This window comes from Nipponia nippon, unplaced genomic scaffold (genome assembly GCF_047370975.1).
Source record: "Nipponia nippon isolate SJK-2023a ecotype South Korea unplaced genomic scaffold, ASM4737097v1 scaffold_62, whole genome shotgun sequence".
Taxonomy (NCBI): Eukaryota; Metazoa; Chordata; class Aves; order Pelecaniformes; family Threskiornithidae; genus Nipponia; species Nipponia nippon.
The window spans coordinates 1,455-70,299 of NW_028262383.1; the positions used below are offsets into that span (position 1 = coordinate 1,455).

The 68,845-nt window shown below is 48.3% G+C and overlaps 3 protein-coding genes and 2 non-coding genes across 15 annotated transcripts; all 5 read left to right on the forward strand.

Annotated features, from left to right (window-relative positions):
* Positions 1–10,335: 10,335 nt before the first annotated feature.
* On the forward strand, positions 10,336–26,653 carry LOC148051228 (zinc finger protein 592-like). 9 transcript variants are annotated; one of them, XR_015700230.1, is made up of 8 exons: positions 10,336–10,520; positions 14,928–15,104; positions 15,907–16,066; positions 18,948–19,256; positions 20,629–20,741; positions 24,225–24,470; positions 24,993–25,306; positions 25,740–25,873. XR_015700230.1 is itself a non-coding variant. In XM_087738212.1 (8 exons), the coding sequence occupies exons 2-8, from the start codon at positions 10,968–10,970 to the stop codon at positions 26,256–26,258; spliced, it is 1,464 nt and encodes a 487-aa protein (XP_087594338.1). In that variant the 5' UTR covers positions 10,429–10,520; positions 10,935–10,967; the 3' UTR covers positions 26,259–26,653. The 9 variants fall into 9 exon arrangements, 8 of the variants coding, with proteins under 8 accessions (XP_087594336.1, XP_087594337.1, XP_087594343.1 ...); XM_087738212.1 differs by lacking the exon at positions 24,993–25,306 and adding an exon at positions 10,935–11,017 and having other exon boundaries at positions 10,429–10,520; positions 24,225–24,360; positions 25,740–26,653; XM_087738213.1 differs by lacking the exon at positions 24,993–25,306 and adding an exon at positions 10,935–11,011 and having other exon boundaries at positions 10,429–10,520; positions 24,225–24,360; positions 25,740–26,653.
* A 1,139-nt stretch (positions 26,654–27,792) lies between these two features.
* On the forward strand, positions 27,793–35,316 carry LOC104011668 (signal peptidase complex catalytic subunit SEC11A). Of its 3 annotated transcripts, XM_087738218.1 has the most exons (7): positions 27,793–27,985; positions 28,133–28,242; positions 30,277–30,426; positions 33,512–33,649; positions 34,159–34,278; positions 34,811–34,868; positions 35,031–35,316. In XM_087738218.1, exons 1-7 carry the CDS (start codon positions 27,935–27,937, stop codon positions 35,079–35,081), a joined length of 678 nt encoding a protein of 225 aa, XP_087594344.1. In that variant the 5' UTR covers positions 27,793–27,934; the 3' UTR covers positions 35,082–35,316. The 3 variants fall into 3 exon arrangements, with proteins under 3 accessions (XP_087594344.1, XP_087594346.1, XP_087594345.1); XM_087738219.1 differs by lacking the exon at positions 33,512–33,649 and having other exon boundaries at positions 27,836–27,985; XM_087738220.1 differs by lacking the exons at positions 30,277–30,426; positions 33,512–33,649.
* Positions 35,317–47,964: 12,648 nt separating this feature from the next.
* NMB (neuromedin B) lies at positions 47,965–53,085 on the forward strand. Its single transcript, XM_087738221.1, has 3 exons — positions 47,965–48,640; positions 49,147–49,349; positions 52,808–53,085. Exons 1-3 carry the CDS (start codon positions 48,505–48,507, stop codon positions 52,853–52,855), a joined length of 387 nt encoding a protein of 128 aa, XP_087594347.1. The 5' UTR covers positions 47,965–48,504; the 3' UTR covers positions 52,856–53,085.
* Positions 53,086–60,064: 6,979 nt separating this feature from the next.
* Positions 60,065–60,136, forward strand: TRNAM-CAU (transfer RNA methionine (anticodon CAU)). The gene has a single exon. It is a non-coding gene; the product is annotated as a tRNA-Met (tRNA).
* A 1,253-nt stretch (positions 60,137–61,389) lies between these two features.
* Positions 61,390–61,461, forward strand: TRNAG-UCC (transfer RNA glycine (anticodon UCC)). The gene has a single exon. It is a non-coding gene; the product is annotated as a tRNA-Gly (tRNA).
* The last annotated feature ends 7,384 nt before the right edge of the window (positions 61,462–68,845 follow it).

The window sequence follows — 68,845 nt, forward strand, 5'->3', positions numbered from 1 at the left end:
GTGTCTGGTGTAGGCCACCTGACCAGGAAGAACAAGTGAATGAGGCCTTCTACAGATGGCTAGAAATGGCCTCTATGTTCACAGGCGCTGGTCCTCTTGGGGGACTTCAGCCACCCTGCTGTGTGCAAGTTTGGACAAACCAGCAGTGTGTAAACAGTCCCAGGAGGTTCCTGGGCAGCATTGGATGACAACTTCCTGGACCCAAGTGATAGAGGAGCCAATGAGGAGAGGGTGCTCTGCTAGGGGACCTCACGCTCACCAACAAGGAAGGGCTTGTTAGGGATGTGAAGGTCAAATGCAGGGACCATGAGATAAACACAGTTCAGGGTCCTGAGGACAAAAATCAAGATTACAACACTGGACTTGAGGGAGGAGAGTAGACTTTGGCCTCTTTAGGGGTCTGCTTCAAACAGTCCCATGGGATAAGGCTCTGGAGGGGAGAGGGGCCCAAGAAAGGAGGTTCATATTAAGGGGGCCACCTCCTCCACACTCACCACGGGGTCCATCCCAACAAACAGCAAGTCATGCAAAAACACTACGATGCCTGCATGGATGAAAAAGGAGCTCTTGGCAAAGCTCAAACTTAAAAAGGGAGTGTATAGGAAGGTGGAAGCAGGGAAAAGTAACTTGGGAGGAAAGTGGAGGCGCTATCTGAGTATGCAGCAGGATGATGTAGGGAAAAGCCAAAGCCTACTTGGAATCGAATCTGATGAGGGATGTCAAAGGCAAACAAGAAGGGGCTTTTGTGAAGCAGATAAATAGCAAAAGGAAGACTAGGGAAAATGTGGGCCTGTTGCTGAATAGGGGTGGGGGACCTGGTGGCACAGGACATGGAAGAGGCTTGAGGTACTGAATGCCTCCTTCACCTCAGTCTTTACTAGCAGGACCAGCCTTCGGGAATCTAAGGACCTGGAGGTTAGTCAGGGAATACTTAAACTAGACATACACCAGTCCGTGGACCCTGATGGGATGAACACACAAGTGCTGAGCAAGCTGGCAGATGCCGTCATTGTGAAGCTGCTCTTGATAATCTTTGAACAATTATGGTGATTAGGAAAGGTGGCCTGAGGACTGGAGGAAAGCAAATGTCACCCCTGTCTTTGTAAAAAAGGGGTAAGAAGAGGGATCCAGGCAAATACAGGCTGGTCAGTCTCACCTCAGTCCTTGGGGAGGTGATGGATCAACTAATCCTGGGAACCATTCCCTGACACTTGAAGGATGTGAAGGTGATCAGGACAGATCACCAAGGGGAGTTGGCCGTCATGCTTGACCAAGCAGATAACCCTCTATGCTGAAAGGATTGCCTTCCTAGATGAGGGAAGAGCAGTGGATATTGTCTACCTTGACTTCAGTAAGGCTTTTGGATGCGGTCTTCCATAGGATCCTCATAGAGAAGCTGATGAAGTATGGGCTGGATGAGCAGATGGTGAGGTGGATTGAAAACTGGCTGAATGGTCAGGCTCAGAGGGTGGTGATCAGTGGTGTGGGAAGTCTAGTTGGAGGCCAGTAACTAGTGATGTACCCCAGGGGTCAGTACTAAGTGCAGTCCTGTTGAACATCTTCATTAATGATCTGGGTGATGGGGCAGAGTGTACCCTCAGTGAGGCTGCAGATGACACAAGGAAAACGCTGGGAGAGAGTGGCCGATAAAACAGAGGGTCATGCTGACATCCAGAGGGACCTCGGCAGGCTGGAGAAATGGGCAGACATGAGCCTCATGAAGCTCACAGCACGGAGAATTGCAACATTCTGCCCCTGAGGAGGAACAACTTCATGCAGCAATATATGCTGGGACCACCCTGCTGGGACACAGCTGTTGGAGAAAAGGCCCTGGGGGTCCTGGTGGATGCCAAGTTACAATCCATAAGCCAGGCAATGTGGCTAGCTTGCTGCAAAGGAGGCAAATGGTGTCCTGGCTGTGTCATAGGAGGAGTGTTGCCAGCAGATCAGGGGAGGTGATCCCCTCTACTCAGCACTGGTGAGGCCACAGCTGGAGAGCTGTGTTCCAAGTGCTGGGGCTCCCCAGTACAAGAGAGACATGGACATACTGGAGAGAGTTCAGCGAAGGGCCACCAAGATGACAAAGGGGCTGGACCACCACATATATGAAGAGAGGCTGAGAGAGCTGGGACTGTTCATCTTCGAAAAAAGAAGGCTCGGGGGTGGGGATCTCATCAATGTCTATAAATAACTGAAGGGTGGGTGCAAAGAGGATGGAGCCAGGCTCTTTTCAGTGGTGCTCAGTGTCAGGACCAAAGGCAATGGGCACAAACTGAAACACAGGAGGTTCCCTCTGAATATCAGGAAACACTTTTTAACTGTGATGGTGAGCAAGCACTGGCACAGGTTGCCCAGGGAGGTTGTGGAGTCTCCCTCCTTGGAGGTGTGCAAAAGCTGTCTGGACATGTTCCTAGGCAGCTGGCTCTAGGTGGCCCTACTTTAGCAGAGAGGTTGGACCAAAATGACCTCCAGACGTCCCTTCCAATTTCAACCATTTCTCTGCTCCTTGGGTGGCAGGCACTCATTAGTTTTGGCATAAACCAGTCATGAAATCCCAGGAAGCACAAGAAGCCACTGGTAGTGATGGGGCCTGAGAGAGGCTATTGGAAGGGAGGAGTCGAGGAGTTTGCACTGTGTATCTTCCTTCTGGAGTGAGAGCTGAAATCTTTGAATTGTGATTAGCAAATAAATGGTTGGTCAAGTAGGAAGAGAATCGGTGAAAAAACAAAGTGATTGGTGAAGATCATAGCAAAAATGGTCTTTGAACAGCTGTGGTACTATCTTTGATGGGATGCAAGGCACAAAGAAGTGCAAGATGAGAAGGAAAGAAAGCAAAGTTGAGAGGCTGCGAGATGGATGTCACCACTGATGGGTGGGCAGAAATCAGCCCTGGCAGGGTGGAGGGGAAGAGCAGAAGGGCTTTAATGTTGCCATCAATAAGAAAGGAGGGGGGATGTGTGGTGTGTAGCCTTAGGGGTTATACAGGTGAGTTGAAAGTGGGGATGTGAAAACTTGGTGTAATCATTTTAGCAACTGGGAGTTCAGGTTTCAAGTTGCAAACGTGAGAAGACAGAGCTGTTTGTTGGTGGGTGTGGTTGGTGGGCTTGACCTTGGTTGGCCACCAGAGTGCTCCACCCAGCTGCTCTGTCACTCCCCCTTCTCAATAGGCCCAGAGCAGAAAATATGACAAAAAACTTGTAGGTTGAGATAAGGACAGGGAGGTCACTTACCAGTTACCATCACGGGCAAAACAGACACTCGACTTCTGGGGGAAAGTTCATTTATTGTGAATTAATTTTAGCAGAGCAGGGTAGAGAGAAATAAAACCAAAACTAAACCACCTTCCCCCCACCCCTTCCTTCTTCCCAGGCTCAACTTCACTCCCAGCTCTTCTACCTCTTCCCCCTGAGCAGTGCAGGGCGACGGGGAATGGGGGTTGCGGTCAGTGTCTGATCAAGCAAGTTGTCTCTGCTGCTCCTTCCTCCTTGCTCTCTTCCCCTGTTCCAGGGTGGGGTCCCTCCCGTGGGAGACAGTCCCCCACAAACTTCTCCCTTGGGGGTCCTTTCCACAGGGTACAGTCTTTCAGGAATGGACTGCTTCTGTGTGGATACCCATGGGAGTCCCACAAGTCTTGCCAGAAGACCTGCTCCCATGTGGGCTCCTCTCTCCATGGGCCACAGCTCCTCCCTGCCAGGAGCCTGCTCCAGCAGGGGTTCTCCATAGGCTGCAGCTTCCTTCGGGACACATCCACCTCCCCCCGTGTGGGGTCCCTCCACAGGCTGCAGGGTGGATATCTGCTCCGCCATGGACCTCTCTGGAGCTGCGGGGGGACAACCTGCATCTACCATAGGTCTTCCCACAATGGGCTACAGGGGAATTTCTGCACTGGTGGCTGGAATACCCTGCTTCTTCCATTGACCTTTGTGTCTGTAGGGTTGTTTCTCTCTCATATTCTTGCTACCTTCTCCCAGTTGCTGCACAGCATTTTTTACCCCTTTCTTAAATATGTTATCATAGAGGCACTACCAGGCGTCACTGATGGGCTCAGCTTTGGCTAGCAACAGGTCCATCTTGGAGCTGGTTCTGTCCGACATGGGGGCAGCTTCTGGTGTCTTCTCACAGAGGCCACCCATGCAGCCCCGCACTACTGAAACCTTGCCATGTAAACCTAATACAGTGGGTCAGAAGAAAAGATGTGGAAACTGAAATTCTTGAAATTACAGCTGAGATCATAAAGAGAAAAGAGCTACAGACTAAGACAATTCAGAATTAGGCTTATTTGATGCAACATTGTCTAAGATCTGTGATGCTAGTTTTTTTTTTTTTCCTTTGCAATTCTACTTTGTTTCCTAAAACTGTCAGGTTTCTAGGTCTACAGTGATGCTTTTAACCAGGCATTTTTCCACATACACAAAAATGTATTTTGTGGTTATTGAACAGCCTTAACTTCCAGGGAGTAAGCTTTTAGTTTAATGTCTTATTTTATTGAGGCTTAAGCACCCTGTTTTCTTGGGATGATTTGGGGGGTGTGTGTGTGTAGGGGTTGGTCTTGGTGAAGATCTGAGGAGGATGCTAGGTTTGGGAGTGTTGGGCAGTTAGCGAGGTGCAGGAATACAAATGAGAGTGAACAAGGTCAACAGGAGGAGGTGGGATGCAACGATGAAGCTGAGGATGAATAGAAGTGAGGTGAAGAGGGGGAGTAAGCTAGAGGTAGCAGAAGAGAGGATAGATGGGAGAAGTTTTGAATTGAAGGGTGTGTTGTGGTCATGTCCGTTAGACTGAAGGCCAAGCAGACTCCCTCAGTGGCATTGGTTGCTTAGGCTGACGTCTTAAAATAGACAACTGTAACCAAGAAAATAAAAATATCTTTGCTGTGCTTGGGTATGACAATGTAAGAGTGTATAGGAGTTAATTAGGATAAAACGTCTATGTTAGGACTGGACTTGACATGTGTTCTCTCACTGAAACTTGAACGCATTGGTTTTAGGGTATCAGTTAGGTTCTAGGTTTTTCTTCAAATTGATAATCTTGAGTTTCTGTTGTAGGGTTTTTTCATCTATAAATTGAACATGCTAATGCAATGATGCCTATTCATTTAAGGAGAGGCTGGGGAGAAGTATAGTTTAGTTATCACAATGACAGCAAAAGAAATTCTCTGCTTGCCACTTCTCACATTGGTAAAATTTTGTGTAGCAGCATTGTAACCTGGATGGTTGAAATAAACCAAGTCAAAAATAATCCTCCAAGCATCTGGATCTTGACTGTAGCGTGGCCCAGCAAACAGTCGTACTGGTGGGAGGTGGGGAAGGGGAGCGCGGAGTTGCAGAGATGAAGATGTTGAGACCAGCTGTGCCGCCAGAGCCAGCACATCATGCTGCTACACACTGGAGCATCTACGCTGAGGGATGCAGGTTGCTGGCATTTATTCCAGTGAGGCACTAAGTGAAAGTTAATGTGAAGTTAAAGGTTAACTTTAAGTAGTAATTCGCCACTGATTTTTTTTATAGCAGAAGCGTTCTGCTAATCTCTAACTGCCTGTGATCCCTTGGCTGCAGAAGCATCAGCTGCCCCTGCAGCTCTGCCTAAAGTAGAAAAAGTGCACAAAAGGCTAGATTTGGGAAGAATTGGGGCACCACTAGTGGGGGATTTTTGGTTTGAATATGTAAAGGACAAGCACTCTTTAAAACGTTTGCATTCCAAAAATATAATCTCTGTTCCCCTCTGTCTGTTTCATTCTGAGTCCTTAGTAAATTTTTTTTTTTTATTTAGAGATCATTAGCCTTATGAATCTTTTCGTCTTTCATAGCCCTGATCACATGCAAGGAGTGTCGGTGTAGCCCCGTGTTTTCAGCTGAAGCTACACGGTGATCTTGTCAAGGAGGATCCTTGTAGTCTGGGGGCATCTCTTAAATAGGCATGAGCTTCATCAGTGTCACTTAACTGTATAATAGCAAAGAGACTAAAACCAATGTAAAGTTTCTTTGCTTGTAATGAAGCTGGTTCTGTTTCCGCTTGTGCGTGGGGAGTAAGTGAAAGTGAAGAGTTTTGTGCCCGCAGTTCATCTTTCACGAGTGTATTAATGGGGATTGTGTCCTTACTGCACACGGGCTTTATCTAAGCAAGAAAACTGGCCACAGGAATTTTGCAGTGACACCTACGTGTGAGAAGACGGGAGCTTGCTCTGGCTCTCTGATCGCGGGTGCTTTGCACTGCTGGCAGTTAGAAGAAAACACGCTCATCAATTGATCAAATTTGACACCGAGTTGTGTAGTCAGTCCTTTCAATGAAACGGAAAGGTTAATGGTGCCGTCTCTACACAGGCACTTCCCAGAGCAAAACTTTGCGTTAACTATAAATTTCCTGATTTGCAAACACCTCTGTGGCCAAAGGGTTGGGTTTAATAGACAGACTTTTTCGGAGCGGTGTGTTTTTTCAACCTTCACTCTACTTCAGTGAGTATTTCTTTTTTTTTTTTTTCCCTTCTGAAGAGGCTAATAAGTAAAAATGGGAATAAAATCAAGTATTCTGAAATGTCTGAGCTTCTGAGTGTTTTTGTGCGTGTGTGAATGTGACTTCTGGAAGAAAAGCCCAAATGAAATGTGGCAGGCAAACCAGAATTAAAGAAAACTTGTAATAAATAACTCTTGATTAAAGTGTAGGTTATGGGAGTATATGAAAAACACAGACATTACACAACTCAAAATCATATCCTGGTAACATGCTTTAGAAATAACTGACTAATGAATGTCTCAAATTGCTGCCAGACTTCTCTGAAAAGTCATGGAAAACTAGGAGAGAGATAAAAATGTAACATCTGGAACCAAGTTACAATTTCTCATACAAAGCAGAAGAGCTGCAAAAGAAAAAGCTATTCTGTCTCCAAGATGAAGCCTTCAGTGTGGGAGCCCACACGCGGCTGCCCATTTGCTCCTGATAAATGCAGCAGCTCCTGGCATAAAATGGATGAGCGGGCCCTCCTCAATACCCCCAGGCAGGATTTCTGGCCTCCTATTAAGAAAAGGATGAGCATGAACTAAAGATGCTGGTTTTAATTTTTTCCATCCACTGAACCTTTTTCAGCTCTACTGTATTCTTTGGTTGATGCAATACAAAACTATAACCTGCCATGTTATCACCTGGTCACTCAGTCCTGTATGGTCTTTTTGCAGTTCTTTGTGGTCAGACCTTATCTGTAACATGCTGAGTTACTGGATTATGATCAGTCTTTGCCATTTCGCTACTTGTTTCCCTTTCCCAGATACTTTGAGAGTATTTTGAAGAGCCCAAATCGCAGCAGAGCTTCCCAGGGACCTTCTTCCATCAAAGAACCCACTGTTTATTCCTTTCTTCCACTTATTTATCCATGCAAAAACCTTCCTCTCTTATGCCATGGCAGCTGAGTTTCCTTAAAATCCTTTAGTGAAGGATGTTGCAAAACCATTTTGGAAATCCAGGTAGCCTGACCCATCTGCAGGTCAGATCTTCCTTACCCACATGGTTGTTGACTCCTCTGGAGAGCTCGGATGGGTTCGTGAAGCAGGAAGGGAGAAGCTGTGTTGACTTTTCCCAAGTACACAAGTAATGCTGGTTAAAGATGATGGTTGTCCTTATTCTTACTGATTCATCCTTGTGACTCATTGCTCTTTATTTTGTGTGTTTACTCCCTGACTTCTTGTCTCTTCCATGAAACGATCTGAACTCAGAGGCTTGGGCTGTTTTGTTTGTGCCCCCCCTGCAGAGCATAGTGTCAGTGTGGGAATCCTTCCAGCTTCTTCCCTGGCATCTGCAGACGCAATAAATTCATTTAGCCTTATCCTCGCTGAGTCTTGCTTTTTATTTCCATATCATATGTATGCACTCTCTGGCAGGCTTCCTGCTCTTGCAGAGCCTGAAGACGATAACCCTAGTTTTAATGCCTCTTGCTAGCTGTCCCCCAAACTTTTCTGCCCTACGTTAGCATATTTTTGGTCCCCTCTGAGCCTTTCACGTGACGAGGGAGGTGACGGGAGCTCGCTGCTCCTCTGCCATAGCCTGCACATCCCCAGGCAACAGTGCCCAGGCATGGAGCCCATTAAATATCGGGTGATTTTGACATATTTTGGATCCAGCACAAGCACACACAGCAGTGAAAATTCAGGTTTTTAACGTGTGCTGATTGCCAGGGTGCCTTTGGGGGCAGTGGGTATGGCATGCTGGGGAGGAAGAGGTGAGCGCCAAACTGTCTCTTTGCAGACTTAAAATTGAAAATAAATTAGCTTTGGCAAGGCAGGATCTGGAGAGAAAATGGGTTTTGCTAAGCAGCAAGGGCAAAGGTGCTTTCAACTTGTGGTTGTGCTGGGTCTGCCTTAAATACTAGACGGGATCAAAGCAAGAGAAGTCCTGTTTTAACAACACCAAGAAGTTACATTCCCCATTGCAAATCGAAACCTGGTTAGAAAAAAATGCCGTAAAACACAACAAAACTTCCCTGAACATGAATTTCTTTTTGTAGCTCTTATTTGGAGATCTGAGAGAGTTTTGGAGAATTCAAGGTCCCGCTCAGCTCCTCGCAGAGAGGTCCTGGGGCTTTTCTATTTCCAGTTTTCCCATTCCCATTTGTATTTCACGGCTCAGACCATGGCTCAGTAGCACTGTTTTTCTATGCTGAAATTAGGGGCTTCTCTAGCATTTAGGGAAGGGCTGAAATACTCTTGAGTTTATTTGAATTGCATTTGGGTGTGTGCATGGGAGTCCTACAATATGGTTGCTTCCACCTGCTTCTGTCTTTCTGGGGGAAATGTTATCTCCTCTAAACTTAAGTTGCAACATGTCTCAGATCATGTGTCCGAGGGTTTTGATGTGTTTGGCAATTTCTGCAGTTTCCTCCTTCGAGAGCCTAATTTTTTATTCCCTCCCCCCCGCCATGAACCTTTTCAGGTTTGTGATATCTTTGCATTTTATTATAAATGATGCTTTCTATTACCTGCAATGTTTTTGACAGTTCTCTGATGGATGTTATCTAGTGGAGCATCACAGAGATGCTGCATGAAATGGCAACGATACAGAAAATGGAGTTAGCCCTTAATTTTATTTTATCTTTTTGTCAGATTTAGGGGCTTCTGTCCCGGGTTTCTACCCTGGTTTCCAGCAATGAAGTCTGCAGGACTTGATTTGGTCTATCTGTGTAGGCACATGCTACATTAAAAGCTTTGTTTGATTATGTAGACATACCCTCTGGTACAACTTCTCACCACCTCTGATCTAATGAGCCCCATAACCATAGCAGAAGAAGTGATGTAGTTAAATTAGCTGATGTGATAATCCATAATTAGCTGCTTGCTGTAGTTCATTCTTAAGCTACAGTTAGGAGCAGAGGAGTAATTTGCATGGGTTTATTAATGACAGAAGAGAGTATGAGCTTCTAGAGTGCTCAAGGCTGGAGGGCTGGTATCTACTCCAGCTCTACTCCTGCTTAGGCATCAAGTAATGTGCATCCTACAGAGGATGAGTAGCTGCTCCTGGGCTTTGAAGAAACACAGAAGAGTCAAGACACCGCTGAAAGGGAGCAGAGGTTTCACAGCTGTTGAAACTGGGACAACACATCCACATAAAAAACTTTACATGTCAAGTAAATGATGCTTCTTCTGCAAAGCTGTATTGCTAGTAAGTGTGGCCCTTCTAAGGGTAGGGGAGAAAAAACGGATTTCATAAAGGGTCCACAAACAGGGAGAGAAAGAGTCTTTGCATCATTTCTAGTTATCAAGAAGTTTCTATAAGAGTATCATAGCACACGTGGTTTGTGGTCTTTGAAAGTTCGGATTTCGTCTGGTCCAAAGAAATTTTGTTTGAGACACAACTGTGGCTTTGGTGGGGAAGGCTGCTGCACGTCAGGACTGCACTGCGTTCAGCAGTAAGGGTTTTGAGTCAAGGTATAATGGAGTTTTCCTGCTTTTATTGGGTGATTTTGGTGCGGGGTGGGGGCTTGTTGATAAAAGTGCTTTCCTTTTCAAGTGCATAATGCTGAAATGAAAGCAGTGACCAAGCAGAACATCTTCAGAGCTAAGAGGTGAAAGATTTTGTTTTCTTTTTTTTAGGGGAAAAAAAGGAAATAAACCACAGAGGACATAGTTTAAGAATGGATACTGTCGTTGGGAATGGCTAATTGTGGAAGTTGTTAGGGTCGTTGTGGAAAAAGATGATAAGGAGGCTAGCCAAAGAGCTTTGCAGAGTTAATGCTAATACTAGAGGAATGTGCTGGAGCTTCCTCTAAACTTGAAAGTTTTCTAGGGTGAATTGGGGGGGCGCGGGGGGGTGGGAAGTAAATAGAGAATAACTAACTAATGTAACCTTTTTTTCCATCAGACATGTCAAGTGTGCCAGATGATGCTGCCCAACCAGTGCAGTTACTGTGCTCACCAGAGGATCCATGCTCACAAGTCTCCGTACTGCTGCCCTGAGTGCGGAGCCGTCTGCCGCTCTGCCTATTTCCAAACTCACGTCAAGGAAAACTGCCTGCATTACTCCCGCAAAGTCGGATTCAGGTTTGTGTGGCTCCAGAGGGTCTGTGCCGAGATGGCGAGAGGGAATGGGAAACTTGGATTTAGATCTTTGGAAATGTGTCTTCCTTACAGCAGAAATGAAAGAGGACATAGCCTGGGCCTGGTGTGGTTTTCTGCATGACAAAACACGTCTGAAATGGGGAATTACTAAATGGATTTAAAAGGAGGTTTCTGAGATCAGAAATTATTTTGAGGCAGCTTTAAGCTGAAAGACGCTTGTGTTGACTTCAAGTTGCAGATGGACATCTCAGGATTTATATTTACAGCAAAAAGATTGCAGATCTTAATCCTCTAAATCTCTTCAAGGTTTGAACTTATGTTTATGTCAGTTATAATGGACTGAGGAATGTGTGCCTTCATGAGAAGGGCATAGATTATTTTCTTGTATGCCCCTAGAACTCTTCAAACACTTCTCGTGAACTGAGACAGATGGAGGAAGGCTTCCAAGGTTCTGGATGCAGTGGTGTGTATGTGTATGTGTATGTGTTGTCTTTTCCAATCAAATTGATTGCTTTAATAAAAGGCATTGCTTTTTCCTACCAGCCTTTCCTCCTTGGCATGTTTAGGTCACCTCAGCTGCAGCACGGCTCTTAAGACGCAGATGATTTGCTTGGGAGATGAGACTAGGTGACCTTTTAAGATTCCTTAAAGTTCTGTTTTTTCTCTGATTGCCATTAAATACTTTGAAATTTAAAATGAAGAGGGCAATTTCTGCTCTTGGAGCTGTTCTTTTAAGTTGTCTGCAAATTCAGGAAGCCTCCACTGTGTGGCTTGTTCTGAAATCACACTTAGGTTTTCAAGGGCTTTTTCTTTCAACCGTGAAGACAAGAGAAACATTACAAACCAATACTGAATTTAATTATATACAGATAATTTTTTTTATGTGGGATCTGATTTGAGGGGGCACACCCCATTGCATTCCATTGCAAATTAAATGGCTGTGATACTCGGGCTGTTTGAAAATGAGTTAATCTGAGAGAAGGAGAAAAACTGGGAAAAAAATGTTTTCCCTGAGACGGAAAAATGAGAATGGTGTAGATGTCAGAAAACTAACCGCAGGTTTAGTGCAGTTCTTTGGACTTCACTGGCACCTGAGAATCCCAAATGCAGGCCCAGCTTCATCGCGCTGAGCTGCTTGTGCAGCATTCCCATCCCCATCGATGCCTCAATCCATAATGTGTCACAGGGTTATGCTGGCCTGAGCTGCATTATATAGGAAGCTCAGTCTTTTAGCAGTGATCCAGTGCAAGTCCTTTCTCCTCTATTTCCAGCTGATGGGCGTGCAGTGTACAGCAGAGCTTGGTCCTGACTCTTAAGTGTATGACCTGGCATTTTTTAAAAACATTATTCATTCCAGATGTATTACAGTAATATCTTTATGATACCTTAATCCTTGTCAGCAACGAGAGCTTCCATCTGTCTACAGATGTCATTAGCAAATACCTACTTTCTGTGCCAGGGACATTAATGAAGATCTAAGCCAACACAGAGCTCAAGAATGATACTTAGGGACTTTTTAGCTTTACCCAGCTTCTCTAGAAGCTAAATTTCTTTAACTTCTCTAATTTGCTTCTGCTTAAGCTCATCTGTGAAAACTGAGTCCACCAGACAGGTGAACTGTCTGTGCCATCCTTGTTATCATGCCTGTTTCTGCTGCAGGGTTGATGTCATTGGCATTCTTGAAAAAAGAAGAAATAAGTTTTAGTTGCAGAACCACATCTAGATAATCTGTGGCATCTGCCCTGTGGTCACGTAGCGACTTGACTTCTTTCACTTTTGTTACTCAGAGAGCTGCAAAACCAAGGAGTTCTTTTAAATCCTTCCAAGGATCAGCTTAACTTTTGCTGCTTCTCACTATATCCCTGTTTTTCTTGAATTTCTGATGCATAAGTTTCGTTTTGTTTTTGTGATCAGTCCTTATTCTACCTCCTTTTCTGCTAATACCCTAATGCATTCAATTAAGTTTGGAGTAAGATTGTTTTATTTGGGTTTTAGTCATGGCTAGTGATTACACTGAAAATGAGAAAGGTCTTCTGCAGTTAAAAATTAAAATCAACAAGCCTGTCCTAAATGCTCCTTTCCACTTGCCTCCAAATGTCAACTCCCCCACCTTTTCCAAGCACCTTCCAGCTGCCCCCACTGATTTGGGACTTGTTTTCCTGCTCCATGCCATCTGGAGAGTTGAGGGGCTGGAAGGTGACGGCATAGGAAATGTTCAGAGGGTTAAGACAAATTCTTGTAGCTTTATCGTCTCTTGCATGTTGCTTTCGAAGACTTTTACGCCACCCCTCCTTGCCCTGAGGCTATCCAAGAGTCTTCTCTTGCAATTTATTCCCCCATGCTGGTGAGATGATAGCAGAATTTGCAATTTGCAGAAATTACATGGCAAGCTTCTGACATCCTCCATCCACTTTGTTCTGCTAATTGGTTTACTTTATCAAACTTCATCCTTCTGGCACTGGGATTCGTGATTACAAAGTGGCTGTTGTTTAAACTTCCATTTACTGTAAATTAAATTAACTTGTGATCATTTGACCCTGAGTTAGTACTTATTTCCTCCCTAATTCTAAATGAAGTACTTACCGAAACCAAGTGTCAATGCAGAACCATCTCTTGTTAGTTCAGGGAGTGTTTGTGGAAGAAGCCCATCGAATATTCCTAGATATACCAGCCAGACCTTACTGTCAGGATTAGCATTTGTTCTTCCCTTTATACCTGGGGAATTTTTTCTTCCGTAATAACACGGTTCTTGGTGTTACTATACTAGAAAGTCTCTGTCCCTGCCTCACGTGAATGAGGATCAGGCTGGAAGGCAGATCTACCTGAGCACAATGTTTCCATGCTTCCGCAAAGATGACACCAGCTATTGTCATCGCTTCCCTCTCTAAATTTAAGAAAACAGTATTTCTGTGTATATTTTGGGGAGAGAGGGTTTGGCTCTTTTGGGCTGGCTTCTGCCTAATGATCTTTTGAAATGTAACTTCAAAGCACGGGCTTGCTTCCTAAACACTGTCGGGAGGCTGGTTCGGAGAGAAGGATAATTTAGCAGCTTGTTTGTTTTTGATATGGGCTTGGAGCTCTTCCAGTTGCTCGATAGCTGGGGTCCATCTGTGATGGCAGCATCTGTGCTGTGGCACTACTGAACGCACAAACCCTGATAGTGCCACTGGCAAACATCAGACCTCAGAACGAAGGAAAAAAATATTTATAAGGCAGCTTAACTGCAGGCTCACAGGAAGAAGTTATCCTTTATGTGTCTCTCGTATCCCACTAGTGCAAGCATTGGCCCGCCGGATTGCCCAGCTGAGCTCCTCTGCTGTAATGGTCTGTACATGCAGCGCTGGCTTAAGCGGAGACCTGCCATTAGTTGTTTTGATTGAATCTTCTTAGGAGAGGCTATTCTGGTCCCAGATCAGCGTAGGTGCTCCTATGGGGATGGTAAACCCCACAGCTGGTGTGGCCAAGGCAGGTGAGGGCAGGTGTCTGCATCCTCATGTGCCCTTGTAGTGTTGGTGTGTGGCTTCTCTCGGAGCACAGCAGGCGGGTGGGTGCTTGGGAGGAATATTAAAGCTAAATATAGTACAGCTGCCAGTTGTTGCCATCCTGGGGGAGTATCAGGCAAGGCCTGTCACAGGAGTGTGCTGGGAGGAGAGGCAGGCTGGGACTGGTGGGGTGACCCTGTCTCTCCTCCTGTCTTGGGTCTATGTTTTCAGCTGCCGAGAAGCATCCTTTGGCTCCATGTGCAACCTCTGCTTCCTCTCTCTCCTCCTGGAGCATCCCCCCCAGCTCCCAGACAAGCACTTTCCAGGCACACCTGTGTCTTAATGATTTTAATGAGCTTAATCAGTTTCTTGGGTGTTTCTGTTGCTGTTTTCAGTATCTTTGCTGTTGCTGTCATAATTTTCTAGTGCTTAGTGGAGTATGAGAAGCAATTGTACAGGGTTACTGAAGATTTCCTAGCTGAATATTCTCTTTCTGGTTATTTTGTACTGGGGACTAACTGGTATTTATGCTGCTTATTGCTACCTGGAGATCTCATCAGACACTTTTACTTTAGTTCTTCACTTGTATGTGTGGCAGAATTGTCTTTCACAGATACAGGGCTGGCATTTTGCTGAACTACATCTTCCTTTATTCTTTCTGGGTTGTTTTAGTCTCTGAAGGCTCTTTTATAGATCTTGTTTGCTTGTTGCTAACATCTAGTTGTGAGATCTGCCCAGCTTGTGAATTCCTGTGTTGTATTCCTCCTTGACTCTTCCACGTTGCTATTGAAGAGACTAAACGAGGACCCACCGTAGCCTGGTGCTTGCCTCCCTCTGCGCTGCTTTGTGTGTGTGTTGGAAGCAACACTGTGGCTGTAACTTGGCTCTTTCTTTGTGTGTCCCCCAGGTGCATCCATTGTGGAGTTGTCTTCATGACCCTCGCCATGTTGAAAGTGCACATCCACGAGAAACACTGCGAAGTCTTCCACAAGTGTTCTTTTTGCCCAATGGCCTTCAAGTCGGTCGACAGCACCACAGCTCACATGACCAGCCAGCACCCAACAGAGCCTCACAAGACTACTCAGTAAGCATTTTGGTTTTATCTCTTCTTCTCCTTTGCTGGGTAGCTCCAGGATTCCCCTTTTCCCTCTGAATTTTTTTCTGTTTTTGGTTTCTGTCCTCATATGAGAAGAAGAGCTGCCACTTTGTCTGCCAGCGGGGGTCCATTCCTAGCCACAGTGTGCTCTCCTTGGTACGAATGTCATCTCCTTGGGTAGGAGGAGAGGAGTTTGGGCAGGGAAGAGCTGAACATCCATAAAAGGATCTTAATTGTTACCTCTTTGTCCAGCAGGACCCAGAGTGGCACCTTTTAGTAGATGGCTCCAGAGTAACTGCTGTATCTGGCACTCGAAAGGAAGAAGAGAGTTATGCCATGCAGCGTTGCCCCCAAAAATCACTACAGAGAAACCTCCTGTTTTTTCTACTCTGTAGCTTTCCCCTCCAAGCCTTGAGCTACTGCCAAAAATGTGTGCTTTAAGGGAGGAACCGTGGAAAGGTGGGAATGAAAGTAATGTATAGCTAGCTAGTATACTTTTGAGTTTGCTCCCATCTGTCTGCACTTACCGACACACACGTAGGTAGTTACGTATATGCATAGAAGTAAACTTATTTTTAGAAAGCTGTGGTATGTGCCTGAGGCATTTTGTTGTTCTTCCCAGTTGAGTTAATGGTTCAGTTGTCCACGTGGGTGTGTGTTGACAATACATTGAGAGCACAGCCCTCCTCAGAAGCCCATCCCTTTCTGAAGTTGCTGAGATAACTTTTTCCACTGTTTTCTTAAGACAGCTAATGAAGAGAGACTGAGTTTACTTTTTTAATTGTTCCAGGGTGATCTACAAATGCTCTTGTGAGACAGTCTTTAACAAGAAGAAGCTGCTGCAAGAGCACTTCCAGCAGAACACCAACAAGTTGTTAGTGGGAGTGTTTAAGTGCCCACAGTGTCAGCTGGTGTATATGCAGAAACAGCAGTTAATGCAGCATGTTAAGGTAGGTAACTCCCACCACTTGCTGATATGAGGTCCTATTTTTTGAGTTCACAGAAAGTTTACATGAACTGTATGAGGAAATTGGTTGAAGAAGTGCAAGGTTCTTGAGGAATATATTGGTGGAAAAATAGACTACAATGATTTACAGTATTATGTGGAAACATCAGTGGAACATTTTGTATTAGTTGGTCGTAATGCAGGCAGCTACTCTCATCTGTATGTAATTTATATCTACATGTAATTTATGACAAAGGCTTGTTTTCTATGGGTAAATCCTTTTGATTTTTAACTGTTCTATATTAAATCCAAGGAAGTGATTAAACCAGGGCAGGAGCTTTATCTTTGGTTGGGAGACAGGGATAAGTATTCTCTGCTCACAGTGTTACTCAATTTGTATAACAAAAGCTGAATCTCCCTCTTTTGGGTGCTCACCTAGAGAGCTTTGGCCCCCTTGCAGCTGCCTCGGAGAGAGGCTGCATGGCATTTAACACCCTGCTTCCCTGCAGAACCACACCAGATTGCAAGAGGGGAGTGACAGAGGCAGAAGTGGTTGTCCTGGAGGTACCAGCCTTCAGGAGGTGGGACCCCCGACTTGCCATCTACCCTGGCACGACTCAAGCTGCTCCAGAAGGTGGTCTGAAATGGATAGTTGTGTGCAGCCCCAAAACTTGGTGGAAATGGTGGTCCAGAGAGTGCTTGGAACCTCTCCCTCAGTAACAGCTCATATTGCAATAAGCACTGCAATAATCTCACTATCATTCATTGCTCTTTTATACATATGAAAAGCCAGTTATTGTCCATTTGGTGGTGGTTTCTAGTGGGTTGCATAGTGAGGACTTGCAGACCTGATTATCCCATGAATGTGTGAGCACCTCATTTTTCTGTTGTCTTAGTCAGTATGTTTCTATGTACAGTGTCTAACAACATTGCCATGGAAATCCTCTCAGAAGATTTCTTGATGGCATTTGAAGAAAGAGCTTGCAAAGTCTTATTTCTCTTTGATTAGGAAAAAAAGTGACATCATTTTTTTAATCAGTGACTTTATTTTGTTTATACTTACACTTAAAAAGCAAGAAGATTGGTTAGCTCACTCCTAAAAGCAAAAACCATTCAAAACTACTTCTTTGCTCTCTCCCCCATGCAAATCTTGCAAATCTGGAAATGTTTTGCATGCAGTAATGAATTAAAATTTGAAGCCCTCCTGTGAAGTTGATGATCACTAATCTTTCTGTATTATAGCTAGGAAAATAGAGTCGAGATTAAGGCTTGGACCTTCAGAGAGGCATTCAACCCCAATGCTAAAAGACAGGCTTGAGTTGAGGGTTGCAACTTGTTTGGGCTCATTTGCAAATCCCACCCCCAGGGATCTGCCTGCAGCAATTTGTGCACTAGCACGGTGAAATCCTCACTACAAAACTTTTGTCTTTGAACTATGAGGCTGTATTTGGCCATCAACAGGTCTTTGAGGTGGTAATCGAAGAAGCCTTTTTGGCTGTGGCAGGATGGTAATTGCACTAACCCATCTCCTCTCCTATCAGATCCACTCCTTTATGCAATAGAGAGTTTATAGGAGGTGCTGTCTAATTTGCTCCTCCATGCAAAATAAAGAAAACGTGTGCTTTCTCATCTTTCCTGGCTTTCCATTGTTAAAGCATAAGAGTAGGAGTTAGAAGGTCTGGTTCCTGTTATTGATTCTGCAGAGAAGTCAGTTCATTTTTCTGTGCTCCTTTTTTTTTTTTCCCCCTCCAGTGGGGTAATAACAGCAGGAATGGAGTAATGGGTACTAATGTACTCTTTGCTCATAAAACACTCTTGAGATTTCCAGATGAGGAGAAAGGTGAAGTGTTCGTGTTACCCTAAATAGCTGGCAATGCTGTGGAGCACAGCTGTCATTGCCCTGCCATTACATGAAAGAGCTTCATCGGACATCAGCTGGATCAGGTGCCAAGCACACAGGCACTCAGATGAGACCTTGTGTTTTGAAGTTTGTTTGGTGTCTAACCCACAGAAAGACTTCCAAAGGCCTGGGGCCTTTGTGTGTTGAAACTTTACCCATTATTAATTACTGTGCACAATTAAACCTCTAAATTATCCTTTTGTGTGGATGAACTGTTGTTCCTAGGGGAGTTTCTTGAGGGTTTTTTGGTATGTTGCTATTTTATTTGCTTTTGCTTTCCCACAGCTCTTCGTTTCTGGATTATTTTCCTTACGTTCAATTTTCTGTGTTAAAATAACTTTTTGGGGGACTTTGGCCTGTTGAACAACCAAAGAGCCTGGAGATGTATTCCTTAAAAGGCTGGTTTCTGGCTTTATGCTTGCTTTTATTTGTCAAGAGCAAAGTTTTGAACTGTGAAAATGTAAATAGCAATAGGCATTCTGGAACTGAGGAAAGTAGAGTTGGAGAAAATGAGAGGTTGTCTCTTCCCGATCCCTGAGCATAGATGAAGCAGCTTCGGAGCCCCCAAGATAACAGCAAACGTTTAATCCAGAGCTTACCAAAGCAATGTGTTTTTAGAGCTTAGGCTCTTGAAACAATGACAATTAACATTTCTCTTCCATTACATCTTCCCTGTTTAACTAGGGTTCTCAGAGCTCATGCAAAATATTAAACAGGAAGCACCAAGGAGCTGCTGTTGTCAAACAGGAAACATAAATAGAAGCTTCATGTTTCTTAGGAAAATCTCTTGCCGGGGAAAGCACTAGAGCTGGCTTCAGAGGGAAATGGGAAGATATGCAGGAGCAAGACATCAACATACTGTTTTGGGGGGGTGGGAGCTTAAATTATTTATTTAAATAATAAACGTTATTTATTTGTAAATAAAGGTGTATCATATGAATTACATATAAATGTTATGCGTGATTCCATTATTATTGTTATCCAGGGTGTTCATGGAGTCCCCCAAAATCCTGAGGAGCTCTCAAACTTTCGACAGAAGTCTGAGAAGGCATCAAGGAACCAGGTTCATACCCCACCAAAGGAGCTGTCGGTAGCCAACGGGACTTCACACTCCCCTCTGCTGAGGAAGGACATGAGGGTGGAAAGATATAATCCCGAATCCAAGTCCAGACTGAGAAGAACTGGTTGGACTTGCAAGGAATGTTCACAGTGGATCCCTGATCGGGAAACCTATGTGTCCCACATGAAGAGAAGTCATGGAAGGGTAAGGACTCGGATGAAACACTTCAACGAGGTAACAAGATATTTTTAGCAAAGGAGTCTGATAATCGTTAATATTTGGGGCAAAAAGAAACTGAGAATCTGTCTGCCAGCTCACTAAGGAATAAGCTCAGGGCCAGAACAAAAAAAAATGATGTAGCCTGTTGTAAGCACACTTTCTGTCCTTGATTGTATACTCTACAACCTGCGTACCTCACCCTCTTTGCTCTTCCTTCTTCCACTGCATCTAATATCAGGCTTCCTCTTCAGCTCATCTGGGTAAGTGGATGGAAAGTTATGTCTTCTCCAGTTGCTGGTTCAACAGTCTGATCTAAACTATCTGCACTCAAAGTTACAGAAGGATATACACTTCCTCTAAATGATTGTTTGGTAGATATCGCTACATCTAACTGGGGAAGAGTAACAGACTCATGCAGTGCACAGAACTATCATTATAAGAACTTTAAATCTCAATTTTGTTGGTTTCATCCAGCTCAAGCCTTGTGTTGCCTTGACCTACTTCTGTCAAGCTAATCCTTGCTCGCTGGCAGAACATAGGCCAAGATGTTCTGCACAGCCAGATTTCTTAGTACTTTGGCATCAGGACATCTTGTTTGATATACTGAGTCACCCTTTTCAAGTCCCATGAGCAGAGGCTGTGGAAATTTGGATCATCATCTTTGATTCCTTCTAGCTTGACTTGGGGAGTGCTGGATTGTCCATTTGATAAGTATCAAGAGAAGAAGATGGGGGCAGTGCGAGAATGCTGGATTTTCCCATTTGAATTCTACAGAAGTAGGAAATTTGCCAAGTATTTAAGTTCAATACATATTTGTAGTCATTAAACAAGTCTAAGAAGATTTTAAATGGAATGCATGCAGGTTATACAAAGGACTGTAGGAAGAGGAAGCTAGTTACAGGGCAGAGTTGTGTAGGGGGATGTGGATATCATAAATGGATAACAAGTGGGACTATGTGATGCTCTTTAACATCTTGCCCTTTTATTGTGCTGAATTATGAGGAGAGAGAAGGGTACATGGACTTGTACTTCACGCTGGGGTCCAGCCTTCTTCTGGGGCAGAAGGGACCTTCCACTGAATTAATTCTGCATAGGGTCCTGTCATGAAATGAGCTGACAGGGGAAGCAGCTACTGCAATTCCTATTAAAAAAAAAAAAATCAAGCACGTGCTTTAACTAGTCCTGGTTTTCATAAGACCAGTGCTGGTATTAGCCAACTGTTGGGCTGAGTATAAGTGGGACCCCAAAATCTCAGTGATCTTTATCAGCAGAAGAGGGATTTTTGCACCTGAAAGGTGAGGTCCAGATGAAGAGCATGGGAATGTTAGAATCCAGTCAGTGCCTTCCATCTCCCTGTTATTAAAAGATATTTCTGTTCTTCTGCTAGTCTATGAAGAGATATCCCTGTCGACAGTGTGAACGCTCGTTTAATGCCTCCAACAGTCTGCGTAGACACATCCGCAATAATCACGACACAGCAAAGAAGGTTTATACTTGCTGGTATGTACTGAACGCCACTTTTCAAATTTGTTTTCAACAACAGGCTAATCCTTCAAGTTTGGAAGCCCTTTGTAATAGATCATGTCTGCTCCTGTCTACTCCAGGCTATAAGTTACTGAGGGAGAGTGAGAAGAAGAATATGTTAAACATGAGAGACTTGGTGGCTAAAATAAGTCCTTGCTTTTGACTGCACAATGCCCTTTGGAAACTTAGGGTAAGGTTTGATTTGAGATCTGCAGGTGCAAAATGAGACTTATATTGCACACCCTTGTGGAACAGCCAGTAAAATATTGGGCCAATCTTTCGCTGCTTCATGGTTGGTGTAGTCATGCATTACTCTTGTGCCGTCCCCATGAAAAAGTGGTGCAAAAGGTCTGTAAAATCCTAACGAACCAGGGCACTAGATTCCTCAAAATTGAAAAATGGATTTGGAGACTTCAGACAAGCTATGTGAATCAGCAGTGAATGAAAATCACTGCTGGTGAACGTATTTTAACTGTGAATACAGTCTCAGTTCAGGACAAAGCCCAGTGCTTACAAAACTACCTCTACAACTGCTGCGTTCTCATCTACTGTTGCAGAATAAGTTGTGCACCAAGCGACTGTGCAGACTTGCTTCCTGTCTTGTTCTGAGACCTCCTTCTGAAACAGAATTAAAGCACATTTGTGTTGGAAGGGAAGTTCGCAGTGATGTAGGTTGGGAGATTCTTTTTTTTTTTTTTTAACTGAAATTTTGGTTTAATGCAAGTGTTTCTGAAAAGTGTGCTGTCACTTTATAGCACTTAAGTTACTAAAAGCCTGTCTTGAAGAGTACATCCCTCATGTACTTTATTTCTTTGGACTGCCTAGTAAGCCACAATAGCTTTTAGTAAATGGATAAAGTATTGGCATCAGCACTGGGGGCTGATAGGAATACATTCCTGATGCATTTTTCAGCGACGACTTCTAAACTTTCCACTTCTTGTAACTGTGCTCTGACTTGGAACCTCTGGAGAAGATGAAATATTGGCTCCCAGTATGTTTCATTCTGTTTTAAGTTTGTGGGTGATGGTCTTTGGAGTTACGTGCACCTGATTTGTATAAATCTATTCTCTCTGGATCAGTTGTTTTCAAAGTGGAGCGTATCGGAATCAAAATGAACATAAGGCCTAGCTGGGAAGAAGAATTTGTATAGAACCTAACAACCTGGGACATGCCAGCCTACTGTATGCATTAGCTTGTACAGGCTGTGGAGTCCAGTTTTTCTATTATTTTTCAGAACGACACACAGTTGTGGATCCACAGCTTCACCCAAGGGTCCATGGTCGTGCCATGTTTACAGCAGAGAAGACACAGCTAGAAATTCAAGTGAATTGTGGTTGTGTTTAATTCTCAAGCTTGTAGTTGCTCCTTTTCAAAATCTGTTGATGAAGTCTTAATTGGACAGTGGTTGTGCTCTCTTTAATCACTGTAGTGGGAGACTTACTGAAATCACAGCACTCTTCAAATGAAACCCCTTCCTTGAAATACTTGTCCCAGCGTCTCCAACAGCTCTTCTTTGTTTGGATCTGAGGTCTGCTGTTCAGTCTCCCCTTCGATCCCTCTTAGTTTGTCCAAAGCACTGTTCTAAAAATCTCCTCTGTGACTGTTGCTCGCAAATCCTCCCATCTCTTTGAATTCCTCCTCAGCTCCTTTCTGTGCTCCGTAAGGCATCACATCTCTGCTGCTCCTTTTCTTTTCCCTTGGTTGCTGGTGTCTGTTTTCCTTCTTCCCACCAGGCAGTTTGTCTCAGTCTCACCTGTTATTCCCTTCAAGGATTTTGACACCTTAACTTCATGTCACCCTCTTCTCCTCTCCTGGATTTCCATGTGAAGCATGAGTAAAATTTGTCATTGATCCAACAATTGAGTATTTCTGTGACTCCAGCATGCTGTCTTGTAGGTGACCTCCCTCTGGCTTCTAACATTTCCAGATGTGATTTCCCCTTCTGCCCCTGCCCTCCTTAGGTCTCTGCCGTCTGTTAAATTTGTAGGGAGAAACCAGTGATGGAGGACTTGCTTGAACACCCTCCTGCCAAGCTTGTCACTGGAATAATTCAGGTTAGGAAAGCATCTTTCCCTGCCCACATGAAAAGAATGCTGAATTAGAACAAATTGCAAAATATTCTGATGTTTTGTGTATTTTCTTTCATAATTCACTTGGTTATTGTTATGAGAACTTGCTCTTGTTTTCCAAGTCTGAAGTACAAACTGTCTGAAATGCTTGATTTTCAGCATGTTTATTTTTGATAAATAACACTTAATAACCTCTCATCTTTCCTCTGTGAGGGAGAAAAATTGCGTTATTATTAAATATTGATTTATCATCTAAGCAGTTCCTGTTAAAAAACAGAAGTATTCAATGAGCACATCTGCATTTTCACGTCATTACTGACTTGTTTAATTTCCATCTAGGTACTGGAAGATCAGTAGGAATCTTCTCTCCTCTTAAAAGATGTCTTTGTTGCCCAGACACACTTCATCTCCTCTCTGTTGCTTTTCATCTCTTGCTGCCTACATTTCAACTGCAATTTGTGCGTTTCAGAGAAGTCCGGTGTTACTTGCCTCATTGCTCAGTCGATGTGTAGCTGATGGACCTTCCCTGTGTCACGTTGGCAGATAGCAGAAGAGTACAAAGTCAGTCTTGGGTTTCCCAGTTGCTAATGCAGACCTCTGTGTACTTCACCATGCTGCAGCGGGGTGGTTTATGTGTCTGCAAGACCTGGCACTTATTTCCAGTAGACATCGGTCATCCAGGAGTGAAGGTTAACAGATGGCACATCCCCCTCACATCTCCTTTTCAAATGTCAACCATGCTCTCTAGCAGCTCTTGAATCCTACCAAGTTTTAACATGAACAGTTACATGTAAACAATGCGTTCGTGAGTGCTTCTGCCTAGGTTATTGTTATCAAAGTTGGAAGTTCAGCAGTTTTGTAAGAATTTTAAGTGTGTTATGATATACATGGTCTTGTGGATGGGATGCTGCATTGGTGCTTGGGAGCGCTGGGTGCAGAACCCAGTTCTGCTGCAGGCCTCCTTGGTGTTACACGAGTCATGAGGTCCATCTGTGCATAGGTCTCTCATCTGAGAGTCGTTTTTCTCCCATGCGTTTTCCATCTTGATTATTTATCTCATACTTGTGTAGCATGTAAGACAGTGGGCCTGATCTCCACTACTTCCTGTATTTATTTAGTACTGTACTGTAAATAAGACGTGCCCTATTTTCATTCTCATTTATGCTTACTGTGGTAAATTCTAAACTGTTCTAGATTTCTTTCAGGGGTAATGTTTTATTATTAAAACAATGATTTGCTGCATATTTTGGTAATCTAATAGTACATTACTCACCAGCATCTGTCTCCAATGACACCTATTGGTTTGGCACATAATGAAGAGCTGTTTGAATGGAAACGAATAACTAGGCATTTCCCCTAATAAATTTTCTTCCTTTTTTGTATTTCCAAGGTACTGCACAGATGAAAATCAGACATTTCCTCAGCCGTTCATGCTGGAGAATCACATCAGCCTCATGCACGGCATCAAAAACCCAGACTTATCCCAGATGGCCAAAGGAAAAGCTCCAGAGACAGACAGAGCAGAAGTAACTGATATATTTTCATTGAAAACTAAATGTACCCGGCGAGTAGCTGTTCACTTGGGGTGTTACGTTGAGCCGCAGCCTTGTGGCAGTCAAGCCCTCTCATCCATATGGTAGATTTCCTTCCCCTCCTCTCAACTCCATCCAGTTTGCTTCTCTCTGGCAGTGTCAGGATCAGAACTGAAAGCGCAGCTGAGCTGCGGTGGCACCAGGGCAGCACATCTTGCATTTTTCAAGATACTCTTGAACGTGTGGCCCTGTGTTTTACTGGCCTTTTTTCAGTCTACTTTGTAACCAGGTCTAATTTAGGCTTGTTATTACCCTTGTTTTCCCCTGCCACACTGTTCATGAGCCTGGTACGTTTTTCTTCTTTCTCCCTTGTTTTTTCTGCTAGTTACAAAAGATTTCTTTTCTGGTTTAAAATACTTATTAGATCCATAATCCACCTACAAGAACAGCATTCCTCCTAAGTAAGACTGTGTAATTTTTTTCAGCGAATGTAACTGTTCAACCCATTTTATTTTGGGTTGTTTTGGAGTGGAGGGTTGGCTGAGTGGGCTTCTTTGCTTCATTTACTTTAAAAATAGACATAGGTTTTCCATATCGCTGCAATTTATCATTCATCTGTACCACAGCACAGAGGGATCGCAGCCAAGACTGACTTCTCTCTATTTATGCCGTAAGGAAACCTGGGGTAATTCAAAAATTCACTTCCATGAGCTGGTGGCTGCTTCCCCCAAGCAGAGCTGACATTCCAGGGCACCCAGCTAAATGGGGGCAGACGGTGGCTTCACGTGGCTCCATCTGCAAATGTCTGCAAATGCAAGCCTATAAGCTGTATCCTAAACAAAGACTGCCGAATGCTGCTGGATAAGGAGACGACAAAATCACATGAAGGGACGTATGCAAGCGAGCCGTCCTCATGGGAGGAGAAGCACGTTGCAGGATTGTAAGACAGACGGGATGAGTTAATGAGAGATGGCATGAAGAAAAAGCCTGAGTGGAGGGGAAGATGTTCAGAGTTAAATCTGAGAAGCATTGTCTGGGCTAATGATCATCCCAGTGTCCCTTAGCTGTCCCTGCTCTGTGGGTTCATCCTTTCCACACCAAGTTCACATTCTCTTTCCCCATCATGTTTCTGCCCAGCCAGCCCCTCCCAGGTCTCCCATCTCAGTTGAGATCTTGCATGTTGGGGTGAGCTATTTGGGTACTGGTAGGACAGGCAATGCAACAGGAGTCCCGAGGCATGGCTTCATTTAGTTTTCATCAAAATACCAATGTGTATTCACCCTCAGGTGTCTTCAGATATGCGTGTGGAATTTAGCACTTACTCTTCCGTGGGCTTGAACAATAAAGTAACTTTTTAATCTTATTTTTTTAAGGCAAAATCTCCAAAGAGGATGGCAATGGATGAGCTGGGTCAGGCAGAGACTGCTGCGGGTTCAGATGCACCGCCAGCCAAAAAACTGAAAGCGCATTGGAAATGCGCTAAATGCGGATTTTCGACAGACATCAGTACTGAGTTTCAGGAACACATACCTCAGCACAAGACAGACAGCTCCACCTACCAGTGCTTGTTCTGTGGCTTGTGCTACACCTCTCACATGTCTCTGAACAGACACCTCTTCATTGTGCATAAAATAAAAGAGGAGGAGGAGGAGGAAGAGGAGGAGGAGGAAGAGGAGGAGGAGAAAGATGAAAGGCAGAAGTTACAAAAGAAGATGAGTGAGAATGGACATGAGGGGTATAATGGTGAGATGAACACTACAGCAGCAGGAGAAAACCTGAAATGCAAAGAGTGCAAAAGTGACTCAGCTCTTTGTGAACACAGTCAGACGTGTGGTGTGGAGGGTCCTAACAGCACCTCACAGAACAATCATTCTAAGTCTCTTAAGACTTAAAAACAAAAAAACCCTTTTGGTTGGTCGGGTTTTTTTTGTTGGGGGGTTTTTACTCAAAATACAGGGTGGGGATGGGGCGAATCTTTGAAATATTCTGTTGATTTCTTGGGTTGGACATTGCTTTCCGTTAACTTCTATTTGTAAGGGTAATTTAAAAAAAGGAAAAAAAAAACAAACCCTGCCATTGTATCCTAAGCACTAACTCTCTGCCAGACCGGAGAGGTGAAAAGGGAAAGCAGGGCGAGAATCCTCGCTGGAGCTTGTCCAACTCCTGAGGATCAAGGAGCACTTTCTGCAGCTGCAGTTTCCTTAAGATGAGCTCTCTTCCTTGAAGCGTGCACTGCCTCAGCCTCTGCCCGGAGCCCCAGCCTTGCCTTCCCTATCTTGCTTTCTTTCTCCTATTTATGGCTTCTTTTTTCTCTTCCCATCCTGCCTTTGTTTTACTCATTAACACTGTGTCAGCCAAACATGTGTGTCGGGACCGTGCTGGCCGATCTGGGATCTCCTGCGTTAACACGGGATGGGTTCAAGCTGTAAGTTGTGTTGATTTTTCTTTAATTGCCTGAATAACAACCTTATTTTCCAAAAGGCAATTTAATGTCTTGGACCTGAGTCATCCTGAAAGAGAATTTTGTAGCCACCGCCCTCTCAGGTGAGCACAGCTCAAAGCCACCTGTCGCTTTAAGGTGGGCCTTGTGCCCCTCGGGGACTTGCTGGCTGTGTGTCAGTGCCTGGAGTTGCACTGCTGGAAACCATCCTGGGGGTGAGCGCAGCTGGGCCCGGTGCTTGGTGGCTCATTCTGGCAGGGAGCTCAGGCAGAGCTGGGTGGTGGGTTGGCACCGTCCTCAGAAGGGGAAAACATCCCCTGCCCTGTCCGTGGCGTCAGCTGGAGCAAAACCATCCCAGCACTCCTGACTGCGTCAGCTTGGTGCCAGGGCTCCCTGACTGGCTCGTTTTGAGCTGCTGTGGCAGAGGAGGGGAGCGCAGCCTTGAGAGGCGTTGGCAGCAGCAGGAGCCACTGTCCTGTGGTTCTGCAAGGGCTGATGCTCTGTCAATAGCTCTTCTCCCACTGCGGCTCATCATTACCTGTCACTTGGGCAACGTTTCTTTCCGTGTAGTCATATTGACTCTCTCTTTCCTCACTCATTCCCCCATCACATGCTTCGTGTAATATAATTACCTTCTACACTTTTTTTTTTAATTATGTTGAGCCAGAACCCTGCTCGTTATTGTTTACTATGATGATGTTTAAATAATTTAAGAACTATTTATCTTATTGCATTCGGATCGCTCACCTTCTCGTCTTGACGTGTTTTGATACGAACAGTTTGGACTCTTTGTATTTTTTGATACGGTGTACGTTAGCCTAGGGGATGTTTTACCAGGTAGCCTACGTAGAGTTTAAGGATAGCAGGGGGCACTCCCGAGCCATCACGTATCTATTTAACCCGCAGCGGCGTTTGTGCCTTGCTATGATGTTTACTTCAAAGTATTGCAAAATAAAAGCATCCAAGGGTGCCTGCCTGGGCGTCGTTCTTGGCTCAGGCCACCATGGCCGCCCCTCGGCCGCCTCCCTGAAGGGGGGGACCGGAAGCGGCAGTGACGAGACCGGAAGCGGGGGCGGAAGCGGAAGCCGGGCCGGGCGGACGGTGGTGCCGCCGCCGTAGGTGCCGGCGATGCTGTCGCTGGACTTTTTAGACGATGTGCGGCGGATGAATAAGCGGCAGGTGCCGAACCGGGGCGGGGGGTGTGGGTGTGTGTCGCGTCGGGTCGGATCCCGGGGGGGGCGGAGCGGAGCGGGTCGGGTCTGCCCCGCCCCGCCCCGCCCCCCCCGGTCTCAGGCCGCGGAGCCTGACCGACACCCCTCCCCCCAGCTGTACTACCAGGTGCTGAACTTCGGCATGATCGTCTCGTCTGCCCTCATGATCTGGAAGGGGCTGATGGTGGTGACGGGCAGCGAGAGCCCCATCGTGGTGGTGCTGAGGTAAATCCCACCGGGAGGGGGGTTAAACGGGGCCTGGTTCAGCGGTAGCGCTTAGGGGTGAGGAGTAAAACCCCACGGGGTGTGGGTAAGGGCTGGAGAACCGGTGGGCCCCGCCGAGGCGGTGCTGGGGCCACTGGGCCCATCTGGAGCAGATTTTCCAGAGGGATGGGGCAGCAGGAGGCTCCTGCCCCATCCCTGCTGGGTGAGAGGCTGTGTAGGAATCCGCGCTCTCTGTAACGCCGAGGAACAGCGAGGGAGGAGGAAGTAGGTAAGCAACACTGGTAGCCTTACATAAAAATAGCATCTCATCCTTCCGCTCCTGCCAACTGGCTGGCTTGTACGTTAGAGAGGTGGTCCTGAGGAAGGACTTCAAAGAAATAAGGCAGGAGCGCAACCCAGGTGTTTACCAAACCTCCTGGAGAAATGCTCGGCAGCGTGGGCAAAAGAGACTTGAAAAAGGAAGGCAGTGAAGCAGGGGACCTGGCACAAGTGATGAACCCGTTGCTCGGGCAGATCATCCCTGTGTTAAAGCAGTGTTTGTGACAGAGCTCGTCTTCTCATCAAGGGCTAATGGCAATTCCCATAGTAAAAGCTGTGGTAGCAGAACATCACAGTGCACTGGCACCTCCTGCCATGCCTGTCCATGTGTCTTGTTGCTGCTACATGAACAGTTGAACTATGTGGTGAGTCTTGGTTAGTGAAAAGGAGGTGGAAGTCTTTGAGATGCCAGCAAATAAGCTTGTATAGTGAAAAAGAGTTGTTGAGGGTTTTTTAAATGGGAACTGGCTTGCTGAAATGCCTGGTGAGCATTATTGTGTGTTACATTGCATTCACTAACTCTTCTTTCGCAGCTGCTTGTTTTTTTCCCTGGCCTTCTAGTGAGTTGTAACATGGCCAGGAAAAGAGGAGCTGTAGCTGTACCATTTTATGCGTGTGGCTGAAAATAAGGCATATTACTCTGTAATTGGATATGTTTTAGGTGTTGCACGTTGCCTTCGCAGAAGTGCCATGCAGTAAGTACCGCCAGTGTTACTCCCATCCTCCTAGTGCCTGGGACAAATTCCTGTGGCTGAAGTTCTCGGGCAGCCTTTGGATGCTGGCGCTGTCAGACGCCACGTAGATATTGCATGGGCCTGTTCTGTAGCCACATTGGCCTTTCTGTATATTTCTGTGTCAGTGTTAATTACCGCATGCCATTTAACAAAACTCCCACAAAATAAGACTGAGTGGCGCTCCTGTTCCCTCCTGATGGGTCTGTGAAGTCCAAGGGAGCTGTTTCACACTGTTCCTCCCAGTGAGTAAGACAGGGGCCATTAGGTTATGTCCCTTCTTTGGCGATGTGATCTTCTGTTCTGAATAGCAGCTTCTGTGCTGTCTCGAGATAAAACACAAATATATGCGATACTTAAAGTTCATCATTTTGTTTTGTACTGCATTATTTATTTGGAATAAAGAAGGTTAAGTATTTTGTAACAATTGCCATTTACAAGACAGGAGAAAAATAACTTGAATAGCAGTGCCTGAAATGAGATCGTTAAGCAAAGCCATGAATCACAATAACAAATTTTTAGCATACCCGTCTGTCTGTTCCAGATGGGAATACAAGATCCTGTATGCTTTCAGTGCTTTGTTCGTGAGGATGATCTATCTACCTGTGAAAACTAAAAATAAATTAAATAAAGCTTCCCACCCCTGCAGTGCTGCCAGTGTAGCCCTACCAACGGAGAGTTCAGAAGTCGAGAAGATACTGCTTTTTGTGAGCCTTGTTGTTATTAAAAAAGCAGAAGGCTTTTCCCGTGTGGTGTGCTTTTAGCACCAGCTGCTGGCAGTGCTCTTTTCCCAACAAATCTGAACTGCTTGTAGTGTGGTGGTTGAAAATCTAAATGCAGTAGAGGTTAGATGCATGCCTGGTCTTCAAGTGGTTTTCTTAGGAGCTTTTCACTGAGGTTATTGTGAGATTTTTCTTGAAGGACTATAAACTCTGAAACCTGCTTCTGAGTGTTTAAATATTGTTCAGTTGCTCTTCTTTTTCAGTGGAAGCATGGAGCCTGCATTTCACAGAGGAGATCTCCTGTTCCTCACGAACCGAATTGAAGATCCAATCAGAGTGGGAGAAATCGTGGTCTTTAGGATAGAAGGAAGGGAAATTCCTATAGTCCATCGCGTCCTGAAAATTCATGAGAAGTATGTAGAGAATTTGGGGGATTGTACTGCAGATGTTTAGCAAAATTGTATTTTTTCTCATCTCCTTGGGTAAACGAATGGGTGGGACATCAATAACAGATATCCAGGTACTGTAGGAAGAAGTAACATAGAAGTTTCAGACAGATGAAATGTGCCCTCTTTGGTTTACTTGTAAAGATCATCCAGCAGAATTCACAAGCTGGGGAGCCTGTGCTGGTATCCTGGATTCCCCATGTCACTTAATGTCTCCTGTGCCATCATTTCCATCCCAAGCTGCTACATAATGTTGCTGTGTTGTCTCCTGTAGGTATGGCTGCATTTGTGTCTGAAGTGACTCTTGTTTGTAGAGGTAGAACTTATGGAAGAAGGATATTTTGTATGTAGTGTGCATTATTTTAAAGCTTGTCCTTATGCTCCTGGTTCCTGATCTTATGCAGAGGCAGGGTGTTTCTTCTCTGTAGGAAGTGTTACGTTGTTAAATTCAGAGTTTCTGTGTGCGCTGCGCTCTCTGTGTACTGTTCATTCTGTGAACGTTTAGCAGGTTGCATGTCTGAAGGAATGAAGCGTGGTCAGTCTGGTTTGATTGCTGAACAGGGTTTAGTTTTGCAAGCAAGGCTTCCTCTGCAGCCGTGAGCCATCCTGTTTTGCTGGTCAGGGAAGATGCAACTGTGACTGCTCCAGGCCAGTCTGTGGGGATACGAGCCAGCCCTGTGAGGCCTTTGAGTGAAAATTAAATTGTGAACTGAATCCCTGGTTCTTCAAGCCAGCTCTGAGAGGGCAGCAGTTAGGTGGGGTCCCAGCATCTGTTTCTGCTGAGTAAATGCCTGCTGAAATATGAATGAACTGGAGCTATGCCAGGGTTCAGAGATCTGTTCCTAGATTAAGTGAATCACTGGAATTGTATGTAAAGGTGGCATTTGAGGATTGCTCTGGTCAAGTGAGGTCGATGGGATAGAGGTGGTCCCTTCCCCCAGGCATTCGTAACAGCCACAGCTGTTGGGACATCTAGACCATTTGTCAACCCAATGTTAAGGTCGACCAGCTTTGTGCACATAAATAGTCCATCTGAAATCCTGGCTATGTCCCTTCCATCCCAAAGCATTCTATGAGAGAGCGGCACCTCTCCTACTAGACAGAGCAGATTCTTTGCTGTTCAGATTTATTCTATATCAAAAACATGTAACAACTTAAAAATAAGGTCAGTGTACTTGGTAAATTTGATATCTAACATTGCACATGCACTTTTTGTGATGTCTTGGGAACTCTTTTAAGTGAAATGCTACTTTTCTTCTCCTGTGTTGCATGCTAAAGGCCCAATTGGGCTCCGATGCTGCTGCTTGGGCTGACTGTTGAAGATGCAAAAAAGGTCAGGGTCTTCTCTCTCTGCTCTCAGCCAGTGTATGGGAAGGAGGAGCAGAAATGTGCATTCTGTGTGGCAGTTCATCTCCAGATAGTCCCCACCCTTCTTTTTTTTTGCCTGGCTCTATCTCAACACTAGGTCTTAAGGTATCCAGCGCTTTTTTTTTAAAATGTAACAGACTTAGATTCCGTGAAGTAAAGCCATTCTCCAGTATTTTAGGTTTCAGTTAAATAAAACAACCAAACACAAACCTGATCTTTATATTAGGAAAGATAAAACTGAAAAATATGTACTGTGACCTGAAGCTGGGCACTGAAGGCAGGACTCTGAGCTATCAATTGCTTCTTTTACTAGTTAATGAATATTTTTCTGGTGCCAGTTTGGAATTCAAGAGTATCTTCTGAATGGCCAGTTTCCCACTTCTTTCTGTAGTTATAGACTGAATGAAAACTGTGAAAAGTCTCTGAAAGCTGACAGGAGTGTCAAAGTTAAGGAAAACAGAAACCCTGTTCTCCATGATTTTATGGCAACTCAGCTTCACATCAGTATTGTTTCAGTGAGGAAATGTTTTTGTACTCGCAAGCTTTTTCTTCTTTCTTCGGAGTGAAATTGCATTCATTCTTTATCACTGAACACAGAGTCTGTGGTCAAAATTTACTTAGTGGTTTTGGTGCAGGCAGCCAGGCCAGTTTTCATTCACCTTTCAGACAGCAGAGCAACTGTGCTGTGGGCTTGTTGCGCTGGTTCATGATAGAGCATTGAATCTGCTCAATAAGATGGTGCACTCCTATGCCATCAGTCTTTAGAGCTGAAACTACATTACCTGCACCTTTGGGTATCTTCATCTTTTTCCGGGCTATCTGTAAGCTCCTAGAGTGTTTGCTGTTCCCGCACTGTGAGCCAAATGTGCATTGAAGAGAGATCTGTTCTTTCCGCGCCCCCCCCCCCCCCTTTTTTTTTTCTTCCAAGCTTCTCCTGTCAAGTAACATCCATTGGTACTCAGGCATGATGAAAACAGCATGAGCTCTGAAGATCTTCTGCATGCTTTCACGAGTTGTATTTGATCTGTTGTGTCTGTGAGCAAGCCGACAGAATCAAGCAACAAGGACGCTCTTGCTCAGCATCTGCTTTCAGATGCCACAGGCAGAGTGGCCAGCCGATCCCTGAGTATCGGCAGAAACTGCTACTTAGAAGCAAGCATTGCTGGCTGTCCAGCAAGCTGAATGGAAATGACTGGGGAAGGGTGCATAACATGGTGTATAAAGCTAGAGCATAGCAGCAGCTTTTTCCAGGTCAAAGCAAAGGTTCATCTGCTCCAGGATTGTGTTTCTGACCAGCCAACTAATTCACCTCAGGACAAACTAAAGGCTAGAGAGAGTGCGTAGCAATAATTTCTCTGCTTTCTGCAAATTACGATTTCGGGCACAAAGTGACAGTTCTGTATTAATAGCCCCCTTTTCTTTTTTACATGGAGTACCTGGTCACTTTTTGAATTGATATAATATTTTGTCATCCAAAATATCCTTCCAGAGAGACATAAATTGGTTTGCACTGTGTTAGTTAAGCATAGCACCTTCTCTGGCTTGTTTTAACCTGTTACCTCTGAGTTTTGTTTGATGCCCTCTAGGTCTTGTATCAGAAGAGGCAGTGAAAAACCGATTGTTGCTGTCTGTGTCACTTGTATTGGAATACCGTCATATCTCCCATCAGTTCTGTCTTTTCCAGGCTGAAGAGTCCTGGTCTGTTGTTTCTTGTATGGAAGTGGTTCCAGACCTTGTTGTCCATTTCTGAACCTTTGCCAGTTCTTCTCTCCATTTCAAAAAAGGATGTAGGGGGTTCAGAACTGCACAGAGCATTCAAGATGTAGGCACATCGTGAGTTCATGCAGTATTGTAATGGTATTGTTTGTTTTGTTCTGTCCCCCTTTCCTAATAATTTCTAAGTTTCAGCTTGCTTCTGACCACTACTGAGTAGAACTGTATGTTGTAACCCCAAAGTCTTATTTTGGGTGGTAGTATAGAGCCCAGAACCCAACATTTATATATGAAGCAAGAGAAGCATCAACATGAGAGAGGTCAAAACCAAAGAGGCAATAGCTGCACCATCGCTAGAAATGGCTCATCCTGCTGGTTCTGTTCTTAAACTCTGCTGGAAAGCTTGGCTGGGGCCAGAATTCATTCTTTCATTGGCAGTTTTTTTCCAAACAGTCTGCTTTTTACTGCATTTGACAGAGTTTCCCTTTTTCATCCTCCTTGAACATGTAGGACATGATTGCTTCTAATATCTTTGTGTTAGTCTCTACGCACTTGTTCTAGAACAGCTTTTAATAAGTTCTTTTTCTCTGACTTACCTGCACATCTTGTCTTTGCTAGGCAAAATGGTGACATCAAATTTTTGACAAAGGGTGACAACAACGCCGTTGATGACAGAGGGCTGTACAAACGAGGGCAGCACTGGTTGGAGAAAAAGGATGTAGTAGGACGAGCAAGAGGGTAAGTGAAGTTGAAAAAGATGCGGCTTTTTACACTGCCCTGCCCCTTCAATGCCATCTGTTAATCCCCCTCTCCTCTTGAACTCTCCCTGCTGGGTTTTTGTGAGTTCCCTGAAAGCATTTCAAAAGGTACTGTGGAGAGTTAAAAAACAAAGGTAGTTCAGTTCTTAGCTTAAGTGAAGGTATCAAGCTGTGAGCTGCATCCTGAGATTTTGATGCTGGATGGACACCGATGCAAAGGCAGTGCACGCTCAGGCATGATCAGAACTTTCATCGAAATTATTCTGCAAGGCACAGTCTTTGCAGGCAAGCGAGATCTGAACAAAGCAGAGGCTAAAACACCCTCAGGGGCTGGTTGTCACTTGGCCCCCACTGCTATGGCTTCCCTGCTCGGGAGGAAGAAGTCCCAAGCTTGTTGACCATAGCCCTCAGTGGGTTTGAGTGGCTCTTCCTTTGTACAAGTACCAGGGCAGTGCTTCTCCCCTATGCACCCTTGAATACTGTTTGTTTTAATAAAACCTTTATTCTTGTAGATTTGTGCCCTATATTGGAATAGTGACTATCTTAATGAATGATTATCCAAAATTTAAGGTAAGAGCTCTTTTGTTTTCTGCCTGCTTCTCCCACCCTAGCTAAAATGACTTCATGAGAGCTTTATGCACAGGCTGAACCGTTTGCCCTGTGTGTTTGCTGCTGTTACTGCATCTTTAGATGTGAATGTGCACTCTTCTGTTTCTCTTCTTTCTTTTACAGTATGCAGTCCTCTTTTTACTGGGTTTATTTGTGCTGGTCCATCGAGAGTAGCCTCTTGCACTGAAGTACGAGGTGAAGGTGCCATGGATTTTTTAGATGAACATTTTAAGTAGGTGGTGGTCCAGTGTGCCAGGAGGAAGAAGAAAACATGCATTTCAAAGCTTCTTGCCAGTTTGGGTTTGTTTTGGTTTTTACTGCGTAAGGGCGAATGTTTGTCACAGTATTTCCAATGGTTTGTCACATTTTAGCATTTTTAGTGAGTTTTTGTATTAAAAATTTAAGCCAAGCTGTTCAGTGTTTGTACTTTGAAGCTGAGCTTCCTCTCAAAGTGCCTACAGGACTGTGTCCTCTAAGTCTGTGCCTCTGCTGGGTAAGCATGACCTCTCCCTGTGCTGACTGAACTGTCAAACGGTAAGCTGTGGAGGTGGTGTTTTTTCCAATTCAGAACTGGAATAAAGATTTTGCATCTCGCCCAGTATGAGCCCTGCCACATTCTTCGTTATTGCCCCGAGTGCAGCCTCATTGCCCAGTTGCCCTGTGGAGGTACCTGGGCTTTGTCGTTGCAGACTGACTCCTAGACCCTACCAAACTAACTTGTCCTGTCTTTACAGAACAATAGCAGCTGCTTCTCTCATTTCTTTTTGGAGAGTAAGCAGTCCTGAGCTGTAGATCCGTTCAATATTTCTATGTTTCTGTAAATCACACTGAGATAATCTACTTAAAGACTGCAAGGTGTTTTGGGCAGAAGATGGCAAAGGATTACTTCGTGCATAAGCTGTCCTTGCAGCACTAGGTAACAGAAGAATTGAGATGGGAGATACCATAGCTGTTTGGTAGGGACGATTTAGTAGGATGCAATAGTAAAATTGTCTTAGTTTTGGAAATGGGTTTTAGGTCTCTAACGATCCCTGCAGCTGGCCACGTCTTAAAGCTCACCTGAAAGCTACAGAAAGGCTGAGCGCCCGGTGCCCTGGGGTCTGAAAGAAGAAACCACTTGTCACCATGTGCAACAGCTTTTTTTCTAGGCTTCGCATTCAGGATAGTGAACCTGCTTGTGTAGATGTGTCAGAGGAGAGCGCAAGGAAGAGGTACAAGGCGGAGACTCTGTAGTTACCAGCTTCAATATAAATTTGTGCCACCTGCACTGAGTGAGTGACCATTATAACTCTCCTCAACGGTGTCTATGCTGACTCATGAAAACATTTTACTTACCCTTCGCTAGGGCAGATCCTCCCCAGAGCAGGCAGTGGGAGCACGGTGCCATTGCTACCTCTGTCCAAGGCTGGCTGACCCCTCTTCTGCAGTTTACTTACCTGTTGTCTTGCTAGCACAGCTTCCCCCTGGCACTGGAAGCCTGTCTCCTCCCCATCTTGTGCTTTCCCTGGGTTGACAGCTCTCTCAATCTTGCAAAATCTACAGACAGTGCAAAGCTACTGTGTGTTACTTCAAGTTCACCTCACCGCATCCTCTATTCCCCCTTCTTCATGACTGCTCCAAGATTCCACAGTAACAGGGATCATTAAAGATGATTACTGCTGCCACGCACGTGGCTCGTGTAGGGTAAAAGCAGTCAGGAAAGGCAAGGACAAAACCCAACGGGGTATTTATGGTCTATTTTCAGTTTCTTGCATATGTACCTCATTAGGCTCATCAGGCCTGTCCTCTAAGGAGGTGAGTACTGCCATTAAGTCCATGGGACCATTTTGCTTAATGCTTGGTAGCTGGGCTGACCTGTGGTATCCCAACACAAGTTGGTTTAACGGAGTGGTTTGTTCCCTGGGTAGGATGAAGCAAAAACATCACCTTATGTTTGGGACACTGCAAAGAGTCTATGAACATGTCCAGCTCCTAGCGCTGAGTCTTTGGCCTGTGCCTCTTTGAGTAATCATAACTTGGTGATAAAAAATGGTAATAAAATCCATATCTCCCACTACCAGTTCTGGAGCCCTTGAGAAGAGAATCTGGATACAGAGTTTCTCCAAAATGCTTGAGTCACAGATGGGATGTTTTGTCAAAAGCCAAACCTGGGCAGCAGTGAGGGAACTAAAAATCTCTCTTTGAGAGCTGCCATCACCATGGAGCACCTTCCTGAGGACTTGGAGCAGCATTTCTGCCTTTGCAGGTTGCACTGAGGCTGAGTCTCTGTTCCCTGCTCTGCCTTTAGCTTAAACTGTTTTTGTGCATAAATCGGTTTTTAACTTGGGCTTACATAAAAGACTGAGCTGAGCTCTTCTGAAATCTGCTAATCAACACCTCCCAGTGAAAACTTGCTGAAAGTGCTGCTGTTGCTGTTCTCCGAGTCCTCTCGCTTTCACACCTTTTGCAAAAATCTGAGCATGCAGAAGCAGTTAGGTTACTGTCACTGAGTTAATTTAACAAAAAAGGCTAAAATACAAAGGATTTATGATTGCAGAGCAAGGATTAGCTCTTAAAGAGCATCTACTGAAACCCCAGTTCTGAGAGAAAAGAAATGGTCATTTGGAGGTGTTAGGAAATAATAATGTACCCCTCTGCTTGTGGCAGGATTACCCTGCTGGCATTGCTGGTTACTGGCAGCAGGTGTCAGCAGTCAGTGCAGCTGAGGACACACACTCGTTGGTAATGTGGGTGCAAACCCACGCTTGGGCACTTGCAGGAAGGTGTGCCTTTCCCAGCCTTGCTCTCGCATTATGCCATGTGAAGTAATTGAGCAGGAGGCACTTAAAAAATGCAGGGTGACTGCGGTAAAGGCTGGGATGAGGCCTGCTGCAGCCCAGCTTCAGTGAGTTGCTCTCTTCTGGGTTTGCAGACACTTTAGGAACAGAAACAATTGCCCTAAATCAGGGGCTGTGGTGTGAGATTTGGGAATTCATCTCTATGGCCCATGTTCTGCCTATTTTCAGCTCAGTGTAGCTGAGAACATGGTTCTGTGTTATCTGCAGTCGTGAAATTAGGTGTTGGCTCTAATTAAAGTGAGGATAAATAAGCAGCTAAGCCACTCACAGCCTGAACACCCACCAGCTCCCACACTGCCTCCCACATCACCTCCCGCATCCCTGTAATGCCTTTCCTGCCACAGTGGGAAGAGAGGGTGGCGGGACGAGCCTGCACAAGCTGGAAACTGAGAATATGGGGGCAGGATGACGAAGAGTTGTTCCTGGCTCCATCCCCGCCAGACTTATTCTGCTTTGCTGAGCAGAAAAGCTACAGAGCATGCAGGATCTCTGGTTCAGCTGGGTGCTAATGCTGAAATGTTTGGCGGGCACTGCTGTGCTCCTGCAGAGCCAGGGGTTTTGCTGTTAGAACTTGATGTGTCTTTGGTTTTTATTTCATTTTTATTCTTTTTTAAAGGAAGCTGTCTGGCCAGGTCCAGCAAAGCCTTTAAGACTTAAGGCTTAGAAAAGATGGAGAACTTTGTGTCACAACAGGAATGGGATTTGCTTGTAAAGTATGTGGGTGTTGAAAGGCCTGGTTTATAAAGTAAAAAAAAAAAAAAAAAAAAAAAAGAAAAAAATCTGCCAGTGCTAAGATTGCTTCTGTCTCTGTTGTGGTTACAGCCAAACAGAGTAGGTTTTCTGGTAGGCAATTTCATTGCTTAATTACTGTTCAATCACATCCGCAGTTCAGGGCACAGATTCCTTCATGGGCAGGAGCTGTTCCACAGAGCAAAGCAATGCTGGGCTATTTCTGATCGTTGCTAGAATTTTGTTGGGTGACTTTTTTTCATATCGAAGCTAAATGAATAAGCGAAAGCATGATGGATGGGAGGTGAGCTATGAAGAGTAATGTGCTGAAAGTTGAAGCTCCTTGAGACAAAGGCTCTTTGTATGTTTATGATGCTTGAACGCACAGTTGTCAGTTAAACAGTAATAAGCATTACACTGTTTCATCCAGTTCTGTTACTGCTTATTGCTTAGCAGGGGTTTCAAGGGCTTGGATTTGTAAGATGATCGGTTGCACGCTTCCTCTAACGAGACCAGGTAATCTCATGGTGGTTTTCCTGCCCTTAAAATCAGAACCTTAATTTTTCCGAGGAGAACCTGCAAGATGAAGTCTTGTCTGCGTGTGGACAAGACCACTTCCTGCTGGAGAAATGCATGAATGCAAAGCCGGGGCACAGCTCCCAGAACAGGCGAAGCTCGTTGGCCAAAAGGAGAGGAGAGGTGGCTTAGGCAGAGCATGTCACTTGGGGATGGCTCCTGTGCTGGAGCAGGGGAAGTGCAAAACAGATGTTTACATACCCAGGCTGAAGACCCACGTGTTGTCAGTGACACAGGGGCTGAATCAGGTGAGGAGTGTCCTGGTTCCTGTCCTCAGACTGCAAGGTGTGCCTGGGTGATGCCAGAAAGGCACAGTCTTCGCAGTTCCCATCAGTGGCAGCAGCTCCTGGTGGTAGTTGATGTGTAGCAGATGACTGCTCTGACTGTCTCATCACTGGCTGCTAGGAAAAGAGAAATAGCACCTACATTGCATTTTGAGCCAATTTAATAGCTTCCTGCCCCTTTTACCTTCTCCCCTCCCTTGCAATACTTCCATCCCTTTGTCATCTGCACCCGGCCACTTCAGCTTGCTCACCCATCAGAGAACAGCAGGTCTCTGCAGAGATAATTCCACCAGCCTGACACATGCTGGAGTCAACACGTGGGAAGGGACAAGGTGGCTTTCCTGGTGGATCTGCCTTGTTGGATCTACCTAGCCATAACCAGGTGGATTTCCTGCTGGTGGGTAGTCTGCCCAGCCATGAGGAGCCCCTCTTCATGGTAGCGGCTTTTCTGCTGCTGTGTGCTTGTCCCTGCTTACCCCTCAATTTCTGTAAAAAAACACCAGCTCCTTCACACATAGTCCTGCTTCCCTGTGGAGCAAGGCCTGCCTATGTGCCAGGTTCTGCTGGCTGAGCACATCATGTGTTAAACCTGTTCCTGCTCATGGGGCAACTCATACACATGTTCAATTCTAGCAGGTCCTTTGAATGCTTGATCTAGCAGAGCTCCCCAAACCTTGGGGGAAATCAAGTATCTCTACAGAGAAGAACAGACTAATTGGGGATGGACTAGAAAGGCAGCCTCTGTGATCCAGGATGGAGCAGACATGCTCTCTGTCTCTTGCTCTCTCTCCCCAGTTCCTCATCTCTTGACTTTTTTTGCTCCTTCTCTTTAATAATTTAAAAACAATTCCTGGGGCTCTCTCTGCTGACCATCTTGCTATCACCTTTCCTCTCCAATCTCTCCTTCCCCTGTAGAAACTAACCTTGCAGGGTTTCAGTTTCCAGAGAGACAGAAGTAAAAATAACGTGGAGAAAATGAACGGCAATGTAATTTCTCTGAACCTCAATTCACTCAAGCTGGGATGTCAGATTTCTGCCACGGTTGGGACACTTCTAAGCTAGGCCTGGATTTGCCTGCAAGAAAACAAAATTTTGTTCTCTAAGTCTTCTTGCAGAGCAGTTATTTGTATCGTGTCCAGCGGGCATGGAGTGAGTGGGAAACCTCAGAGAAAACCACAACTCATTTACGGCTTAAATGAAAATTGAAAAAGAGTTGAAAACAAGACATGTGAGATTTCAAATTTTATCTTTTATAAACAACAGTTGTCGCCTGTGGACGAATGAATGTAACAGAGGGATTTAATCTTTGTAAACAAGAGAAAAATGCATCAAAATAGACCCTCAGGCATATGGCAGGACTTTAAATTTGACCTGGCTTTGGAGAAGCGGTGAAGAAGAGGCTGAAACAACTTAACCACTACTGAGAGTTTTATTGGTACCAGGAGCTCTGTGAAAGAGACAAATAGGGCGATTTGAGGCCTTTGCTCTTTGTATTTGTTTTTTATTAGAACCATCGGTTTTGAGCATGCATTTGCCTGCCCAGGTAGATATTTGTAGGGCCTGGGAGTGCCTGGACTGTGTTTCTGGAGCAATCCAGCTCAGAGTCTCTCCCAGGCCAGACTGGCCACCTCTCTGGGAGATGCATTAGTCAATGCCAAGGTATCAAAGCATAATGCAATGGAGAAGAAACAAAATGTATCTTGCTTTAAACCCTATGAACCGTGGTATTTCCAGGCTGGTCTGTTATGTTTGTTCATTATTAGCTCAGCGTTAGCAAGGGCCTCCTAGCTGTGCAGTTTTTAGATACGTTTATTTTGCATAGTTATGGAAAGGTCTCCTTTCTTTCCCTGGTGAAATTTTGCTTCGTTTTTAGGTACATTTGGAGGATTTGCTAGTAGTGCCTGTTTCACAGGTCTGTTACTACTCATATTAGCCCAACACAGACAAGAGTTTCTCTTTGATAAGGAACAGGGCACCCCAGATGTCCTGTGCTGCCATCAGCTCCTGGACACCAGCAGTGGAAGAACCTGCAGAAGAGACCACTGACCAAGAGAACAGCAACGAACCTGCAGGCGTGGGTGGAGCTGCCCACGAGCTCTGAAGGGACGCAAACCTGAAAGCGTTGAGATATTTGCTGTGGTGAGCACCTGTTCTGTCAAACCCACCATGGCACCCAGGGACAGAACGGTGGCTGAGGTGGAGATGCAGGGATCTGTAGGCTATAAACCAGATCTGTGGACTGGAAAGGGGCAGGGCTGCTTTAAAGAGTAGACTTGGAGCTTGTTGAAGGAGTTAGGAGGTGTATGGGCAAGGCTGGGATCATCCACCTGAATTTCCCAAAGGCATTTGGCAGGGTCCCTCAGCAAAGGCTCTAAAAAAAGGAATCAGCCCTGGAATAGGAGGTGAGGTCATACAGGGAGAAATCATTTGCTAAAAGGTAAGGAACAAAAGGTAGGAGGCAACAATCTCTGTAGCAGAAAACACCAGGAACCTGTGCAGGGACTGCATTCAGCATATTCAAAAATTATCTGCAAAAGCAGGCAAATACTGAAGTTTGCTGCTGATGCAAAGGGTTGTGTGGATGAAGGCCAACTGTGGAAAGAGACTGGGCAATAAAAAAGATGAAATTCAAATGTACATAAATATAAAATGGTGCACAGGGGGAAAAAACAATTTAAACTCTATTTATAAAACAACAGGTTCCAAGTTAAATGTTACCATCTGGAACGTTGGGGTTGTAACAGATTGTGCTATGAAAATGTCAGTTCAGTGGTCAGTAGCCATCGAGAAAATAAATTGTGTGCAAGAATTGCTAGGAGAAAACAGAGTGTAAAACAGACCATAACCGTTTCCTCCAACTGGAGTCATTGAGGGAAACCAATTGTGCAAGCTAAGCATCCCTGGAGCTTTGAGGCTGCTTTGGGTGAGAAGGGACCATTCCTGGTGGGTGTGGATCTGTGCAGGGCTGTGGAGAGGTGGCTGCAGGCTGCTCTCACCCAGCCCCAGAGGGTTAATCCCACTGGAGAGGGGGCGGTTAGCTCTGTGCATGCTCTGCCTCGAGGATGTAACCATCTATCAGAAGCCCAGCATTTGCTGAGTCACCTCTGTCCTTCCCTGGCTCCATTGCAAGGCCCTTGCAGGAAGCTGGTACCCAACAGGTCGATCTCCTGCACCACCTGCGGAAGCTGGTGAGGTGACCTTTGCCAGCAAAATAAATTTCTAAAATAGAATTTGTAATGCCTTTTTTGATATATAAGCTGAGAAGATTCCTTTGGTGGCTGGTAACAATTGGGAAAATGAACCTCTGCTGAGCTGGAGAGAACAAGCAATGGAAGAGCACTGCAGTGACAATTCCTGCCCTGAATGCTGGAGGTCTCAGCAGGCTCCAGACCAAAGCTGTCACATCAGAAGGCTCCAGCCTCCTCTGCTACCGAGTCCTGGCTCCCCCATTGCTTGGCAGATGGGTGTGCAGGTGCTGGGGGGCCCAGCTCTGCACGCCAAAGTTGGAGGGAGGCAGAAAATCTGTCCCAAACTCTGCCAGGCTGGTGACTGGGGATTGGAGTTCAGGTTTTGGTGTCTCTTCCAGGCAGATCCCAGGTCCAATTATTTTTCCCAAATTAAGAACAAAATCACCTCTTTGCGAAGAAGATACAGACTAAAAAATCCAGAGAAAACCTGGTCTCCATTTGTAAGCAAGGCCGCTTCTGTTGCAGCCACCTCTCAGGCTGCATTTTTTCAGGCTCAGGGTGACAAGGGAGGTGGAAGCCCTCTTGCCTTCAGGAATGGAGGAGTTTGGCCACAGTGTGATCAGCCTGCTCCGGCCCCATACAGCCGAGCTGCAGTCCTTATTCCCAGGTGCAGTAAAACACTCTATGGATGGGCTCCACTTGTCAAGCATCCATGCCATGTTCATCGGAAAACTCACTTGGCTGTAATCACGCCACTGAAGAGGGTGAGCTGTGCTGAGCCTCCTGCCCAGGATCTATCTGTTCATGTCTGGGGCTAGTTTTCAACAAGACTGCTGCAGAGGATGAGATTGGTGTTCTCAAAGCCCTGCCTGGATTACAGCTGTGCAGTTTCCTTTAGCACCGACACTACTGGTCAGCGAGCAGTGAGCTCAGGTCCCTTTCATGAGTTGTTTTCCATAACAACCCTACTGGCTGCTCTGAATCATGCTCCCACTTCCAGCCTCCACCAAGTCCCTGAGCAGCTATTCTATTGCTCTTCCCAGGCTTGAAATCAGGGTTATGGGCTCACATCTCCCACACGTGCCCAATCTGGCCAAGCCTCGGTACTCAGCAATTAATCCAGGGTCCCCTCATTTTCCAAGCATTTGTTTACACTGCAACAGGGCAGGAACTCCCTGATTTCCTTTTCCCAGCCTTTCCCAGTCCTGCCTTGCAGTCCCTCGTGGGTACCACTGGGATCAGAAATACCTGTTCCTCCTCTCCCACCCTGAGCGAGGTAACACCTGCAGCCACCAGCTGAAGAGGAAAGATGTATATCAGTTCAGTTGTGTATCTAGTTAAAATCAGATCAGCACAAAAGCCTTCGCCCTATTTGAAATACTGTGCTCGTTCCCACTGCTCAGTCTCTGTCCCTGGGGCTGCCTGTCCCTCTCAGTTAATCTCCTAGGAGCACTGTGCTGCCCTGAAGGTCACGCTTTTGTAGGTGCTGTAATCGCTCGGGGCTCTTTTCTCTGCCCTCTCTGTAATTGGTATCATTTTATCCCTGGCTTCATCCTCCATAATCCTGCAGGTAACCCCTTGTCTTGCTCTTTCCCGCCTCTGGCTGCTGGTGTGCAGGGACGCAGTGGCTATAGCAAGCGCCAGGCCAGGCCCAGTCCTGCTGGGCCACCAGGCAGAGTTTGGACACTGACACAGGCAGAGTTTCCCCCCCCCGCCAGCACACTGCAGCTGCCTGAGTGAAGTCCTGGCATTTCTGGGGGAAAAGCAGTGGAAAAATCACTTCCACATGCAGTGGAACCAGCAGCTCCAAAGCACCCATGGAGGAATGCAGCTCAGCTTCCCAGATAACGCCTCTTTCCCAGTGTGAGGAGAAACCAGACTCATCTGTGCTGGTGCTGAGCAGCACCAGACTCTTCCTTCAAATCCAGCACCCTCTCTGGACACCTTCCTTCAAATCCAGCACACCTCTTATCCTCCTCCTGCCCTGACTACATCCCAAGCCTTCTCCAGACGTCCCAAATTTCCAGCACTTTTGCAACCACAGGTGAATTTAAGACTGTTTTGACAAAAAAGCTTGAGATTATGTCAGTCTGTTCCAAGCTGTGTTTTGTCAGTATGTAGTGACAGTGCAGGACATTGGAAGAGGGACACAGGCTGCAAGAGGAAATAGATAAGGGGTATGTGTGTGTGTGTGCATGCAGCTGGAGCACCAGCTGCAGCAGCAGCAGCCCTGCAAGTACTCCTGCCTTCCCCAGAATGTAGTGGTGCAGATGGGGCAGTGCAGATCAGCCATGCTGTTCCTCCTCTCACACCCTGACTGAGATAATGTGTGCAATCTGCGGTCTCCAACTGAAAAAGAGAAAAGATCTGTGTCAGTTCTGGTTGTGTGTCTAGTTCAAAATCAGATCAGGGTGGGATCATGGGCATCATCCCAGGCAGCCCAATCAAACACTGGTGAAACCTTCCCGCAAGGCTTGTGAGGACTGACAGAGGACATCAGAGCCAAAGTGGTGGTCACAGCCGCCTAGCACCACCAGGACAGAGGGCCTCAGGGCTCCTCTCTGCTGACTTGATGGAGGAGATGAAGTTGCCACGATGTGAGCATGAGGGTCAGGGCTGCGGTGCTGCAAATGCCACATCCATGGTGGGCATCATATTCATGCACCCCACGCAGTGCATCGGGAGAGCCCAAAAGGGCCATTTCCTGAAAAAGCAAGCGGAGACATGGGCCCAGCACTGCCCTGCTCAGCAATACTCCTGCTGAACACAGTCAGGGAAGGTGCGTGGTGAGAAAGCAGAGCCAGGTTCCCTCTTGCAGCCCAGGACCTCCAGCACACGTAGACACAAGGCTAGCAGACACAGCCACCTCCCTGATGGGTGGTGGACCAACTAGAAGGTTACATCTCCTAGTTGGCCATGAGCTTGGCACACCTCCCAGACAGTAAGGGAGCACATGCTGACCGGCCAGCTGGCCGCCCATGGGGACGGACGCACAGTTTGGAAGGATGCATGTCTAAAGCAGGAGTACTTTTTAGTTTTTTTCCTCCCCATAACATTAGAGCTGTGTTTGCAGTTCAGACTCTAACCCCCTGCTGTTGAAAAGGAACATATCACCTCTAGTCCTTTTCTTTTGAACAGTGGTAAATGCTGAGAAGGGCATTGCTAATAAATCCTCCCTTCCAGTTTCCAGGAGAATTGGGTCATCTCAGGCACTTCCTCCCCCACCAGCTAGCACCTCCTTGCAAAGTCATAGAGCTGCATACTTGGCAGAAGCTGTCAGGGCCCTGAGGACACTAACAGGCCGTAATGGGTCTCACGTGGGGCCTCCACCCTCCACCCCCACGGGCCCAGGAACCCATTTAAACTCAGCCCTGGGCCTTTAGTTGTTTCTTGATCTACGCTGTAGGAGCAGTGGTGTCTAGCTGAGCAGTGCCTGGCTACAGACTGACTTCTTGACCTGTTCTCGGACCTACCTCGCCACTATGGACGTGTCCAGAATGTGCCTGATCCTGGTTACCCTCGCCAGACCTCATCCTGACCTGCATCTTGTGCTGGGAGCTGCCTCATCACCATGAATGTGCCTGATGATCGGGACTCTCTCTCAACCTAGTGACCATCTCTGAGTCTGTGCTGCTTGCCTCTCAGGTACTGTGGTTGGTGAGAGAGCTGCATTGCTGGCCACCTGATCCTGGTTGGCCCCTGACCCTTCAGATCTTCTGCTTCCTGACAGCAGTCTGTGTATATGACAGAAAATGGAGATAACTCAAAGCCCAGCATGCTGGGTGAGATTTCTGGACACTCTTACTCATCTTTTCTTTACCATTTCAGGCACACAGGTTTGTCCTGTAGCTGTACAACCCCTGAGAGCACCCCTGTATAAATGTGGGACCTGGGGAAGCCTGTAAGCCCCTGTGGCCTGCAGGCAGGTGACAAGAAGAAACAGAGCACAACCTGTGTCTCAGGGCCCTCTGATCAAATGTTTCCAGTTTTACATGGTGTCCTGGTTTCAGCTGGGATAGTGTTAATTTTCTTCTTAGTAGCTGGTATAGTGCTGTGTTTTGTATTTAGGGTGAGAATAATGTTGACAACACACTGATGTTTTGGTCATTGCTGAGTAGTGTTTATACTAGTCAAGGACTTTTCAGCTTTCCATGCTCTGCCAGGTGCACAAGAAGCTGGGAGGAAGCACAGCTGACCCAGACTGGCCAAAGGGCTATTCCACACCATATGACATCATGATCAGCAATAAAAAGCTGGGGGCAGAACGAAGGTAGGGACATTCAGAGTGGCAGCATTTGTCTTCCCAAGTAACCATTACATATGATGGAGCCCTGCTTTCCTGGAGATGGCTGAACACCTGCCTGCTGATGGGAAGTAGTGAATGAATTCCTTGCTTTGCTTGTCTGCATGGCTTTTGCTTTACCTATTAAACTGTCTTTATCTCAACCCATGAGGTTTCTCACTTTTACTCTTCTGATTCTCTCCCCCATCCTGTTGGGGGAGAGTGAGAGGTTGTGTGGCACTTAGTTGCGGGCTGGGGTTAAACCATGACACATGGCCTTCACTTTACTTGAGCCATAGGCATAAACAGTCCATGTCCCAGGCTCTCATTATCTCTGTCTATGGCATGGCTGGGCACAGCTCCATCCATGCTGTTGCTGGGCATGCATAGCTCCCATTAATGGAAATGGAGGAATTGATGTTCATTCACTGGGAATGTGATGATCAGTGGCAGGTCTGGGTGTAGTAATCAGGAAATAGTGGTCTGAAAGATCCTGAAGGGAGTGGAAAAGGTGAGTAGTGATATACAGGCTCTGGACTTCACCCTATTCAGGGATCCCATGGGAGGCAGCTCTGAAGGGTGAAGATGCTCAGCAGAGCTGGCAGGTCTTTAAGGACAGGATCTTCCAAGTCCATCCCAATAATCAGGTACACAAGTAGATGTACTGGGAGATGGGTCTGGCTAAACTGGGAATGAAGTTCATGACTGAGGTCCAGTGCAAAAAGACAGTATGAAGGAGGTGGAAGCACAGACAGACCATTAGGAGAAATATGGAAATGTTACCTGGGCTTGTAGGACCAATTTTAGGAAAGACAAAGCTCGGTTTGTTGAGATGTGCTAGGAACATCAGATCTTCTACAACTAAAGTAGTACTACTTTATGTTCCTTGCATATCTCAACAAACTCCTTCAGTTGTAGAAAGCTGAAGAAGGAAAGTATTCACAAAGGCACCATTGCTGACCTGGGCAAATGGTAGTGGACACAGACAAAGCTGAGGTACTCTATGCCTCAGTCTTGACCAACAAGGTCTCCCAGGCTGTGTACCTGGAGGCAGGGTTCAGAGAGAATAACAAACAGTGGATTGGGTGTCAGTCAGGGTGATTATTACTTGGAGAGCCTGACCCATAAACATCTGTGAGCCCAGAGAGGCTTTGTGCAAGGGTGCTGAGAGGCCGCCATGGGTGCTGGCTGATGTCCTTGCAAGGCCACTTGTAAAATCGTGGAGCAAGTCCTGCTGGAGCATGTTCCTGGGCAGAAGGAGAAGCGGGAGGTAATGGGGCACAGGCAGCCTGGGCTGAGCACGGGTAAACCCACCCTGATCACCTCCTGTGATGGGACCATGGGATTTGTGGGCAAGGGCAGAGCAGTGATGCTGCTCACCTCAGCGGTAGATCTGGCACCGTTTCCCACCACATCCAGGTGGTGGGGTGACATGGTGCAGGATGGGGGGCACCAGCAGAGGGGTGAGGAGCCTGTGGGGCTCCCAGGGTTGTGGCTAACGGGTCGCGCCCCACCTGGACGTGGGCAGCAAGCGGGGGTTTGTCCGAACCCTGACAGAGGGCCGCGGGCAGCGGGACGGGCTGAGGGGCCTCTGAGGGAAGGCGGGAAGCCCGGGGGCGGGGGGGGCGGTGCCTGCCTAGGCCACGCCCCCCAGCGGTCTATAAGGCGGGGCGGTGGCGGCGGCCGGGAGCGGGTCCCGCGATGGCGGCGCTTCGCTGCCTCCTGCTGCTGCTGTGCGGCGCTGCGCTGGGGCCCGCCGTCCACCTCGACTTCGCCGAGCACCGCAGCCAGGCGGCCAAGATCAAGGTCAACCCCCGCGGCAACCTCTGGGCTACAGGTACCGGGGTGGGGGTGTGTGTGGGGGGAGACGACGGGGACACGGACAGGCGTGTCGTGGAGCAGCTGTGGGACGCAGGCTGCCCAGCTCAGCCCTGAGCCTCTGCCTCCCCCTGCCCCGTGCCTGCCTGTGGGGAGCCCTCTGCTCCCCTTGGCACCCCATGGAGCAGACCAGGATGCTGGGAGGGTTGCGGCCCCCACAGGGCCCGTGGTGGGCACGAGAACCAAGGAGAACTCCTGGTGACAGGTCCAGCACCTCTTTAACCCCAGAAATCCCATCAGCAGGAGGGAAATTTCCCGAAGTCCCGTGTGGAAGGAGGACCTGGGATTTCTGGGTTTCTCCTCACTTTGTTGTACTCACTCATTTAAGCATTAGGTTTGCTCAGTGGTTCTCATTGACTTGTTATCTGCCACCTCACGCGGACACAGCTTTGCCTTGTTCGGCCGGAGCACCTGCCTCTCTCCCTTCAGGCGTTTGTGCAGACACACAAGTGCATTGTATTGCAGGTCACTTCATGGGGAAGAAGAGTGTCACGGGCTCCCCCCACCTGGAGTCACCGGAGGAGCCTGCAGTGCCAATGGTCTTCGGTCCCTCTCTCAGAGCCTTGCTGGAGGACATGATGGAACTGCTTACCCGTGAGCTCCTGAAAATCCTCTTGCAAGAAAGACTTTTGGATGAGAACCAAGGAAAATATGACCTCACTGACCAGGTGAATATTGACTAAGATGGAGGGAGGTGCTCAGAACAGGGAGGTGATGGAGATGTTAATCTGCAACAGCCAGCCTTGCTGGAGATGGGAGCATCTGCACGGCTGCTAGAGGTGTATTCCCCCCTTCTGCTCCTGTTAACCCTCCTTAAACCACTTCCTAAGACCAGCCATAAAGGGGCAGAGGAGAAGTCTCTTTAGACTTGTGTCTAGCTGGACAGTGGCTAGTAGCCCCAGATGCTTGGGAAGGGCATGAGGATGAGCAAGGGATGCTGTGATGGAGCTGTCATAGTGGTGATTTCCAGCCCAGGGGTTGTTCATAAGCATCTGGGTCTTCCTCGGCCCAATGCAGAAGAGGATGGCTGGCCACTGTGGCTGCTGTGAAGAAATGTCCCCTTTTCCAGCCATTGCAGAGACAGGGAAATCCTTTCTCCCCTCTATTTCTATAGAGAGAGGCCAAGAAGGACACAGCTCCATACATGAAGGGAAGGGAAAGAGGTCCTGCAAAGAGGTCTTGGGCTTCTGATGCCCCCATCTTGGGTATGTGTTGCTGTGGTTGGGATCCCTCATTACCGAGGGGCACGTAGCTTTGTTAGCTTGCCTTGCATAGGGGAGGTGTGCATTAGTTGTACTGCTGGAGAGCGGGTCTCAGGGAGCAGGCAGGAGCTCCGGTAGTCCTGCTGTGCATCAGCAGATCTTCAGCCTCCTTGGTGTGGCTTTTGCCTCAGAGCTCACCCAACTCCTAGTGGAAAACCTGCCCCTGGGAGCAATATGCACACACACACAGATCCTCACGCAGGATGTGGAGACGGAATTGCTCAGTCCCTGTGGCTTGTCTGTTGCCTCGTGTGCTTTCCTGGTGTCTTGCCCTTTCTAGTCACTGCAGAAAGTAACTGAGAGCCTAAAAGGGATGAAATCCTCTTAGGTGGGTCCTATATGTGCTGTCCCACTGAGCTGCTGTACTTGAGGAGCTATCCAGTAACACTGCACACAGGTAAAGCTACTTCTGTTATCCATGGTTAAGTAGTGCTTGTTCCTATTCTTTGCTTTTTTTTGGGAGAGCACAGGTGGAGCAGAGTTGCAGGGATGTGAGCCTGAGTGGCACTGATTTTTCGATTACCTTCTTGACTCACTTTCAGCAGACTAAGGTAAATTGAGGCTTTCCTAGAGAGCTAGTCCCATCAGGATAGAGGGCTTTCCACCATGAAGATACAGCTGGGCATGGCTGAAGACATCAGCCCACCCTACTGCCCTTAAGATGCTGTGTGCCGTGACCACTGCGCTGCTGCAGCTTTTGCTTTTTGGATGCAGCTGAAAGGGAGGAGAGGGCTGTGAAGGTCCTGGACCCTTCTCCATCCTCCCTGGGGAGCCTTTGAGGAGGAGGGTATTTGCTGCATTAACTGCCTGAGATGATGGGAGAGCTGGTGGATGTGTTGCCCTGCCTCATCCACTAAGATGTTTGTGAGTGTGTGGTGTGAGTTTGATAAAAGTGATCCTTGTGGCTCTCCTCTGTGTAGGTAAGTCACACGTTCACTGCTCATGCTGCAGATGTGCTTGGGCAGAGGCTGCCCCGAGTGCTGGTGCTGTGTCTTATGCTGCCAGCTGGGTGCCGGTGCCCTGCCAGCCCTGTCAGTGCTCATTCCCAGTGCTCAAAGGCAGGTCCTGGCCAGGGGTACCACCCACCACTTTGGCGTGTGTGTGCTGGGTGTCAAAGCTCTGCTGCTGGAGGGTGATTTGGCTCATGGTCAAAGCAGATGCTGGCCAGCTGCCTGCCTCTGAGCTGCCTCGATGCCTCTCTGGCCGGAGGTGGGATGCACACGTGTGACATCACAGCTTAGGTTCCTGATACGCGGCTGGCTCCTACCCCTCACCTTCTGCTCCAGAAGCCTCTCCTCTCCTTGGCCAGTGCCCTGGTGTGCCAGCTGTCCTCTTGGTGGCAGTGGGACCTTGCTGGGTGATAGGTCTGGTTCTGTCCTTCACGCACCTCTGAGCACCTTGCTAGACTCAACTCCTGCCTTCCTGCTCCTTTCTTTGCCACCTGTCCCCCAGGACATCCTTGCCTGCTAGCCACTGGTTGATAATACAGGACTTACTTCTCCCTGGTGCCTTTGAGTGCTGTCTGTGTTATACTTTTCTGTGGGACCTTATTTTTTTCTTGCTCTTGTGGGTGACACGGTGCCAATGTGAATTCCTGCCACCCTGACAATTTTCTCCCTCAGTGTGACTGTTGTTGGACACCTGAGGTCAGCACCTAGTCTGTGCTTGAACTGATCTGTGTGCTGTGTTTGCCACCTGCATAACAAACTGTTTAATAGCTCTGCTCCGTGAAACTCTGTCCACCCCCTGCTTAGGATCTGTTGCTTCCATCTCAACTCAGTTTAGAAAAACAAAGATGCTTCTCCCTTCCTTGGGACCCCCTGGTCAGCAAGGCAGGAATTAACATGCTCTCTAAGTGTTGCTCTGCTGCTGCAGCACACATGCTGTGCTTTGGGGCAGGATAAGTATCAAGGGAACGTGACTTTTATTGAAAAACCCAATGGGCTTTTCCTTTTCTGAGGGTGTCACTGATCATTCAAAAATGGGTTCTTCCTTCTTTTGGGGCCCCTCTAAGCATTAAATAAATCCCAGGGCTTAGTCTTTTTGCTTGCTTTCCCTTCACGTGGGTTAGTCCTGCCTGCTGCCATTGGATTTTGTATTAAGATGTTTCCCATCCCTTTGTAAAGCAGGAGCCCATGTGCTGCTCCGTGCTTGTGATGACAGAAGTTGCACAGAGCAGAAGGGGTTTGCAAACAGGGATTTCTGTTTTGTCTTTTTAACCACGTGTGGCAGGCAGGGCTTGGCTCTCAGCACGCTGGGGCTTCACAGTGCTACCCTGTTGCTGTGTGTGACAAGGATTTGCCTGGCAAAGGAGGATCGTCCCCATCCTTTGTCATCTTCTTGGGTGTGTGGCAGTGTTTCTGCAGGAGACAGGCAGGGTGAGACCATCTGTGTGGAGTGAAATGGCTCCAGGGGTGTAGGGAGAGCCCTTCTGTGTGAAGGCAAATGCTGCCCTGCATAGCTCTGGGACGTCTGGGCAGTACACAATCCCACAAAATCTCTCTGTAACTCTTCCCTGCTGTGTTTTGTGACTCTCTTTGCCTTCTCGTATAGTTCTGTGCTGAATCAGGCCCTGAGGCTGCTCTTGTTCCTGAAGCCCAACCCAGTGGCTGCTGTCTCAGTGGGCTGGTGAAGTTTACTTCTGATGTCTCTCAGCTGTGGGCCAGCTGTTAGAGCACAGGATGGGAGGCAGGAGCCTGGCTCTTCCCTTCTCATGTGCTGTCCCAAGCCACCCCTGACCCTGAAAGTGCCATCATGATCCAGCATGGGACATTTTTCTAATCTTCTGCCCCATGGTACCCAGCAGGTGATGGTGGAGGCTGTGTATGGGACCCAGTGTCTCACTATTGTGCCTTTTCTTGTAGGAGACAGGACTTTTAACAAAGGTGCTGGAGAAGTATTTTTCAAACTGAAGCAGCATGGCTGTGGAGGATGAGGTCTGCAGGCTCAGCCATGCATGGCAAACGGAGGAGAGCATCGTCCTTGTAGGTTACTGTAGCAACATCACTTTCATTTATTCTTTCTGTAATATTGTTAATAGTGATTGCTTGTATGAAAAGCAGAGCCTCCCTGTATATTTCCTGTATGTTTTCTGCTTTCTTGATGTCTGAAGTGGCCCTGTGAATAAAACTGGTTCTTTGCACACACTAGCTCAGGCTTTTCTGTGGGAGTGGGCAGGCCCCAGGGCTTGTGCAGGAAGAATGGGGAGTGGGAGCAGCTTGGTGGGGATGGAGGGAAGCTCCTCACTGTCAACAACCAGGAGGGAATTGGATTCAGTCTCTGCAACCTTTGCTTACTGAAGGAGACCCTAACTGCTGCATGACAAAATTACAAGCTTGGATGCGCTGATTACACCACTCACTACTGGAGCATCTTTATAACCCCCTTTGCTGGAGGGATTACCAGCAAACCCTCCTGAAAACAAAAAGCATCTTGCTCATGGCATTGCTGGGATTTCTGTTTCAAGCAGTGTCCCTGCTTTGGGGGACCAAAGGATTTACTACAGGCTCATTAACTTTGTCTGGACCTTCTGCTGTCCCTCATGTGCAGGTGCTAACCATTAGACTCAGCCTGTTTACATGCCTGCTTTGTGATGAATGCTTTGTGCATCTTCACCTTGTGCAGGCAGTTAAGCACTCACATGGGCAGAGGTACAGCCCCAGGGTCCTCCATTGTGCAGGAGAGCTGAAGAAAGGCGCAAACAGGGGCTGCCCAAAATGGGTGATGAAGCACAGCTCCATGAACAGGCTCTGGTTCTGTACCTTCTGGAAGTGCTGCTCATAGACATACCCTATGTCCCCTGGCCACCCCTGGGGATGTCCCCAGGCCGAGCTAAACCTGGCAGCAGATCCCAGAGTGATGCCATAAATGAAACCATAAGCTTTTCCCCCCCGTGCTTCTGATGCTAAATTCGACTTGAACCTTTGAGCTCCTGCAGGGTGGAGAGAGCCCTTCTCCCAAGAGTGACAGGAGCCCAGAGCCATTTCACGCCAAGCCAAGGGACGATCCAGCATCTGAACATGCTGATGACCAGTAGAGAGGAGAAAGCCATGGTAGGAGACCTTCCCACCTTGCTCCCTATCACTTCAAAGATGGCTTGAAGCCCAGATAGTGGTTATGAACCTATTGCTCCTGCAGGAGCTTACTCATGAGCAAGGGAAAGGCAGTGGCAGTCCTAAACCCTTTTCTGGGGAGCTGCGGGAGAGAATGGCTGGTCTCCATCCCAGGGCAGATGTGGGGCATGCAGGCACAGATGACCTGGCCCACTCGCATTATGGCACAGCGCTGCCTTCTGCCCAGCCCCAGGCCTGGAGATGCTTCTTAGGAGATAGTATGGTGCTGCAAACCCACTGCCAATGTCACAGGATGTCCCAAGCCAGGTGAGAGCTGGAGCCACCCATGTAGCAGACAGCTGGGGGCATCACGAGATCCCCAGGTCCTGCTTGGGACAGGCTGATAACTCTGGGAGGTGAAAAAGAGATAGGTACTGCAGAAATGCTGTGTGATGGGGTCATCACTCCTTCTCTGAGCTTAACCTTGGGGTGCAGGCCCTGTTGTGGGCACAACCAGCATTCACACTGCTTAAAATAAAAATAGCCTGCAAGTTATATGCAGTGTTGCCTGTCTGCCCAACTGCTCACCAGACCCCCCTCTTGCCCCCTGTATGCCACTCCTGGGTTTGCTAGCAGCAATTGCCCAGGTGTTGCCAGCTGGGAATGATGTGCTTCAGTAATAGAGACCCAGCATCCCCCACGCAGCAAACACAAAATCCATGCATTGGCCTCCGAAGCCTGCAGATCTTAGACCAATAAAGGAGCATTTGTTTTCCACTTACAGCCTGGCTTTTGAGCCTTCGGAGTTGGTGTTTTCTCAGCTATTCGAACATTGGTTTTGGTGGGTCAAAAACAAACGTCCTACAACTAGTTTGCCCCAAGCATCGCCTTCAAAACCTGATGCTCCCCATCAAATGCCCCAATGCTAGGGCCCTTCATCCTTCAGGAGAGCAGGACCAAGCTAGGAGGGAGTTTTCAAGGAGGCATATGATCGTTCAGATCATGGCCTCAAGTTGCACCAGGGGAGGTTTAGGTTGGATATTAGGAAAAATTTCTTCACTGAAAGGGTAGTCAGGCACTGGAACAGGCTGCTCAGGGAAGTGGTTAAGTCCCCATCCCTGGAGGTATTTCAAAGACATGTAGATGTGGTGCTTAGGGACATGGTTTAGTGGTGGACTTGGCAGTGCTAGGTTAACGGTTGGACTTGGTGATCTTAAAGGTCTTTTCCAACCTAAATGATTCTATGATTCTACAATTCTATGATCATGCCAAGCCTCCCCTGCCTCACTGGAGCAGTTGCACAGCTGCAGCCCCTCAGGAGAGCATCACCTAGCTACCACTTGGAGCCCTCCCAGGTTCTCCAATCTGCCGGTAAACAACCCACCTGTAGCACCACAGCAGCCTCTATTCTCTTCTTGTGTCCTTCATGGTCTCCTACCCACCAGCTTCACTCAAGAGGTGTCCCACTGTCCTTCTGCAGTCACTCATGCCCAGGACTGTAGGAAGCCTGCCTCCAACCTATATTTTTTTGCCCAAGCTTCCTGCTGTGTGCTGGGATGTGGGTGACCCCCAGCTCGCCTTTCATTAGCTGTAGCAAAGCCTTGGCTTAAAACTAATTATAAGCAAGAAAAATAATGACATAGCGTATTGTGTTTGACACTGGAGTGGACCAGATGCCTCTCAGCCAGTGGTGTGATGGACGGACAGCCTAATGGGATTCCTGACCTGATGTCATGTCATGGGACCACCAGCTCACATCCTGCCCAGGCAAGCTCATGGGAGGGTGAGCAGGTTCCTGAACACCACAGCAGAAACCTGCCATGAGATACCTAGGTGAGATTCTCATTGTCCCACCCACCCAGCAAGAACCTGTCCAACTGCCTGTTTGTTTGTCCCCAGTCTCCCCCCATCGCTATCTTGTGGGTCAAGAAAAAGATGGGGAGGTCACTTGGTAATTACTGTCATGGGCAAAACAGACTCGACTTGGGGAATTTAATTTATTGTCAATTAATAGAATATAAATATTTGAGTACCGATTCAGTACTGTACTGGCAACAAAGAAAAAGCCCCAAGCATTTTCACACCTGGGGGAAGCACCTCTCCTCCCCTTTGCCAGGCTTAACATCATTCCCAGCACCTCTCCTCCTCCTTGTTATCACTGCAGTTACACTCAGTCCCCTTGGTGAAGCAACAGGTGATGGCAGGGGGATGTGGTCAGGTTGTAGCCGTTTCCTCTCTGCTGCTCCTTCCTTCTTGCTCTTTTCCTGTGCTCCTGTGGTGGGTTGACCCTGGCTGGATGCCAGGTGCCCACCAAAGCCGTTCCATCACTCCCCTCCTCGGCTGGACAGGGGAGAGAAAATATAACGAAAGGCTCGCAGGTCGAAGTAAGGGCAGAGAGAGATCACTCACCAATTACTGTCACAGACAAAACAGATTTGACTTGGGGGAAATTAGTTTAATTTATTACCAATCAAATCAGAGTAAGGTAATGAGAAAATAAAAACTAACTCTTAAAACACCTCCCCCCCACCCCTCCCTTCTTCCCGGTCTTAGCTTTACTCCTGATTTCTCTACCTCCTCCCCCACAGCAGCGCATGGAGACAGGGAATGGGGGTTGCGGTCAGTTCATCACACGTCTCTGCCGCTCCTTCCTCCTCAGGGGAAGACTTCTCACACTCTTCCCCTGCTCCAGCATGGGATCCCTCTCACGGGAGACAGTCCTCCACAAACTTCTCCAACGTGAGTCCTTCCCACAGGCTACAGTTCTTCATGAACTGCTCCAGCGTGCGTCCCTTCCATGGGGTGCAGTCCTTCAGGAACAGACTGCTCCAGCATGGGTTCCCCCGCAGGGTCACAAGTTCTGCCAGAAAACCTGCTCCAGCCTGGGCTTCTCTTTCCACAAGGTCACAGGTCCTGCCAGAAGCCTGCTCAAGTGTGGGTTCTCCACAAGCTCACAGCCTCCTTTGGGCACATCCATCTGCTCTGGCATGGGGTCCTCCACGGGCTGCAGGTGGATATCTGCTCCACCATTAACATCCATGGGCTGCAGGGGGATGGCCTGCCTCACCATGGTCTTCATCACGGGCTGCAGGGGAATCTCTGCTCTGGCGCCTGGAGCACCTCCTCCCCCTCCTCCTTCACTGACCTTGGTGTCTGCAGAGTTGTTTCTCTCACATATTCTCACTCCTCTCTTCCACCTGTGGTTATGCAGTGGGCTTTTCTTCTTCTTAAATACGTTATCACAGAGGCGCTACTAGCATCGCTGATTGGCTCAGCTTTGCCAGCAGTCTGTATTGGAGCTGGCTGGCATTGGCTCTATCAGACATGGGAGAAGCTTCTGGCATCTTCTCGCAGAAGCCACCCCTGAGGCTTGTCCTGCTATGAAAACTTTGCCATGCAAACCCAATACAGCTGCTCATCTCCAAAGAGAGCCTGCACAACATGGCCCTCATTCATTGCTGACAAAGAAGGGATAACACCTCATGGATCTGAGATCTTGCCTGAGGTCCTGGGGGTATTCTGCCTGACTGTTTAGATTGCCAATATCTCCTTGTCCTGAAGATTAGATGAACATACGTAATGCGTCAGGTGAATCATGGAGCCAGACCCATGGTGCGAATCCCCATAGGACATCACGTACTCAAATCCCCTACTGGCCTCCACCTCCTGAAATGGAACCTTTTGAGCACTCCTATACTGTTAGGTGGTCTCCTGCATGGTGTGTACAGATTCCGAATCACCCAGGCCAGGAATATGGTAAAATTAATAGAACCCGATATGAGTGGGCTTGGTCTATCAAACGTATGTTGTATGGAGACACCGATCCCAACCATCCAGTTGATGAGAATTATGTTGAAGCCCCCTCCCCAGGATACTCCCAGCGAATGAACTGTACCACAACCCTAAATTGCACCACGGGTGCAGGAAACCCCATTGTGACATGGTACATCCCTGAACTCCGAGCCTTTATATGGGATATGTGCACTTCCTTGGGATACCCTTCCCGGGGTTTCCGAAATTTGGACAGTAGGTGCAATGGTACCCAGAAAATGGGAGAAACTGCAGTCAGGTGCAGTATTCCCACAAGCTATGGTCCAGAACACTAAAAGGTGTGGGACAGGGACCTACAGGGTACTTGGGTACCCAGAGACGATGGTTACCAATGTAGTACAATGTGGTACCCTGTCCCATGAGGAAGGTTATGGGGATGTTCAAATGGAAAAATATATTTCCATCTCAATGTGAGGCAATATGCGAGATTACAATGTGGAATAGGAGTTCCTACAACGTGTCCTTCTACAGTGTTCAATTTCTCAGTGCCTCATCAAAACAGAAGGCACCAGGAAGGTAATGAGCCCCAGGTGCGGCCCGAATGGACAGTGCAGGGAGTCCGAGTACCCGATTATTATACCTGGGGCATGACAATGTCTCTGATGTTAGAAAATATATTTACACCATATGTAACCCTTAAAAGACACCAGTTTGTCTTAGAAAACCCGACCTGGGAAGTCCAACAGGTGTCTAAAATGACTTTACAAAACAGATTAGCTTTAGATATGTTAATGTTAAAAGAGCAGGGAGTATGGGGCAGGTTAAATCTCACTGATGGAGAATGCTGTCTAACCATTCAGAATGCAACTACTGCAACAGAAGAAGCACGAAAGAAGATGAGAGAAGAGACTGAAGAGCTTTTCCAGGCAATGCAACTGAAGGACTAGTTTAACGGCTGGAGCCCTGGATCCTGGTTCAGCTCTCTCCTGAAGTCTCTTGGACTCATGGGGTGGGGAAAAAGGCTTGTAAATATTCTTATTATGATGATAATGATATTTCTGGCAGTGATAACAGGCCTTGCAGTAGCTTGGTGTACAATTCTAAGTTCTTGTCCTCTCTTTCTGCCTCTATCCCCTATATTTGAATCACCACCGAAGATGAAGATGTAAAATACGGAACTCAGACCGCACTGCTGTTTGAGCCACAGGGTGGTGTAGAGAACCGCTAGTGCAAAACAACGAGATGTCTCAAACAGCCTTGGTGCTCAACGGCTGCTAAAACCACAACGTAGAGCAGCGGTCGCTAGGACTGCAGGACCGGACAGTACCAGGAGTGGGGCTGAGGGAGGGAGTCCTGCGAAGGTGGGACGGTCTTGCCTCGGCCCCACCCCCCCGCGGTCTATGAGGTGTCTTATTTCTCCCCACACATGGGGCCTGGGGGAGGGACCTGGTATCACTCCTCTTGGTTTGACTGGTTGCCCCTCTGAATTCGACTGGTATCTCTACCACTCCTGGAACCGGGACGAGAGAAGGTTCCAGAGGTCCCGAGACGGAAATCTATAAATAGGGAGTGAATACCCCCGTTGGCAGGTCCAGCGCTGCATCCAGGACTGGTGATTCTCCTCTTCTTTCCTCTTTCTCTCTCTCTCCCCCTCTCGCTTTCACTTCTCCTAAGGTTATTAAGTTGTTAAGGTTGTTAAATTGTGGTGGGGTACTGCACGGCCTACCTCAATTTCCCATAAAGCTGCATAGCTTAGCCGCATAGCCGGGGTAGACATAATCGCGAGAGGGCTGGCGAGCATCCAATATTCGTACTCGATACTTGTTTCTGTAGAAGCTTTCCATTAAAGTTGGTGTTTGCGTACGGACCTTGAGTGTTGGCTCACCTTAATCCACACCGAGGGGATTTGCGAATCTTAGTCACTCGCCCTCTTCCCCCAGGTGGGACGTGACAGGTTGCAGCCCTCATGAGCTCGCTGGAGAGCAGCTCCTCTCCGCCCTGCAAAGCAACAGGGCTGCCCTCTCGCGCCGGTGGTTCCCTTCAGCGCCCGCAGAGCCAGCCCGGGTGGTCAAAGAGAAAGTGCCCCTGCAGGGTTCTGCGCAGGAGGCGTGGGGAGAAGGACAAAGCAAGACCCTTGAGCTACCCACCACAGGCCCCAAGCAGGCAAAGTTTCCAGGGAGACAATTTTCCTGCGCAGGTGAGGTCACAGGTAAGAGGAAGGGAAGGAGGCAGGAGTGCTGGCAGTGCCAGGGAGCATCAGGCAGGGCTGCGGGAGGTCCCGGCCGAGGCGCTGGGGGGAGCAGAGTGGCGCAGCGGAAGCGTGCTGGGCCCATAACCCAGAGGTCGATGGATCGAAACCATCCTCTGCTAATTGCGCTTTTTTTTTTTCCCCCCTGCGCCTGGCAGCTGCTGCCTCTCCCAGCAAGTTTTAACCTGCACTGCTGCAGCCCTCTGGGCACCCATGCCCACAGGCCTCCTGTTCCCTCAGCTCCTTCTCTCTGCCACTGCCGCCTTCTTTCTCCTTTGCCTTCTGAGGAGCCAGCACTCCCAAAGTGCCCCTCAGCAAGGCAGACGGGTGGGTGTGGAGCAGCAGGCGGAGCTCTCCCCAAAAGGCAGTGAGCGGCCCGGAGACACAGGTGTTTCTCCCTTCCCATCAGGCAGCTCAATCCCAACTTCCCAGCCACAAGCACAACCTCCAGGGATCTGCAGGTGGGGAGAAGGACAAGGCTGGTGCTATTTTGGCAAACACCAGTGCGATCAGCTTGACCATCTGGGGGTTTTCTCCATCCTAGTCTCTTTGCTGCCTTGCCCACGCGCAGGTCCAGCCAGGAGCAGGGCCGAGCAGGTATGCCCAATGGGCACCGTATTGGCTACATGTGGCTAGGTGGTGGTAGTGGAGGGGAGAGGGGGTGCTGCAGGGTGGCGGCCTCTCTGAGATAAGGTAAGGGGCACAGCCTGTTCCAGCTCCACAGTAGACCCAACGCACGACACAGCTGAGCCATCAGCAAAGGTTGTGGCCCCTCTGTGAAAACGTGTTCCGGGAGGGGCAGAAAGCACCAGACAGGGACAGGAGGAAGGAACAAAAAGAGTGAGAGAAAGCAGAGGGAAGATGCATGCCACTTGGGCAGCTAAAGGAGTGTGGTGTGAAGGAGTCAAGTTGAGCCCGGGACAGGGGAGAGGAAAGGCGCTGTTTTAGGTTTGTCTTGTTGTTTCTCACTGCGTGAATCTGTCTTGATTGGCAAGAAATTAATTGTCCCCAAACCAAGCCTGATTCACCTGCAACAATTTTTGCTAGGCCTTGTCCCTGTGTTTATCTTGACCCATGAGTTTTCTCATCCTGTTTTCAGGGCTCTGCATCCCCCGAGGGTGGGGAAAGGCGTGAGCAAGTGGGTGGGTGGGTGTTCGTCTGTGCTTAAACCACCACAGGTACATACACACAAACACAGGTACGCTTGCACAGGGCATGCACAGCTGGCACACGCATAAACGCCGATGGGGAGCGGCACCATTACCAGCACGCAGCAGCTCGCGTTTCCCTAGCCAACATCTCACACACAGAGAAGCGTGCGCGCACACCCCCACCCGCACCCCCACACGCACGCTGGATGTGGGCTGCTGGAGGTGCGTTGGTGGTATAGTGGTGAGCATAGCTGCCTTCCAAGCAGTTGACCCGGGTTCGATTCCTGGCCAACGCAGGGAAACTTTTCTTCAGCGGGGCTCCACAGGGCCTTGCCTCTCCTGCGCCAAAAGAGCCCAGCTTCCCTCAGCAAGTGCAGCTGCCGTAGGGTGGTCGAGCCGCTCCCCTTGACTCCCCCTGCAGCCTTGCCTCATGGCCAGGCCTCTGGGCACCTCCTAGCCCAGCAGACACAGGCCGGGCTTTTAGCAAGGCCCGCCTTGGCAAAAGCAGGCTGAGGGGGCTGCTCTGCACCATGCAGAGATTCTCAGGGAGCGTTGAAGCACTGGAGCAGGTGCCCAGAGAACTGTGGGATTCTCCGTGCCGGGGTATCCCACTCAAGTTTCAATGGGGCTCAGGCACTGAGCAGCCTGCTCTAGCTTTGGGGCTAGCCCTGCTTTGAGCAGGCATTTGGACTAGTGACCTGCTGAGATGCCTTGCAGTCTAGCTCCTTCCGTGAAGCTCAACAAGTCCCAGACAGAGCTGTGCCCTCCTTCCTCTGCACCATGGGCAGTAAGCGAGCCGCTTCCCCACAGGAACCGGAGCTCAGCCACAGACAGAGCTGTGCCCTCCTTCCTCTGCACCATGGGCAGTAAGCGAGCCGCTTCCCCACAGGAACCGGAGCTCAGCCATTGCTCAGCCCTCGGCGCATCTCCTGTCCTTTCTCCTTGACCCTCCAGCCCCTTTCCCACACACTGACTCCTTGAGACCGGCACAGCATTCCCCCAGGGGTTGGTGTGGCAGAGCCCTCCTTGCCCAGCCTTCCAGGCCCCGTGCAGGGAAGAAGGAAGCACCCTTGTTGCCCCAGGAACCACCCACGAGGCAGCACTGCCGTCCAAGTGCTTGGCTCACCATATCGTGAGGGAATGGAGGAAGTCATGGGAAAGGCAGACCTGGGCCTGGAGCCCACTGACCAGGTGTCGGCATGTGCAGAGTCATAGTTTGCTGACGGTTCTGTTGCTTGCTCCCATGAAGGATTGCCTTGGCCTTGCGAGACGCTGTCCCCGTGCTGGGTACTGTGTGGTCGGAAGTGCGTGTAGGAGCTGCGGTTGCCTGTCAGCAGCCCTTGGTGGGAGCAGGGCAAGGGTGCTCCCTGGAGCCAGCTCCCCCTGCAGCAGTGCCCGGAGGAGGCTGGCTGAGCTGGGCTGGCTCTGGCAGCTGTGGGGGAGCAGCAGCAGCAGCAGCAGCAGCAGCAGCAGCAGCAGCAGGAGGAGGTCAGGATGTCCGCGCAGTCTAAGGCACTGCATTCAGGTTCCCGTCTCCCAGGGAGACATGGGTTCAAGTCCCGCTTGTGGCAGGCTCTTCTCTACGGGTGGCCTCCTTCATGGCTTCTCTCTCTTGGCCTCCTTCTCTCTCCGCTGGGGGTTCTGCTCAGCCTGCTGACTATGTCTTGCTGCAGTCCCAGCTCCTGAAGAAGAAGAAATGGGCATACCCATGTGGCCACCAGTTGCAGGTAGCTACGCCTAGAACAGAAATTCCACTTTTCCACTCTCCCCTGCAAAACTCACATTCTGCATGCCTCTCACCTAAAATGTGGATCATGGGACATTCTTCAAACATTCACCCACAAAATGCTCTCTCCCTGCTTCCACCTTATCCTCCAACAACTCTTCTGGTTGGAAGGCATTTCAGGCAGTCAGAGAGTGCATCCTCCTGCTCCAAGCAGGCTCACACCAGCTGATCAGTGCTCTGTCCTCTCGGGTCATAAAATACCTTGAGGACAGACATTTCACAGCCTCTCTGGACCCCTGTTCCCTTGCTTTGGCACCCTCTGGGTGATCCTTTTTGTTCCTCTAGCCAGTCACAAACTGCCTGTTCAATTTCTGACCGTCAGCTCTCATCTGCCAGCCATCTCAGTAGCCTCCTTGTAGGCACTGGGAGGCTCCTATTAGATCCCCGCAAAGCCTTTTCTTCTCCCAGCTAAGCACGCCTTGGGTCCTCAGCCTCTCCTCACAAGGCCAGAGCCCCCGGCCCCTGACTATCCTACGAATCCTCCGCTGAACTTGCTCCAGTTTATCATCACCTTTCCTTGGTTCCCCAGGTAGTCCTTTTTCCCCTTTTTTGGAGACTGGGGCAACTTTTCCCTCTCGTTAGTCACCTGGGAGCCCCTCTGCCCTCTGCTCCCGAAGCTGGAGGGCTCCTGAGATGCATCCTTCCCTCTTTCAGGCCCAGTGGCACATTCTATAGGTGCCAATCTAGGATGTGGCATTGACCAGCAGGATTTCAACCCACAAAGTTTCCCTGAGCTGGCGGTTCCTCACCAGCAAACGTGGACAGCACCAGTAGGAACAGGGGTAGGTGGGAGTAAAGGCCCACAAGTAAGAGGCCAACAGGGACATTGCAGGCTCTGGGGCATTTCTCTCCAACGCCGCTGACAGGACAGAGACAGCCTCACGCCATCCCACCACAGGTTGCCTGAGCACTGGTGGCATTTTTCGGAAGGACCGCAGTCAGGAAGTGTGAGCCATAGAAGAGGTCTTCCTGTGCACGTGGGAAGAGGAAGAGGGGACATGCACAAGGTGGTATGAGAGCATGCCGGAGCACGTGGTGATTGAGGGAGCTGCTGAGGGAGCCGGGCTTGTTCAGCCTGGAGAAGAGAAGGTGAGGGGGCACACCTGGCTGCAGTCTTCTGCTGTGTGAAGGGGGCTGTCTGGCTTGCCAAGGCCTGCCCTCAGCCAGACAGAGCTCGGGAGTGCAGGGCCCAGGAGCGGCCTGGCCTCCTGTGTGGGTCAGCCTGGCCTGAGCTGCAGCTCCCAGGTTCTGGGGAGCTCTGGGAGATCTCGGCTTCCCACTGAAGCTTGTAAGGGGGACACAAAGTGTCCTCCCTGCAGTGTCCCAAAGGGAGGAGCAGCATCGGAGGCTCCTGTCATGGGAGAGAGCAGGTTCTCCCTCTTCCTTGCAGAGCAGGTGGCTAACGGAAGGGGAGAAGAACAAACCAGCACCAGTCTCCAGCTATGCTGCACAAAGTCTTTAATGAGAAGGAGCAACTGCAGTGGCACAGAACAGAGACCAAGAAACACGTCTGCAGGGTTCAGGGAGGCACGGAGAACGGCCCATTTCCCAACAACAAGCTCCAGGCAAAGCGCTTGCCTCTCCCCGTTCTGCTCTCGCTGCTGGCAATCCCAGCCCACCAAGAGCAGTCCCTAACTCCGGCACCCTCCCCCCCGTCAGCAGGAGGTTCAGCAAAGCAGAAGAGAACGAGCCCTTTCTCAAGGAGCCCAGAGCAAAGCAGAGCCAGAGGAGGCACGGCGAGGCCTGCCGTGCAGCGAGGAGCAGCGGGCACAGGTCCCTCCTGCCAGGTGGGATGCGGACACCCAGCCCATCTGCAAGCCGTGGCCACGCTCCTGCTGCTGCAGGGTCCCCGTCTTCCTTCCTGCTCCGAACGGGATGATCCGCCGGCTTCAGCAGTTCAGACTGCAGCGAGGGGGAGGCAGACACAGCCCTGACCCCCCCAGACCAAGGGAGCCCCCAGAAGAGATGGGAACCCCCGCGGCGCTGAGGGAGCTCCCAACAGCAGCTGACAGAGAGGATCCCACAGCTGTGCTCTGAGGGAAAGAGGTGAGGATGGGGCCCGGCAGGGTCACCACCACCGGGGAGGCCTGGATGGCCACCGTCGAGTCGGCGCAGCGGGCGACACAGGGCTCACTGCAGCTGCTTGCAAGTGGGGTTGGGCCAGAAGCCCCACAGGGCGGTGGGAGACAGGGTCTGAAGCAAGACATCTCTCAGTGAGGGAGGCAAAGCTGAAACACAGAGCAAGGAGGGAGCACGAACCTCAGTATCAGTCTGTCTTTCTTTTCCTCAGCTCTCTCTGTGGACGCTCTTTGTTTTAAAAACACACACTGTGCCTACAGCTGCCACAGCACTCATCGTGCCCTCCGAGCTCCACAGCACAGGAAGGCTGACCCGCTTGTGGGATAGGAGCCAGCACAGGGGGTTTAAAGCACCTGTGGAAAGACTGATCATAGCCCATCTCCAGAACAAACGTTGCTGCATTGCAGAAGGCACTGGATGCGCTTGTCCGTTTGGTTAGAGACCACCTGCCTTAGGCAGTAATTCTGGTGGGCAGACCTCCTTGCAGCGGAGCCCCATTGACGCCGTTCTGCTTGAAAGAACCCCCTCTTCCCACCTCTCCCCAGCCACCTCCACCAAAAGGGCAAGAGGTGACAGCCCTTCAACAGTTCTATTGCAAGGCCAAGCTGAGGCAGCCCAAGTATCAGCCTGAGTAGCCACCATGACAGCAGCTCAGCCCACAGAGAAAGACGGAGCAGACTCAGGCTTACCTCGTTCCTCGAGGAAAGGGAGGCAAAAGAGGAGGATGCAGAGCCTGGAGCAGCACAGGCTTTTATGCTGTGTCCCGCGTGCCCCATGGGGCCCCAAACATTCCTCGCTCATGAAGCATCTAAACACCTAGTAGTTGCCGCTTGCCGAGGCCTCGCTGGTGATTAAGCCCTTGTCTCTTTCACTCAAAATGTTTTTCTCCCACTTCATACCACCTAGAATTGTAGAATGAAGCATAGAATGGTTTTGGGTTGGAAGGGCGCCTAAAGATCATCTAGTTCCAATGCCGTTGCCATGGGCAGGGATACCTTCCACTAGATCAGGTTGCTCAAAGCCCCATCCAGCCTGGCTTGAACACTGCCAGGGAGGGGGCAACCGCAACTTCTCTGGATGACTTGTTCCACTGTCTCACCACCCTCCCAGGAAAGAATTTCTTCCTAATACCTAATCTAAATCTACCCTCTTTCAGTTTTAAGCCATTACTCTTCGTCCTATCCCTGCACTCTCTGATAAAGAGTCCCTCCCCATCTTTGCTGAAGGTCTCTTGGGAACCTTCTCTTCTCTAGGCTAAACCACACCAGCTCTCTCAGCCTGTCCCCCTAGGGCAGGTGCTCCAACCCCTTGATCATCCTTGTGGCCCTCCTCTGCACCCACTCGAGGAGGTCCATCTCTTTCTTATGCTGGGCGCCCTGGAGCTGAACACGGTATTCCAGGTGTGGTCTCACGAGAGTGGTGTAGGGGAGAATCACCTCCCTCGACCTGCTAGCCACGCTTCTTTTGATGCAGCCCAGGATATGACTGGCTTTCTGGGCCGCAAGCGTGCGCTGCCAGCTCATATTCAGTTTTTCATCTACCAGTACCCCCAAGTCCTTCCCCGCCCGGCTGCTCTCAATCCACTCATGGGCCAGCCTGTATCCATGTCTGGGATTGCCCCGCCCCACGTGCAGGACCTTGCACTTGGCCTTGTTGAACTTCATGAGATTCGCACGGGCCCACCTCTCTAGCCTGTCAAGGTCCCTCTGGATGGCATCCCTTCCCTCTAGAGCATCAACCACACCACTCAGCTTGGTGTCATCTGCAAACTTGCTGAGGGTGCACTCAATCCCACTGTCCATGTCCCCGACAAAGATGTTAAATAATACTGGTCCCAGTACGGACCCCTGAGGGACACCATTCATCACTGGTCTCCACCCGGACACTGAGCCGTGGACTGCAACTCTTTGAGTGTAACCATCCAGCCAGTTCCTTATCCACTGAGTGGTCCACCCGTCAAATTCATGTCTCTCCATTTTAGAGACGTGGACGTTGTGCGGGACAGTATCAAATGCTTCGCGCAAGTAGATGATGTCAGTCGCTCTTCCTTTATCCGCCAATGTGGTAACCCCGTCGTAGAGGGCCACTAAGTTTGTCAGGCACGATTTTCCCTTAGGAAAGCCATGCTGGCTGTCACCAATCACCTCTCTGATTCCCACATGCCTTAGCATAGTTTCCAGGAGGATCTGCTCCATGACCTTGCCGGGCACAGAGGTGAGACGGACCAGCCTGCAGTTCACCAGGTCGTCCTTTTTTCCCCTTTTTAAAAATGGGGGTTATGTTTCCCCTTTTCCAGTCGCTGGGAACTTCACCGGCCTGCCACAACTTTTCAAATGTGATGGACAGTGGCTTAGCAGCTTCATCTGCCTGTTCCTTCAGGACCCTCGGATGCATCTCATCAGGTCCCATGGACTTGTGCACATTCAGGTTCCTTAGATGGTCTCGAACCTGATCTTCTCCTACAGTGGGTGGTACTTCATTCTCCCGGTCCCTGCCTTTGGATTCTGTGAATTGGGAGGCATGGCTCGAGCACTGGCTGGTGAAGACCGAGGCAAAAATGTTGTTGAGTACCTCAGCCTTCTCCATGTCGGTTATAGCTAGGTCTCCCAGTTCGTTCTTCAGAACGGGGGTGGGGTACAGCTTCTTTCACCTTCCTTTGTTGTCCTGTGTTCCTGAAGAAACCCTTCTTGCTATTTTTCACGTCCCTAGCCAAGTTCAGCTCCAGCTGTGCCTTGGTTTCCTGATCCCTTCCTTGCACTCCTGGGCCATTTCCCTATAAACTGCCCGGGATGGGTGTCCCTACCTCCACTGCCCATGCATTTTGGTTTTGTGTTTCAGTTTGGCTACGAGGTCTTGACTTAGCCAAGCTGGCCTGCTGCCTCCCCTGCCTGACTTCTTGCACGTTGGGACTGACAGCTCTAGCGCCCTAAGAAAAATGTCTTTCAATACCTCCCAGTTCTCGTTCGCTCCTTTATATCTGAGGGCAGTTTCCCAAGGCATCCCATGCACTAGCACCCTAAACAGCCAAACCTTACCCATCCTGCACCCCTCAAGACTGAGAATTGCACCAGGGCATGATCACTGCAGTCCAGGCTACCTCCAGTCTCGACCTCTTCTACTGAATTCTTCCGCACTAGTAAACAACACTTTGTTGTTGTTTAAACAGCAGGCTCTCCATCACCTGTACTAGGAAGTGGTCCTCAACACACTCCAGTAGTTTCCTGGACTGGTTGCAGTTCGCTGTGCCACTTTTCCATCAGATGTCTGGGTGGTCCAGATCAGTCCCCTATCAGGATCACGACCTGTGAGCGTGAGCCTTCCTAGCGCTGAAATGATTCGTCTGTGTCCCAGATTCATAAGGCCAATTAACTCGGAGGTCTCAGGCTAGTGTGGAGGAAGATTTTAAGTGGGTTTGTGTCATACGGATTGCCATTGTCACGTTGCCCTCTTCATGGCGAGTGTGGCCACCAGTCGCGGTGAAATTCAGCTATGAGCTCGCGAGTGCTTTCCGTGCAGGCACTCAAGCTAATCCTAAGAGACGTTTCTCCAATGGGTCATCGTAGACACACAGGAGACAGTGGGTAAGTTCAGGCAGAAGGTCAAGACTGCACAATCCCATACGGGAGAAGAGACGCACCTCTCCAGGCACCTAGCAAAGCTCAGTGGCAAAGAAGGATCATTGTGGGCTGGAGGGAAGCCCCTTGCGGGCAGGACTGAAGGCCACGAGGACCTTGCTTACAGTCATCAGGCTCTGCCACAGCCTGTTTTCCTGTTTTTTCTGCCCACAAGCCCAGGGAACAACGGCAGATGCTTAG

Bases quoted from the DNA above. Each gene is read 5' to 3' on its own strand.
- NMB (XM_087738221.1), top strand. From the start codon at position 48,505: ATGGCGGCGCTTCGCTGCCTCCTGCTGCTGCTGTGCGGCGCTGCGCTG. The intron at 48,641-49,146 runs GTACCGGGGTGG...ATTGTATTGCAG, and splicing joins CGGCAACCTCTGGGCTACAG to GTCACTTCATGGGGAAGAAG. The intron at 49,350-52,807 runs GTGAATATTGAC...CTTTTCTTGTAG, and splicing joins AATATGACCTCACTGACCAG to GAGACAGGACTTTTAACAAA.
- LOC148051228 (XM_087738210.1), top strand. From the start codon at position 10,360: ATGATGCTGCCCAACCAGTGCAGTTACTGTGCTCACCAGAGGATCCAT. The intron at 15,105-15,906 runs GTAAGCATTTTG...TAATTGTTCCAG, and splicing joins GAGCCTCACAAGACTACTCA to GGTGATCTACAAATGCTCTT. The intron at 19,257-20,628 runs GTAACAAGATAT...TTCTTCTGCTAG, and splicing joins GGATGAAACACTTCAACGAG to TCTATGAAGAGATATCCCTG.
- LOC104011668 (XM_087738218.1), top strand. From the start codon at position 27,935: ATGCTGTCGCTGGACTTTTTAGACGATGTGCGGCGGATGAATAAGCGG. The intron at 27,986-28,132 runs GTGCCGAACCGG...CCCTCCCCCCAG, and splicing joins GGCGGATGAATAAGCGGCAG to CTGTACTACCAGGTGCTGAA. The intron at 30,427-33,511 runs GTATGTAGAGAA...TGTCTTTTCCAG, and splicing joins GTCCTGAAAATTCATGAGAA to GCTGAAGAGTCCTGGTCTGT.